Source organism: Eleutherodactylus coqui, chromosome 2, assembly GCF_035609145.1.
Source record: "Eleutherodactylus coqui strain aEleCoq1 chromosome 2, aEleCoq1.hap1, whole genome shotgun sequence".
Taxonomy (NCBI): domain Eukaryota; kingdom Metazoa; phylum Chordata; class Amphibia; order Anura; family Eleutherodactylidae; genus Eleutherodactylus; species Eleutherodactylus coqui.
In genome coordinates this window covers 112,186,378-112,248,996 of record NC_089838.1, presented here as the reverse complement: position 1 = coordinate 112,248,996, position 62,619 = coordinate 112,186,378, and the positions used below count along the sequence as shown (strand labels likewise).

General features: G+C 46.0%; 1 protein-coding gene across 2 annotated transcripts; it reads left to right on the top strand.

Annotated features, from left to right (window-relative positions):
- Positions 1 to 8,950: 8,950 nt before the first annotated feature.
- Positions 8,951 to 59,827, top strand: TSPAN17 (tetraspanin 17). Of its 2 annotated transcripts, XM_066591342.1 has the most exons (8): positions 8,951 to 9,214; positions 35,587 to 35,637; positions 43,579 to 43,725; positions 48,648 to 48,818; positions 49,324 to 49,449; positions 52,105 to 52,152; positions 53,833 to 53,949; positions 57,483 to 59,827. In XM_066591342.1, the coding sequence occupies exons 1-8, from the start codon at positions 9,128 to 9,130 to the stop codon at positions 57,546 to 57,548; spliced, it is 813 nt and encodes a 270-aa protein (XP_066447439.1). In that variant the 5' UTR covers positions 8,951 to 9,127; the 3' UTR covers positions 57,549 to 59,827. The 2 variants fall into 2 exon arrangements, with proteins under 2 accessions (XP_066447439.1, XP_066447440.1); XM_066591343.1 differs by lacking the exon at positions 35,587 to 35,637.
- Positions 59,828 to 62,619: the final 2,792 nt, after the last annotated feature.

Genomic DNA, 62,619 nt, shown 5'->3' with positions numbered 1-62,619 from the left:
AATTTTTATATGTTTCAATGCTCTTAAAAGCGTTGGAACTTTAACTTGAACCAATTTTTCGTTAAACTGGGCTGCCTCCTGGCCTAGTTACCACGTAAGCCACATTAACCAAAGCGATTAATGGGTTTCACCTGCCATCTTGGTTGGGCATGGCCAATTTTTACTGAGGTACATTAGTACTGTTGGTACACCAATTTTTTTGGGCCCTCACCTACAGTGTAATCATAGCAATTTGTATGTTCTTTGCCTGCACTCATGGTACAGAAGTGTGTGTGGGGTTGGCCTACACTTTAGCTACATAAATGTAACTTGGGCCTTGGCTATACTGCAGCTACTGAAATGGAACTAAGACTGCGCTCCCACTATACTGCTGCTTCGGAATTGTTACTGGGGCCTGTCTTGAGTGCTACTATTACTGACATGGAACGAAGACTGCGCTCCCGCTATACTGCTGCTTCGGAATTGTTACTGGGGCCTGTCTTGAGTGCTACTATTACTGACATGGAACGAAGACTGCGCTCCCGCTATACTGCTGCTTCGGAATTGTTACTGGGGCCTGTCTTGAGTGCTACTATTGCTGACATGGAACGAAGACTGCGCTCCCGCTATACTGCTGCTTCGGAATTGTTACTGGGGCCTGTCTTGAGTGCTACTATTACTGACATGGAACGAAGACTGCGCTCCCGCTATACTGCTGCTTCGGAATTGTTACTGGGGCCTGTCTTGAGTGCTACTATTGCTGACATGGAACGAAGACTGCGCTCCCGCTATACTGCTGCTTCGGAATTGTTACTGGGGCCTGTCTTGAGTGCTACTATTGCTGACATGGAACGAAGACTGCGCTCCCGCTATAATGCTGCTAGTGATATGTTAGTGGGGCCTGTCCTAATGCTACGGCTGAAATGTTACGAATTCTGGGCTCTGCCTATACCGCTGCTAATGGTATGTCTCTGGGGTGTGGAAACAGAGGCTTCCCAAAGACATGATGGCGGCGAGGCCATTTCCCACCAACGCGGTTACTGTTAAGCTGCATATAACCACGGACACGTGGAGAGGACACGTAGTGCCTCAAAAACATCCCCCTCCTCCTCCAACAGGGAAAACATTCTTGGCAAATGCCTTTGCATTGGTTCGTCTGGTGCCAGTCCAAGAATTTCACCTTTACCGACACTACAAGAGAGCCCCCCCACCATCCCCCCGCCACAGCGCTACTAGGTCCGCAGTCACCACCACATTACCACCAACGCGGTTACTGTTAAGGTGCATATAACCACGGACACGTGGAGAGGACACGTAGTGCCTCAAAAACATCCCCCCGCCACGGCCCACTTAATCCTGGCCACATTCCGAAAACCAACAAAATAAAACCGCGCTACTAGGTCCGCAGTCACCACCACATTACCACCAACGCGGTTACTGTTAAGGTACATATTACCAGTCTGACTGGGGCATGCAGACAGCTTGACAGAGTGAATAGTGTGTGGCACATAGGTTCCCCATTGCTATGCCCACGTGTGCAGCTCCTGATGGCGTTGGCACAGGATCCTATTTCTCATTGCTTCTGTACAGCATTGTGGGCTATCGCCCCGCCACTTTTAAAGAGGGTCGCTGCCTAGCCGTGCCAACCCCTCTGCAGTGTGTGCCTGCGGTTCCTCCTCATGGCAGACGCACTTCTAAATAGACATGAGGGTGGTGTGGCATGAGGGCAGCTGAAGGCTGCGCAGGGACACTTTGGTGTGCTCTGTGGGGGGGAGGGGGGGCGGTTGGTCAGCATGTAACCCAGGAGAAGTGGCAGCGGAGTGTCATCCAGGCAGTGATTGTGCTTTGTTGTAGCTAGTGTGGTGCTTAGCAAAGGTATGCCATGCTAATGAGGGTTTTTCAGAAGTAAAAGGGGCCCACTCTTGCCGCTATTGTGGCTTAATAGTGGGACCTGTGAACTTGAGATGCAGCCCAACACGTAGCCCCTCGCCTGCCCTATCCGTTGCTGTGTCGTTCCCATCACTTTCTTGAATTGCCCAGATTTTCACACATGAAAACCTTAGCGAGCATCGGCGAAATATAAAAATGCTCGGGTCGCCCATTGACTTCAATGGGGTTCGTTATTCGAAACGAACCCTCGAGCATCGCGAAAAGTTCGTTCCGAGTAACGAGCACCCGAGCATTTTGGTGCTCGCTCATCTCTACACATAACCACTGCAGTTCCTTAAGGACTGGGGCTTGTCCATTATCTGCTCTATGTAAATTTAGGGGGGGGGGGGGGGAATTCCAGTGTAGGAAAACCACTTTAATTCTGGAAGAATGATTGTGTGACGTCACCATTAGCAAGTGTTCATTGTTGCTGGATCCTGATCTCCAAATTTGACTACACCTCTCTGTGATGGCACTTCCAAATTCCATGCATCTTCATGTATAGCTAGTACTCCACGAGGTTATAACTAGAGAGGAGCGAGCATGCTCTGTAAAGGCAGATACTTGAATGAGCATCACCCTTTTCGAAACTGCATACTTGGAGCAAATGCGGGGGCGGGGCGCATTTGCTTGGACCAGTATGCAGTTACTCAAGAAGAGCGATGCTCGCTCGAGTATCTGCCTTTACTGAGCATGCTCGCTCCTCTCTAACACTTTACTCCAGCGTCTCTTCTCAGTTTTGTAGCTGCTTTCCAGCTCCTGGTAATTGTTACCTTTTACACTTGAAACCTTTAATGTCTTGACAATCTTAAACCCAACAGTGTTCCATCTGGTAATACAGCGAAGATGTGCCTAGTTAGATTAAGAAATGTTTATGTGCTTTTCAGAGAATTTTGCAACAAATCAGCTGTGTAACTAAAAGGCCACCTGCAGACGAGCGGAAATCCCGCGGCAGGATTTCCCGCAGGATTTCCGCCGCTCAAAGCCTGCATAGGATTGCATTAACAAACGCAACAAACGAAATCTCGCGCGGCAAACAAACAGCAGCATGTCCTATTTTTGTGCGGGGCACGTGAAAGAGTCGGGGCCGCCGCGCGTGGGTGAGTACGCGCTCATCTCTGCAGGCGCTCGGGTCGGGTCCCGCGGCGAGCATTCTTGCCGCCGGATCCGACCCCCTCGTCTGCAGGCGGCCTAAACTGTCACAAACTTTATTTGTATAGCACCAACATATTCCGCAGCGCTGCATAACTGAAAACAAGCAAAACTCCTGAACTGATAATTGCAAAGGAAAACTGTTGTAGTAAAGGTACTTAAAGGGGTTGTCTCGCGGCAAACCTCAAAATTTTACCTTACCCCATTCCCCCTGTCACCCCCTGGCATAAAATAGCAAAGTAAAGCGGTTTTTAAGCCGCTTACTACTTACCGATCCGACGAAATAAGGACTTAAAAAAAAATCTTCTCCCAAGATGGCCGCCGGTCCTTTCCCAGGGATGCACTGCGGTTTTCTCCCATGGTGCACCATGGGCTCTGTGCGTTCCATTGCCGATTCCAGCCTCCTGATTGGCTGGAATCGGCACACGTGACAGGGCGGAGCTACACGATGACGCGTAGAAGGGGGCGGAGCCAGAACGCCGCTCGTGCCTGGACCGAGCAGAAGGGGAGAAGACCGCACAGCGCAAGCGCGTTTAAAAAAGCAAGAAGACATCAGAATTAGACGGATCCATGGAGACGAGGACGCCAGCAACGGAGCAGGTAAGTGAATAACTTCTGTATGGCCAATATATAATGGACGATGTATATTACAAAGTGCATTAATATGGCCATACAGAAGTGCTGAACCCCACTTGCTGCCGCGAGACAACCCCTTTAAGCTCCATTTAGATGGGACGGATGTCAAGGAAACTATGCCCGACACTCGTCCCTGTGTGTACTAGCTCCCGTGCAGCAGCATGGGAGCTAGTATCGCTGGCTGGCTTACAGAGCAGGTGGCAGGGAGGCTGGTGGAGATTTCTCTCCTCACGCTTTCCCGCCCCTCTGCATTGACTAAACATAGTGGCTGTTCAGTACTGACCAGCTGTTAGCTAATCGTCCATTGTTCATGCTGCATGGACGATGAGCTGATTGCTCCGTGTAAATAGCAGCTGATCAGTACTGAACAGCCCCTATGTTATGTTAATGGAGAGGGGCGGGGGAGCGCGATGAGAGAAATCTCCAGCCTCCTCGCTGTGAGCCAGCGATACTCATCCCCGCAGATATCGGCTCTAATGCTCCTGCATGGCATGACATTTGTCCCGTCCAAAAGGACATATATGAAAAACTAAAGCTGCAATCTGTTGCATATTCAAAGGCCAAGTTTACTTTTTTGTGATGTGACATGTAATCTGTACTTAATATACATTGTTAAAGGGGGGGGGGGGGGGGAATAAAAAAAATTCCCTCCCCAGTAAATACACACACACACACTTGTGTGAATCTGGCCTAAGCGAATGGGGTTTTTAAGATCCCAATCACTTGCATTAGAGTGTCTGTACCCAGGTGAGCTGGATTTTGCATGCGGGAGTCCACAGCAGAATCTGCGACTTTGGGTACCTTTCTCTATTATGTATTGTGGATAGCCGCAGACGCTCGCCGTCGGTCATGTGGAGTACAATTTTTTTTTTGTAAATTTTTTTCCTGTGCTGTTGCTAGGCAATGATGTGGGTACCCCCGGCCTATCCGCGATGTAAATTGCAGATGGGCTATGGGTCGGACAGCTTCCATTGACTTCATTGAAGGCCATCTGTTTGGATTCCATACCAAAATACAACATGATGCGATTTATAAATCTGCTAGCAGAAACTGTAATCGCTATCTGCTCATCTGAGTGTTAATGCAAATGTTCCACTTTTTTCAACATGCGTGGAATACCGTAGATTGTCCTCGCGGTTGACTGGCACATTCTGTAATTGAAATCTGTTGTGTGCAGCCAGCCCTCCGCTGTACATTGCTGTGCAGTTTTGGCGTGAAATCTGCAGCTAAAACTCTGCATCCCTCCGTGTGACCCGGTATGAATGCAGCCTGCCCAGCCCTGCCCATATTTGTACTACAAACAGAAGTTAGTGTGAGAAAACAAGGCTGACGGTAGAAAGGTTCAGTTTTTAGCTTGTTACCCGCGACTCCATCCGCGCCCATGTGCTACGTACAAACGCACATCGCCTTTCTGTTCAACAAATAAAACACGCCGTCTTCAAGCGTCTCTGCAGCTGTCAGAGGCATGACGGTCCGCGGCCAGGGTCTGGCGGCCCTGAGATTGCTCCAATGTCTCTGTAGCTCTAAGACACGTGCCGGTTGGTATCTAGGGTTTGGCGGCCATGAGACTGCTCCAATGTATCTGTAAGACTTGTGACGGTCAGCATCTAAAGTTTGGTGGACCTGAGACTGCTCCAATGTATCTGTAACTCTGAGAGACATGTGGCGGTCAGCATCTAGGGTTCGGCAGACCTGAGATTGCTTCAATGTATCTGTAGCTCTAAGGGCTCCTGTCCACAAGCGATGATTCGCCAGCGAATCACTCTGTCTAAAGGTTTCCATAGCATTGCTATGGAAAGCATCGCCCCCCCTGTCCACGAGCGGAGAATTGCAATTTACAGCATGCTGCGATTCACCGCGGTCAGCCTATCTGTCAGGCTGACAGTGGAGATTTGTCTGCTGGCTCCTGCTCCTGGAGATCTGCCACGGGGTACCGCAACGCCTGTGGACAGTCTGCATCTAGGGTTCGGCGGACCTGAGACTGCTACAATGTAGCTGTAGCTCTGAGAGATGTGTGGCGGTCAGCATCTAGAGTTTGGCAGACCTGAGATTGCCCCAATGTAGGGTTGGGACATCAACACAAAAATATCCATAGTTTGTTCAGCGATAGTCGATATTATCGAAAAATATCGGTGGAAAACTATCGATATTTCGACTTTTGTAAATGCTGTATAAAGATAAAACAGGTCTAGGGTTAATAAAGCAACACAATAAAAAAAAATTCTTTAACCTGTTGAATTTATTACTAACTTCTAACTATTAATGACATCAGGAAAATATATTAAAGTTGCAAATGAAAATAAATTACAGATGAAACATAGAATTAAAATTAGGTATATGAAAAGAAGGTTTTTATCATTGGCCCCAAAAATCGTTATCTAATGAGCCAACAAACACACTGAAACAAGGTCCTGGCAGCTACAAGGAAGCCAGAAGATGGCCGCTGGACCTGGTGGGATGTGAGCGTGATCTCTGTGTGTTTGTGGGGCTGCGGGCCTTGCATTTCTTCAAGTTGCCGCTGAGGGACCAACGGTCTCCATGGCAACTTGTAAACAATGCAGGGCCTGGTAACGTGAACGCAATTGTAATTGCGTTAGATAGGTTGCCTATCTTTTCTATGGGCACTGCGTTCGCCGCTGAACATACGACATGTCGCGTCTCCTTTAGATGGGTCTCCTATCTTTTCTATGGGCACTGCGTTCGCGTTAGACGCTGAGCATACGACATGTCGCGTCTCTTTTTCTGGACGCGACCTTCGTGCGTTCAGCGCAGCCCTCCATCTGCATGTGGAAATACTTTCATTCAGAAAGCGTTGTCCACAGCCATTGCGTTAGACGCAAGCGTTCGGAGCCTGATCTAACGCAATGAACAGACGCATGTAGAGGAGGGGCCGAAGACCCCACTGTTTCTGAGAGTCGTTTTGCCTGGAGCAAACCCTATTGGTGACAAAGAGTCGCCTCACACTTTACAGAAGTTTCTAGAACTTGTTTATAAGTTCATTAGTGCTGCGAGCAAAACTACATCCTGTACAACATAAAGGGCGCAATCTAAAGAGAGAACATCTGGTCACCGGACCACAAGACACGACCCTTTTTTACAAAAATCGATTCTATTGCCTTAAAATATCGATTTTACCGATATATCGGACATAACAATATCGATGGAAAGTATCGACAAAGCATTAGCGATATATCTGTTTTTGATGTCCCAACCTTACTCCAATGTATCTGTAGCTCTATACGACTAGTGACGTCATAATCTAAAGTCCGCTGGGCCTGAGACTGCTCCAAGGTCTCTACTGCTCTAAGAGCAGCTGGTCTTAAAGGGGTTGTCCCGCGCCGAAACGGGTTTTTTTTTTTTCAATAGCCCCCCCGTTCGGCGCGAGACAAACCCGATGCAGGGGTAAAAAAAACCAACCAGATAGTGCTTACCCGAATCCCCGCGGTCCGGCGTCTTCATACTTACCTTGTGAAGATGGCCGCCGGGATCTCCACCCTCGGTGGACCGCAGGTCTTCTGTGCGGTCCATTGCCGATTCCAGCCTCCTGATTGGCTAGAATCGGCACACGTGATGGGGCGGAGCTACGAGGAGCCGCTCTCCGGCACGAGCGGCCCCATTCAGAAAAGAAGAAGACCGGACTGCGCAAGCGCGTCTAATCGGGAGATTAGACGCTGAAAATTAGACGGCACCATGGAGACGAGGACGCTAGCAATGGAGCAGGTAAGTGAATAACTTCTGTATGGCTCATAAATAATGCACAATGTACATTACAAAGTGCATTAATATGGCCATACAGAAGTGCTGAACCCCACTTGCTTTCGTGGGACAACCCCTTTAAGCTTGTTGCTGCCTTCTTGCCTTAGCGCGGTCATCACATTCTTGGCTTCTAGTCATTTCTGCAGCTCGAGCTCCGCTACAGCTACATGCTAGATCTGACTTGCGCGACATATTAAAAGAAGGCCAAAAAATAGATTGGAAATACGATTATCAAAAGGAAACAATTTGTTATACTGTGTAAGTAAAATAAAAGCTGCGCTGTGATTGGTTGCTATGGGCAAAACAGATTTTCTTTTTACCCCTTTGCAATCCAATTTTGGATTCAGGATTTCCTAGGGGGTTTTTCTCTTTCTGTCATTATGCAATGATGCCACCTGTTGGCTAGAGCCAGTACTGCGGTATGGGACACGCTTGAAAGGTCCCCGACAACAGAGCGGCCAGTAATATACAGTAAGAATACCCTGCCGGACGTCTTCCGACATCAGAAGCTGTACAGCCTTCAATCAGAATGTCTTTAGATGTCAGACAGTGGATTGGAAAGGGTTAATCCATGTTAATGTGCCTTTCAGGGGTTGTCCCGCGAAAGCAAGTGGGGTTCAGCACTTCTGTATGGCCATATTAATGCACTTTGTAATGTACATTGTGCATTAAATATGAGCCATACAGAAGTTATTCACTTACCTGTTCCGTTGCTAGCGCCCCCGTCTCCATGGTGCCGTCTAATTTTCAGCGTCTAATCGCCGGATTAGACGCGCTTGCGCAGTCCGGTCTTCTTCTTTTCTGAATGGGGCCGCTCGTGCCGGAGAGCAGCTCCTTGTAGCTCCGCCCCGTCACGTGCCGATTCCAGCCAATCAGGAGTCTGGAATCGGCAATGGACCGCACAGAAGACCTGCGGTCCACCGAGGGAGAAGATCCCGGCGGCCATCTTCACCAGGTAAGTAAGAAGTCACCGGAGCGCGGGGATTCAGGTATGCACTATCCCGTTTTCTTTGTTAACCCCTGCATCGGGTTTGTCTCGCGCCGAACGGGGGGGCTATTGAAAAAAAAACAAAACAGTTTTGGCGCGGGACAACCCCTTTAAGTTTTAATCCCAGGCAACGCCGGGTATCCCTGCCAGCTTAATAATTGCATACGTGTGGCACCGACGTCTGCCCATTTATGTAGGCACAGTTTAAGATGTGCGCCTACATATCCCCCAATAAAGGTCTTGCCGCGTCTCTAGAGAACTCTATACCTTATCAGGATATAATATAGCCTATGCCCTTCCTCATGATGCACGCTAGCTCCCTGCCAAATGTCATCCCAGTCGCTTCAGCCCTGTAAGGTAACAGCCAGACTTTGGCATTTACAACAATGCGCTCCTTCCTCCGACCCGCAGCCTCCGCGAAGCAACAGGTGCGGCAGAGCTCCCCCGCTCTGTAACTGCAGCCTGTTAGCGGCAGGTGGCGCTGGTAGGCCCCGCCTCTGTGTGGGAGGAGCCAGCGAGCACTGCAGCCAGCAGGACAAGGCAGCGGCAGACATGGACAGCCCGTGGCCGGGACTCCAGGAAGCGGCTAACAATAGCCTGGTGCCCTGAGCTCCCCGCAGCCTCCCGATGCCCGCGCTCCGCCGCCAGCAGCATCCCTCGCCCCTGTGAGCAGCGCCGGCACACGCCATGTCTGGCAAACACCAGCATTTCAAGGGACCCGAAGTCAGCTGCTGCGTCAAGTATTTCCTGTTCGGCTTCAACATCGTGTTCTGGGTGAGTGCCGCCGGCTGCGCTGCATTGTCTGCCCGCCGGCCGCGGACGGGGGACCGCCGGCTCCGCTGCATTGTCTGCCCGCCGGCCGCCGACGGGTTACTGAGGCGGCGGCAATGTTTTGCTTTCCCAGCCGTAAACCGATGCTGAGGGCAGCACAGTGGGGCAGTGTACCCTGGTGCCAGGCGATGCCAGGGCTGTGCTGGGGAGGGGGCATTGTCTGGGCATTGTTTATTGTTCCCCACCAGCTGGAGGTAAAGGGGTGAGAGCCCTTTCTAGGCATGTGGGCGCCTAGTTAGTGGTCTGTGTGCCCACAGATGGGCAGTGGTGCCCACCAATACTTTGCCTTTAGTCTTTACTGTACCAAATAAATGCCGTCTTGGTGATGGAGCGCTCCGTGCCGGAGAAGTTATATCTCATACGCTGTGGAATAAGTTGGCGCTATACAAATAAAGATTATCGTACGTGGTGGACGGCTATACGGGTACGGTTGGCGGCTCTTTATTGTTGGCTGGTAGTGGGCACAGTAGGCGATGAGATTTGGCTAATGACTCCTATGATACTTTATTGCAAGAATGGAAGAAAAATACCCCCCCCCCCATACCCATCACTATGAAAAAGTGTCCCAAGTGCGGTGTGCCCGAGCTGTTGGCGCTCCCTGTACCCGGCTCCTCTGGTTTTGTCTATGAGGAGCAGGCGGTGATGGAAGGTTCTGCACCCCAGAAACGTATTCTTGCCCTGTGAACTGATGGCATTCTGCCCTTTGAAGTCTTCCGGCGCCCCGGAGGTAGTGCCACCCCAGCCCTGCAGTGCCCTCATTCTCAGGGTATCCCCAGACGGGTGGATTTGGCGCGACATTTACATTACCAGTGAAGTGGATGAGATTTTGAAAATTTGTGGAAATAATCCCCACCAATCCCGTGCGGAATCCGACCCCGCGGCAGGTTAATGTTATCGCTGTTTCCGCTGTGCAATTCACCTCCTCCGATAACGTGGGTTTTGAGACTGGATTTCCGTTGCTGATCTGCCATGCAATGCCCGGGTGCTTCTACGCCGTGTGAAGGTACCTTTTGGTTTCTGGGCTAATTTGATAGGAATGTGTAGCGAAAGTCCAGCTCATCCAAAAACGTGCAAAAAAAAAAGTCATCTATAAAAACGATTACAAAGATAAGCCCCAAACCGACACCTGATGACGTTTGATTCTGACGAAGGGCATCGGATGGTGGCAGAAACACAGCAGCAAAGTATCGGTGCTGCCGGTACCTTTTATTGTTTTTATGGGCACCACAGAAGATTTTTTTTTTTTTTTTGTTTAAATTTTCCGCGGTTTTGGCACTCTTGGCATGAACATTCTTAGTGCATATGTGTGGTCAAGCGTGCCCATGTCTCTCCTGGCTGCTGGGAAGTGGCCGGTGAGTTGGATTATTTCTATCTGTTCTTGTAGGACGGGCTGAGGACTCCCGGGTGTAACTCTTATACTTCCCTGGCTCCCTGTTCCCTCACAGTTGGTCCGTGCACTAGACTCCTCTGCAGTCAGTGTGCGCCTACCGCTATAGAGGACAGCAGGGCTGACAGCGAGGGAACAGGGAGCCGGGTAAGTATAACGGGTACCCCTGAAATCCTTGCCCACATCTTAGAGGTTCGTAAGCTTAGTTTTTGGTGCTTGTAGGTGATGATGGGTTCCCTTTTAGTGTGTACTAATCTCATAGGATATACCCAAACTAAGCAAGGACAATCCGTAGGTGATGCCGATAAAATACCTCCATACCATGCACTGCTACTCACAATCACCTCAATATCTAGCATACTACATACACATCAGTCTGCCCACGGAGGGCTCGTACTCACCAGTCCATGGAGTCGGCGTTTATAGACCAAAGCAGTGAGGCCAAAGTGACACTTGAGCGGTGTAGGAGACCAGGACTGATGTGCTTATCTCCAGTCACACGCTACGTGTAACTGCCCTGATAAGGGCGCCCCCACTTATTGGTGGCTGGGCCCACTAGTGCACCCTGCAAAAAAAAAAAAAAAAAAAACTCCATCAGCCCATCACTATTTCCATATCCAAATGCATTTCTTCAAGTTAGCCATCACGCGATGCAAGAAGAGTGAAAACGCAGAATTATGATACCAATGATTTTTTAATGGTTTCATTGCCATTTGTCATGTTTTCACTTATGGAAAAAAAAAATCGCAGCATGTTCTTTCTTTTTGCGATGTTGCCCGTTGTTTTCAGTAGGGCCGCCAGCAGCATTGGGAGTGATGGGAGAACTCCACGATCCTCTGCCGTGGCAGTGACAGTCGCAGCGGGAATGAAGGGAATCCCCTCAGTGATGCGAGGCTGTCTTCACATGAAAACTCTTTGCATCACGTGGCGTGGAGCGTGATATCGGGCCATGACTCACAGTCTGATATCGCCCTCGCCAGTGTCAAGGGAAGAAAAGCGGCTTGCCACTGTAAATCTGTCCCTTGAAGAGGTATTCCCATCTTAAACATTTACGACCTGTCTGATAGATGCGGTCCCACCCCTGGAGAGGGCAATGCCTGTCCTGGAGACGGGTGACGTGCATCTGGCGTGAATGTCGTAAGGTGGGACAACCTCCTTAGGGTATGTTCACACGCTGCGGATCTGTGGCCAAGTGCTGAGGGTTCCCCGGGGAGTCCTACAGTGATGATCCGCAGTATAACATGACATGCTGCAGATTAAGACTCTACTCTACGTGGATTTTTCCGCAGTGTGAGTGGCGTTTCTCCAAACCTCCTCCCCGTTGCTGGTACTATAAAATATTGCGGCATTTTCACGTGTGAACGTACCTTAATTTTTTTAGCTACAAGAATTTTCTTACGCTCTGCTCAGTTTTGTGAAATTTCAGGTCGTTAGACTTCAGTCCTGGAAGTATTGTGGGATACGCGTCACTCCAGAGTGGCAGCGGCTACTGCGCATGTGCGACAGAGGGCTGGCCGGCACGTCCGCAGCGCTGTGCAGAGCCGCCGGACAGGTACGTAGGGGTCACTGGGATGAATTTTGCTGCGGGAATCCTGCATGCAGAGTCCGTCCTTACGGTGTGCAGGAGGCCTTAGACTTCTTGGATTAAGGTCTCTTTCACACATGCGACAGCGATATCGTTGTGAGAAAATCGCAGCGATATCACATCTGTGTTCTGTGTGATATTGCTGCGTTTTTCTCGCGGCGATATTGCAATTTTGTAGCGCTCTTTTGTAGTTTTTTGGGGGGAAGGCCTGCATAAAAAAAACCACGCAATACATTACCTAACGGACGATGCCTGCTCTGCCGGACTTCTCCTTGCAGGTCCCTGGCAGACTTGCTTGTAGTTTTCCCTCAGCACTTCTTGGTCAGGGGGTTCAAAAACCCCGCCTCCAGGAAGCACTGGCTCTGATTGGCTGAGCTGCAGCGTTCAAGAACCAATCGCAGCCAATTAATGCAATGGTTGTGATTGGTTCATGCCGCTGCTTATAGCTTAGATGATGTTACGGTCGGGGAGCCGGCTTATACTCGCCCGATTCCCCGTTCCTGCGGTTTTCCATGGCGCAGTCAGCGTGCACACAGCCAGCCTAACCTTTTTGAGGAGCCCATGCACACACTCCTGTTTCATCTCTATGGAATGTGTGCACCGCCTGCTCCAGGTGACATTGTGGGTATGGGGGAGTATGAAGAAAGGCTCACCTAAAGTACTATAACTTGGATTCTGATTCTAGTTGGTGACAGGTTCCCTTTAATTAAAAGGTATTTCCCTGTACATATATCCCTCCATCCCTGTAGAACATACGAGACCCGGAAGCTGATGCCGCTGCTTTCAGTATTGGATGCTAAACTTTGATTTGTCTGCAAATCCAATTGATGAGCAGAAACAAGTCTCATCGCTGAGTCCTTCCTGATTTCCATAGTAAGCCAGCGATGTCACTTCTTCCCAGGTTGACTGTTTAATCTGCAGTGATTGGTGCTTTCCTAGAGCTTTCCCCATCCAAATGGCCCTAAACTACTAGTATGTTTTGACAGCTGCAGAAACTGATATTGTTCAGCCAAGAATTGGATGACGCATGATAGTTCGTTCGCTTATCATTCATTGCTCATTTTATTCAGGCATATAAACCTGGCAGTGATTGGCCATGTGATCAGGCAGTCTTCATCTATGAATGACTGCCTGTTTAGGAAAAATGCACACAGAATGAAGAGAAAGATTACGCCCAAGATTCTTGTGCCCAACTCGGATTGGACAGTACCGGACACCCCGTCTGTGTGCTGCCCGATTTGCAGGAGACCACACATTACCTTTTATTCTGGTTTGAAAATCGGATAAGAATGGGACTTGCTGCAAAATATATATTTTTTTTTCACTCGGACTGTTCGCCCGAGAAACATGCACAACCCATTCATATGAGTGGGCGCTGTTTCTGTCTGATTTTTCAGTGCCTCTTTCTGTGTCTACTCTAGACAGTAGGGGGGTGTTATAATTTTTGTCGGACTCTTTTTGCTAGCACCCCTGTGGGAGTCGCTGCGGTCGACACACCAAGTAGTGGTGACAATGCTGTGACTCGTGACGTCATTGTTCCCTGGTGAATTGATGAGGCTGTTTGTTCCTTTGTTTCTTTCCTCCTGCAAACCTCTGGTTAACTGATGTGAGCATGAAGTTAAGCTGTGTGAAGAATGAGGGTTTAATTGTTCTGCTCCTTCCCCCTCACCTGCTTCCATGGTAATGTCCCCCCTGTTAGCAGTCCCAGCCCGCTTTCTTTGTATGTGTAGAAAGTAGTTCCTATTCTGCATGCCTGAGTAATCTTGTTATCAGATGTCATGTGTCACTTTAGTCACGTCCTATGGAGGGAATCAAAGCTATTTTGCCCTGATTATAGAATTATAGAACGTGCAGTTATATGAATGGTAGCTCGTGGTGCTCATGTTATGCCATAAGGCCGGGTCCACACGGAAAGTCTGCCTCCCAAACTGCACTATTTGGAGCCGGTTGTATTTTTGTATAGAAGTCACCCCCTCATGTGATTTCCACAGAGTGCCAATCTGCAATATTTCAGCAATTTGTGGATGAGATTCTCCAAATCTTATCCACCTTGCTACTGTAAATTCTACGCCAACTCCCCCCCCCCCCCTCGATTTGGGCCCCCCCCCCTTCCTCCTAAGTGTGCGCTCCCCTGTCACTGATATGCTGTGGGTTTTGTTGCTCCGCAGCAGATATCACCCCTTCACTTCGAATTCAATTGAAGAGATGAAATCTGCTGGAGATCTACACCTCAATCTGCAGCAAATCAGCCACGTGTGAACACACTCTGAGGGCTCCTTCACGTTTGCGATCGCAAGAAAATCACGGCAAAATCGCAATTGTGTTCAGGCATTTTTTTTTGGGCATCAGCGATGCTTTCTCTTAAAAATATTAAATCGCTGCCACCCGCTAAAAAATATTGCGCAACGTAATCACACATTTTTTAAGCACGAAAGTCAATATGACTTTCCAATGTAAACAAACGCATTATATAAAAATCTGAAGTTTGTACGATGCGATAAAAAGGAGGCGCCACAGAGGAGCATGGGCGATTAAAAAATTACAAAACGCAGAAAGACAGGACATGCTGCAGTTTTTTTTATCGAAAAACTCATTTCTTTCATAATTCTGCGGGGTTTTTTTACGCACGCTCGCATTGTGCAATTTTATTGCAAGTGCGAAGGCAGCCGGAGGGAACTTTCCAGGTCTAGGCTGTTAGTATCCTTTCCTGAGGATAAGAGGACTTTTTTTAGAGGCTGGAAATGGTTCAACCAAGCAACTTTAAGGCTGGCTTCACACGGGGTGGAATTGCCGTGGAATGTCCGCACGACTATTCCGCCCACGGCTCCTAATCCCGGAATTAGCCAGCAACATGGACGAGATTTTGCAAGAATCTCGTCCACAGTCTGCAGCCAAGCCACACGGGAACGGACATGTGGCGCAGAATTCAAAACCACGGCATGTCAATTCTTTTCTTTTTTCTGCAGTGGCTTCTCTCCTCTCTATGCGGAGAGAAAACTGTAGCGGAATGCTGACGGTGAATCCGCTACAAAACCCACGCTTCTCCAGCGGAATTCTCGTGTTTTTTCGTTGTGGCCATTTGTGAGGATTCTGCTGACATTCCGTCCCGTGTGACCCCAGCCTAAGTTCTAAGTTTACCAAGAGTTCACCTGGAAACACTCCGATATGACTACAGTCACGCATGCAAGGTTTTGAGCCAAAGCCAGAAGTGGATTAAATAGGAATGGCAGCTATAAAGGCAGGACTTCTCCCTCCTGCCTGCTGGATCCACTTCTGGCTGTGGCTCAAAAATCCACATTAAAAAAAAGCTCTTCTCGTGTCTTTACAGGCTCTTTCATACATCTTTTCTTCTTTAGGCTTCTTCTGCTATGAGGAAGTCTATGGGTAGAGCCCTGAGCGTGGCACCATATCCTAGGGGAGGGCTAGGGTTTGAGAATAAGTGCATCAGACCAATGATGATGTTATGGTCAGGGATTTATCAGTGATTGTTTTTTCACTGCATGCATCTACACTGCATAATTATCATGCAAACAGCTTGATCTAACGAGCTGATTGCATGATGATCGGGGCTTTACTGGTAGACCATTTTGGTAAGAGACCCATTGTGTGCAAAGTTTTATCTGTCTGGTCATGAGCAACTGGCTACTGGACCTTACAGTGACACTAATGATGGAATGTTGCCCACTTCCAGTGAAATTGGTTATGGAAAGTATCAAATAGTAGTTATTATATAAAGTTTTGCCACCTGAGGCCATAAAAGTGCTTCCCCCTTGGCCTATAAAAAGGCTACTTCTCCGAGGCTACTTATGTGTAGTGGATGTCTCGATCTGCTTGTGTAGAGCCTGTTGGCCACCAGACTCCTCTATAATGCCATTGTAGAGATTTCACGCAGTTAACAGTTTGAGAGGGGGGTGTTAATGGAATGTGAGATGCTGAATGGTCGTATCACAAATTGCTGGCACCTGGGCCATTCTGACCAGACTGTTCGGAGGTGTGAGGGCACAGAAGGCGACCGAGACCTCCAGTAAAGAGGACAATCTGATCGTTTAATAAGCAGAAGCAGCTCTAAAGCCCCTTTTACACGGGTTGGCAGTCTTTCAAACAACTGCAGGAGTGCTGACGTCACCACTAAGGTTGTCAGCGCTTGTGCAGAACGTTTAAACTGAAAGACTTGCTGGCCTCTTGTTTGCTTCTCACTCCGTGCTTCACCTCCTATGTCAAGCACTGAGCAGCGAGCATTTACCCCGGACGAGAAGCCAGCGAGCCAACAAGATTCTTTTAAGCTGACTGAAAAGTCGGCTTAAACTGTGAAAAACTAGAAAACGACTTTTGTGCATTTAAGCTGAATGACTATTTCTCAAATTTGTTCGTTTAAACGCATTTTGAGCAATAATCATTGTGTGTAAATGGGCCCTAACTGTTCTGTTGTCAGACACAAAAGACAGGCGCCCTCCTCATTACAGGCTCGTACTGTCAGAACCATTACCAGGCTCTTGGCTGAAGCACACTTGGTCTCATAGATCCCATTACTTGTTCTGACTTTGACACTCACCCACCATCGCCCCTGTTTGCAGTAGTATTGTGAATTATGAAATTGGACCGTTATGGATTGGAACCAGGTTGCCTTCAGCAACAAATCCAAGTTTAGATTATGGCCGAGTTCATGTCTGGAGACCTAGCGGTGAGCACCTCAATCCTGCCCCTGCTGTGGAGCGGCACATTGCCCCCACTGCTGGTGTGATGGTCAGGGGGGCCATCGCATATGAAAATCAGTCCCCCCTCCCCCGTAGTAGAGGGATAATGACAGCTCAGCGATATGTTCAGGGCATCCTGCAGCCACATGTGTTCCTCTCATGGAAGCTTCCAAAAGGTGACCGGATAATGCCGGGCCGCAGACAGTAAGGCTGTCACAGGGATGTCTCCACAACATTGCCACACGTCCGTGGCTGCCCCGTCACCAGATTTATCGCCAACAGAACATGTATGGGACCATCTGGGATGCCAACCTCAACAGCCTACGAGTCTGCACGATCTAGAGGCTCAGTCACCGCAAATGTGGAGCGATATCATAGAATCCTTCAGTTTTCCACCATAAATCCTCCGTTTGCTCTGATATGTAATCACTTATTTATATCAGCCTTACACTCACACTGTTTCATTTTGTTCCAACAACTCCTCCTAGATACTTGCTGTTTTTCTGACAATGAATGTTTTTGTCCTAAACATAACCCCAGGACTTCCCAGGACTTCTGACCGGCTCTACTATGCTATAAGTGAGCGTTGGTTGTATTAGTATGATGAATAAATAAGGGTGCCATAATACGTTTATTGTCCTGATCTTCAGCAGCAGACATTCATGACATCTTGCCGGCCCTTATGCAGCCATATGTTCAGGAGCTGCAACAAGTTTATTCTCCAGGGTTTGGGCCGGGGTCCTCCTACCTCCTACACTACTATGTGGAGATTTTGTCCGCTTCAGTTGTAATCTGAGAGCAAAAAATAAAAAATGATTCTGTCCTGGTCTGAAGAAAATCTCCAGCAGGTTGTGTGGTGATGGATGGGTTCCGTAAAAGGACCGGAGACAACATGCAGTGGTGCTCATCCGCACAGCCGTATCGTGGAGCCTAAAAAATTCCAATGCACCTCTAGATTCTATTTCGATTTTACCCACTGTGACAGATTTACTACACTTGTCTAATAGACCGTCTTAAAATGCGCCAATTAGTCATATCGGCTTATATGAAGTATGGAAATGGGTTCTTCGTTTTGTTTTGGACATTTTAATATGTAATTTATTTAGTTTTGGATTGCAGGGTGCATATGACTATTGTTTTGGTTGGCGTTAATGGGGGGGGGGGGGGGTTGTTTTATATTTTAATTTTTAAATTTTTATTCTGTTATATAATATACTTTTTTCTTTAACTTTTTTTTTTTTTTTACCATCTATGTCCCCCATGACGTCATATAAGACCTCAGGGGGTCGTTCACTTGAAATTTTTTGCATTTTTATTTGATACTTTTCCACTGTAGCTGAGGCATTCATGGGAGCCCCAGTTACAGGGAAAAACCTTCTTGTAGTGGCATTAGTCACTAGCAGAGTTGATCAGGGTCTGCTGGGATCCTGCAGCTTTGCTTTGATAAGTAACACCCAGCGGTTACATGATTGCTGGCTCACTTAGCGTAACTAAAACTTCCATTTTCACTTTTCAGTAGATAGAGCTCATTGAGCGCTATATAGCCTGGAATGGAAAGGCAGAATGGATAAAAACCACTTCTACTTTCTCCTCAGGGTCCTCAACGGTGTCTGACAGCTGAGGACCCAACCTACTCCTGCTTGATTGCAGGAGCAGAGGCTTTAATCCTGCGCCATACTTTTGCTATCAGCCAGGATTAAAGCCCAGGACTAAGCCCTGCTGCTTGGTCCTTAAGGGGTTTAAATGCATCATAAATGTGTTGCAAACCATGTAAGACCATTTTCTGCAGCAACCTGGTTTGTTGGGATGGGCAGGGCCACCAGAGTGGCAGATTTATGTATAATTTACAGAACAAAGTAAATCGGGCGTACATTTCTGTACGGAGCTGCTGGGGATGCGCTGAATATATGACCATGGTTGCACCTCTTCATGTAGTCGGCACACAGAAGCAATCTTGCTAGAGATGCTGGTTTTAGTATATTTCCCCCTGTGTGTCCAATAGTGCAGTGTTCTCCAACTCCAGTCCTCAGGGACCCCCAACAGGTCATGTTTTCAGGATTTCCTCAGTGTTACACAGGTGATGTAATTTTTGACGGTGCCTCACACATTGCCACAGGTGTTCTTACTATAGGATATCCTGAAAATATGACCTGTGGTGGTCCCTGAGGACTGGAGTTGGGGACGCCTGCAATAGTACATGGTCACCTGACCATCATGCCTGCAGCATATGAGCCTGTTGGACGTCCTGTTCCAAAACTAAGGCTGGTAATATGATATCGGACCCCTTCTTGCAGCTGTAAGGGCCTTCGATCTCCTGGGAATGCTTCCCACTGGTTTTTGGAGACTGAGAAGTGGTCAATTCTGCCGATCTCATTAATGGTCTTTTTGCTGAATGTACACCAGGTTTTAATCCGGCTGACATATTCACCTTTAATATTTCGGTATTGACCCCCACATTGCTTCTTCCCGCTTATCTTTTATGTTTTGTGGAGCTTTTTTTTTTTTTTTTTGTCATCCATATGCTATAACATGGTGTAATAAGTCCGATGACCAGCAGCCAGTTGAGGCTCCTTGCTAAACAATGACTTGTGTGTTCATGTCACATGGCAGGGACTTCCACAGTCACACTAGTTTTATAGACCTCACAGTATAGGGTATGTGGATGATGGACAAGTGGCGTGGGAGCCACACAACTAAGAGGGCCTTCTATGTCGGGGGAGGCATCCTGCGCCCATTAACAAGCGCTGATTGAAAATATAGCTAGTCTTCCATGTGCTCATTATTACAGTGTATAGACGGCAGATCATAGCTAGTGTAAGAACAAGTAATATATATTTACATATACAGACTGCGTACGTCGGCAACAAATCTGCACAGGGGAAGATTCGCAAATCAAACCACCGATTGGGATGCATGGGTATCTGCAAGTGAAACAAAGCATGTGGATTTGATTTGTGGACCTTGTGGTCTGGAAAAAAAAGTCGCAGCATGATCCATTTCACTGTGGATCCCACACGGACGGCTTCCTGTGAAGTCGGTGGAAGTCGTCCAATCCACGGCCCGTCCGCAATGACGCCACTTCTGCACATCTGCAGGGAATAAAAGAGAAGACCCGCAGTGTCCTCGGGCCGCATGCAGGGTCGGATTCCACTGCAGGCTCCTGCATGCTGAATCCGATCTGCCCATGGACATGAGGCCTTACTTTCAGGCAATACTCCATGGACAAAACATGAAAATTGTCTTTCCATCCAACTACTTTATACCAGTCAAACCAGACACTCCTCCAAAAAAAGACCCTCCTGCGTACTGCAGTTCCAGGTCCATCTCCCACCTCTAAGTTTGTAGAGTCGCAGCGTGTATATGGGGGCTTATTTTAAAGCAATGCTTCATACGGGGAAAAGTGTCAAGTTGTATGGGGAAGCCTATGGAGAAAACCCTTGGTTAAAAAAGCATATCTTCAGCATGCTATATTTTCAAGGAATAAAATATCAAAAAAATAAAACCTTAAAGGGACTTTGCCAACTCGAACCCACTAACCTGCCACAGGCATCATGTTGTAGAGCAGGGGGAGCGGAGCAGATTGATATGCTGAATCTGTCCCCATAAAACTATATAAGAGCCTTCCATACCCCAACCACCTATCCTTATTGCATGATCAATACGAGTAATAAATCGCCATCCGAGGAAGTGCTTATGTCACCACTCTATGAATTGTAATTGAACATGTGGTTTTAGAGTACATTATTTATTTGGACATATTGGAAAGGTCATATACACTGCCTTTTTTTGTATTAGAGACACCAGCCTAATCCTATTTTTAGGTTGTTTTATGACCCCCCCCCATAGGGAACCTGAACTTGAGATCACTTGACTGTGCTTGTACAGTATACTGCAATACTGAAGTATTGCATTTCAAAAGTTAGTTGATTAAGCCCTGCCAAAGGATGGCTTAATGGATTGCAATACATGGCAGTCTTGGGAGCCTTCACTTGGCTGCCATGTGAACCCATTGGCATGCTGTCGTGTGGGGGCCGATGGGGCATTGCCCCTCCCAGCTAGCTGCTTAAATGCTGCTGTGTCTGTTGACTGCAACATCTAACTCCGATTGAAGCCATTGCCGGTGACTGTCGGCTGTTGATAAAATTGACACAATACTAACATAAATAATGGACTTTAATTCAGACAAAACAATCTGAATCAGATACTGCTCCCCTACAATACCCCCAACTGTTGTCCTAGAAGATGGACGTCACTGATGTATAGGCAGATCATAAAGTTGCCTTTTTCCATTGCTTTGCACCTTTTGGTTTCCTCTTTTGTTTTTCCTGCTTTTGTTCGGTAGAACGGTTTCATTTAGAGTTCATCCTGGCCGGTGTACACAGGATGCCTGCCGCAAGAAGAAACCTGCTTGGGGAAAATCAGATCATGTCGACTTCTGCTCTTTATTCCGAGTGTCCGTTATTACTTGGTGTCGGACCTGTTGGTGTACAGTTTCCCATATGTACGCTACAGTTCAAAAGTTCTAGAACTCTTGATTCCTCCCCACCCCCTCATTCTTCAGTTCTTCTCTTATTGAGATGTTGAGAAAATGTGAGATTAATGACTAGCAATGTAAACAGGAGAACTGGTTATTGGCAGCTCATGTTTGCTTTATTCTTTTTATGCTATATATCATTTTCTTATAGAGGCGCACTTCCAGGCTTGCCTGCCATGCTTGCAATGTAGAGAGAGAGATCTGAAAATTCTATAAAGAATAAAAGAAAAAGTTTGAGAATACCTCAATTTTCCCAGTTTTTGATAACTACAGTAATATCTGAGATGTACTTTGAAATGAAAGCATTGAACAAATGGGATAAATAAAAATTATGAATCACCCTTGCAGAGTCAGAAATTTAGATTCAATTTGGTGAACCGAAGTAGCCACCTCTACCTGATATAACAGCTTTAGGCCCCCTGTCCAAGGCCCTGATTTTGCCGGCGGTGAATTGCCGGCGAGTCACGCCGTCTGAAGCTTTCCATAGCATTGCTATAGAAAGTGCAGTCCCCTTGTCCATGAGCGGAGAATCATTGTCATTCTCCGCTCGCGGCGGGCTTCGACCCGATTCTTTGCGGTCAACCTATCTGTGGCTCCTGCTCTCGGACGGTGGAGATCCGCCGCTGGATACCGCAACGCCCGTGGTCAGGGGACCTTATACAATCTAGCCATTCTTTCTACAGATGCATTCAGGTATTATGCAGAAATTTTTCCCCAAAAAAATTGTTGCAGAAGTTCCCACAAATGTGCTGCACTTGTAGTTTCCTTTGCTTTTCACCCTTCTGTCCAGTTCATACCAAACAAGCTCAATGGGTTTTAAGTTTAGAGACTCTGCAGGCCATTTAATTCTTGGAAGCTTAATAGCTGCTTCTTGTAGTCTTAAGTAGTTCAGACATAACCTAGAAGTATGTTTTGCATCATTGTCTTGCTGTTATACGAACCCCTGACCAACTAAGCCAGTCCCCCTATGCAAGCTGCCAACTCTGGAACCAATAAGAGCCCGGACCATCATGCTTCCTTTCACCTACTTGACAGCATACAAAAACCCTGCATGATGTACCAAAGACGTGAAATTTCGATTTAGCAGTCCATTAAACTTTTTCCCACTGTTCAGCAGTCCACTGGAGGTGCTGCTTAGTCCAGATAAGTCCCTTTTTTCTCAGTTTTTATTTTGCGATCTTAGTGGCTTACTGAAGTCTCCTCTTCACACAACATTTTGGGCTGTTGGGAGCTGATTTCACTAAGGGCTAAGGCCTACGGCCGGATTTATGCCACGTTCCCCGCAGCAGAATAATGCAGCTGTTAAGTTCTATTGAACCTAATGGCTAGTCCTCACGTGCGGGATTCTGACGTTGATTTATGGTGCGGGGGAAAAAATCGCAGCATGTTCTATTTTACCGCGTTTTTCCGAGACAGGTGATCTCCATTAATATAGTATTAATGGAGTCCGCGGTAAAAAAAAGGTGCATTTTTCTGCGATCACCAGCAGTTGATTCCCGCATCGTAAAACCGCCGACTTATCCTGCTCCGTCTGTGGGCAGGAGGCCAAACTGTTGACTCTCAATAACTTGTCATCTGATTTTCTAGTGATCCTCAGTCTGCGATCTCTTCCTGTCAGTTTCCTAGTGCCTTTTCATGGTATAGGAAACTGTACTGACTGTCACTTTTGGCTTTCTTGGCAGTTTCTCTTTAGGTCAAACCCACATGTCTAAGGTCTATAATTGTCTCTGTCTTTGACTAATGGTCTTTTTCTTGCCATAATGATAGCAATGTGCTTTGTCCTGAAAAGAAAAACTGTCCAAATCCTGCCCTGGAGGTTGTTGTAGCACATTCTGTTCCAACACTAGTTGTATAGAATCAGAAGGTTTGAAAGTAATTAGAAAAGTGGAGACACCTGTAGGAATAGTTTGCATCCAATTTCAAACCATTTTTGTCTTGTCAGGTTAAAAGTTCAAAATTATTTTTATGTTTAACTTTTGGACCTTTGAAGCATATCGTGTTATTTGCTGGACTAAAACTGTGTTAATGTAAAAAAAATAAAATTGTGGTGTTCGAAAACTTTTGACCAGTAGTGTATGCACTAGGAATGCAACGTTCAGGATTTTTTTTTAAAAACTTTGGAAGAAATTGTCCTCTTTTTTTTTTTTTTTTTTTTTTTTAAACAAGCTTTGTAGTGCCAACATATCTATAGGTCTGTTTTTTGGAGGCTAAAACCAGAGATGGAGCCTACAGAGAAACATTGGAATGGGAAGGCTTGTATTGCTTCCATATTTTGGACTGGCTACCCTATAAGCACCAGTTGTGACGTTACTGACCATTTAATGTCTTCGGTTGATCCCTGCCATCCATGTTAAGGAAAGGTGTTTGGTGATGCCAGCAGCCTACCAGCATGACTCTGTAGCTATCTCCGAGCCGGGCATCATGCTGTGCTGTGTGTGAAATGTCCTTGAAGGATCAAGCTTCTAAGGCTTAATTTGTATGATTCATTTACTATGTAATTCATCCAACTGTAAAATGTGAGCGCCCGGGGGCAGAGCTACTGTACTTCACCCGGGATCTGGCTGGCGGTAACCTTTAATGCACTCTAGTGAGACTAAGGCTATTGAGAAGGTGGGAGTACCACTTCCAGGAGAGCCGAGTCCTCCTCTACTTCATCCCTGCTTCAGGCTGACATTTAAATTGGAAAGGTTATTGGATGAAAATGAAATCTATTTTCAGGTGTTGGAGGAGTTTGTGAACGGCTTCTGTCTGCATGTGGGCGCTTCATACCCATGGAATGTGGTGGTTATAGATTTGCTTTACTCGTAAGGGCATGTTCATATGGGGCGGATTTTCCGTGCGGACCTGCAGCATTTTTCAGTAGCAGCAAAGTGGATGGGATTCTCTAAATCTTGTCCGTACGCTGCAGAGAGAAGCCACAAGACCCGCAGAACTTTAAATTGGCAGCATGTAAATTGTAGCAGCTGAAACGCTGCAGAATCCATCTCTTCTGAATGAAGGTAGGAATGGCGCACCAAACTGCGTCAAAAACCGTGTCCAAATCCGCACCAAATGGTTGAGGGTTTTGATGCAGATATTCCAGAGCAAGCCCATCCCGTGCGGACAGGCCCTAAATGTTTAGGTGGTTGTACGTTGTACATGCTGCTGTCCTCTTTGGTGTGTTGCAGAGGAAGCGCTTTGGTTGAATTTACATGAGCCATTTGTGTTTGAGTGGCCAAAAACAACACACGGATATTGTATGACTTACAGACGTGCTATGATGATGAAACACCCCAAAATCATTGGCAAAATGTATGTTTGGGTGTTTTCAGTGTGGTGGTATGTTTGCCTAATTATTACTACTATTTTTTTTGTCCCACTCATGAATTGGATTACCATGTTTGTTTGTTTGTTATGTGACTATTCTGCAATAATGACTTCAATGGAAGCCGGCCATGCATATCCTGCATGAACCCCCCCCCCCCCCCTCCCACTCGCTGGCAGGAAATGGCGTATTCCCATAGCATGCTACGGGCTGGATTTGCTGCGGAATCCTGCTCCGGATATCGCAATGCAAATCCGCCCGTGTGCAGAAGGCCTGAGTCGGGGTTTGTTGGAGGATTCTCGGCACCTGAACACACTACAACTTTCATGTACGTGAGAAAGACACACGGGGGAAAAAAAGTGTAAATGCGTGCATTTTTTTTTTATTGCAGTATATATTTTGATTAGAGATGAGCGAACGTACTCGTTTAGAGCGATTTCGCAATCAAGCACCGCTTTTTTTCAACTGACTACTCAGGCGAAAAGATTCGGGGGGCGCCGGTGGTGAGCGGGTGGTTGCAGAGGGGGGTGGTTGCAGAGGGGAGTGGGGGGGAGAGAGCTCCCCACTGTTCCCCACTGCTACCCCCCGTTCCACCACGTGGCCCCCTGAATCTTTTCGCCCGAGTAATTTTGATACATTTTAATCTGTCTCTAACAGAAAAACATTCTTCACTGTAAATTTTTTTTTTTTTTAATTCAATGTATTTTTTTTTCCCCCTTCAAGGCATTTGATCTCAAAATGTATACCTTAAGCGTACGGCTATATGTTTAGGAGTATTTACTTTATTTTTGTAGGACAGAAAAGTGAAGTAGGATATGCTTCTTAAACCCAGAAAAAGGCCAAAAAACCGCATGGACAGAGTGGGGATTTAAAAAAAGTCATTCTCATTCAAAAATCTCTGCCATATTCCAGCTGTAGTGTTGGGGCCGCAGCACCTAGAGACCGCAGTCCTACTAGACCCAAGTTGTGTGTAGTAGAGCCTCACTGTAATCATATTCTGTACTATACAGTTAACCTGTACATCTGGAACCGGCCCTCCTGTGCGCTGCTTACTTTCTTGCATCATGTTAGTGGGGGGAAAAAAATCCTGATTTGGATCTGATGTTTTTTTTTTTTTTCCTTAAAGGAGATGTCCCGCGCCGAAACGGGTTTTTTTTTTTTTAACCCCCCCCCCCCGTTCGGCGCAAGACAACCCCGATGCAGGGGTTAAAAAAACCACCCGCACAGCGCTTACCTGAATCCCGGCGGTCCGGCGTCTTCATACTCACCTGCTGAAGATGGCCGCCGGGATCCTCCGTCTTCGTGGACCGCAGCTCTTCTGTGCGGTCCACTGCCGATTCCAGCCTCCTGATTGGCTGGAATCGGCACGTGACGGGGCGGAGCTACACGGAGCCGCTCTCTGGCACGAGCGGCTCCATAGAAGACTGCTGAAGACCCGGACTGCGCAAGCGCGGCTAATTTGGCCATCGGAGGCCAAAAATTAGTCGGCACCATGGAGACGAGGACGCCAGCAACGGAGCAGGTAAGTAAAAAACTTTTTATAACTTCTGTATGGCTCATAATTAATGCACAATGTACATTACAAAGTGCATTATTATGGCCATACAGAAGTGTATAGACCCACTTGCTGCCTCGGGACAACCCCTTTAAGATTCTTCTGTAAGCAGTAAAGTGACATGGCTGCTGCAGGTCATTGGATCTATTTCCCACTACTGCTCCTTCTGGATAGCGATGTCTTGCCTGTATCTTGACGAGACCAGCAATTGCGGGGGGAGTCAAGATTGACAGGGGGGGAAATGCCAACTGTAGCTGATTGGCTGCACAGCGTCTTCTGCACTGGGTCCTGCGAGGGCAGTAAAGAAATGATAGAAAAGGGATAAATCGGGCCAGAGCCCGGAATTCCCCTGTCAGTGGGCATGTTTTGCGGCACATGGACAGCACGGAGCTCGCAGGCGTCCGGCGGAAAAAATGTCAGTGAGGGAGCTGAGCCCACTGAGCTGACAGGGACCCCAGCAGACAGTTGTGTATTACTGTTTGTCCGTTTGCTCCACGACCATTTACACACTGCTTTTTAGCGCCTTTCCACGACCCACTTTTCAAGCCTGATGTGCAGCCAATCAGGTAGAGGGGGTGTCATCCCCCTGTCAATCTTGACTCCACCAGGAGTTCCTGGTGGCGTCAGGATACACTAATACTGCCTTGAACACCTAAACTGTCTGCCGAAATCTGATTCTAGTCAGTTTGTCTCCTGAGGCCTCGCTGCCTGTTCTAGGTGCTGGTAAAGGCCTTGTGCAGACCCCCTCCCTTCACCCGAGTTATGTGTGTGAGGGGTGTAATATGCAGGTGACTGTGTAGCAGACATTCAACTCCTGCTCCTTCCTATATACCGCGTTCCCTGAAAATAAGCTTTACTTTTATTTTTTGAGGTGGTGAAAGAGGGCTTGAAATATAAGCCCTACCCCGAAAATAACCCCTAGCTACATCACGTGGGGAAAAAAAATTAACACATTGCCTTGCAGGCGTGCTCCGCTACTCTCCGGAGCCCCAGCGCATTTGCTTCAGTCCTCGTCCGCCGACAGCAGATCGCTTCCTGGTTACAGGATTCATAAATCCTGCCTCCAGGAAGTGACTGCTTGGTTCTTGAGCGCTGCTCAGCTAATCAGATCAATGCAATGCTTGACGAACCAATGCTGTAACTGGGATTGGTTCATCTAGCGCTGCATTAATTGGCTGAGCAGCACTCAAAGAACCAATCACAGCTGTTTTGCGTTGTGGAGGCGGGATTTATGAATTGGCCAATCAATGCCACAGCTCAGCCAATTCATAAATCCCGCCCCCGACAACGCGATGGCTGTGATTTGCTTCTTCAACCACTGCATTGATTGGCTGAGCAGTGGTTGAAGAACCAGTCACAGCCATTGTGTTGTAGAGGCGGGATTTATGAATCCTATAACCAGGGAGTGATCTTCTGTGGGCGGCCGAGGATTGCAGGATGCGCCGCGGAGCCCCGCAGAACAGTGGGAGGACCCAGACTGAGGCTGCTAGGTAAGTATAATAAGACATAGCACCTCTTCTGGGGCAAAAACAAGTATGAGACATGGTGTTATTTTTGGGGAAACACGGTAGTTCTGTGAAACCACAGCTTGTGTTTCCGGTGGAAAACTTTTGCAGCAAATTTGCAAACCATCTGCACCGAAGACTCAGGCCTCATGTCCACGGGGAAAATCAGATCCGCTGCAGATTCTCCATGGAGAATCTGCAGCGGGTCCCTCCTGCCCCGCGGACATGGGCGCTGAAAATAGGAATAAATCAGAATTAACTTACCTCTCACACGCTCCGGATACTTCCTTCGCTGCGGCGTCATCTTCTCTCGTCGCGGCCGGATCTTCTTTCTTCGGCTCGGCGGATGTGCATGATGACGTCGGTGACGTGCCCCGCGCATGTGCCGGGCCGAAGCAAAATGATCCGGCCGCGACTGAGAGAAGATAGCGCCGCTGCGAAGAGAAGAACCGGAGCGGGTGAGTAAAATCTGATTTTTGTGTCCCGCGGATCCGGACGGCTTCCATAGGCTTCAATAGAAGCCCACGGGAGCCGTCCCTGCGGGAGACCCGCATGAAAATGGAGCATGGTCCAGATTTTTTCATGCTCCATTTTTTTTTAAAATCACTTTTATTGACCATCCGCGGGTATTTATCTACCCCGCGGGTGGTCAATGCATCCCTATGGGGTGCGGATCCGCGGGCAGGAGAAGAGTTAAAATCCGCTGCGGATTTTAATTCTTATTTTGCCCGTGGACATGAGGCCTAAAACCTGCAGGAAATCACCCGGTTTCGGTGCAGATTAGCAGCTGTGGATTTTTCTGCAGATTGTGTAGAAAAGAAGATGATGGGTTTTAATATCCACAAGTAAAGATTTTTCTGCAGATCTGTATTTTGAGAGAGAGAGAGACGCTTTTAAACAGCATTTTCAACACACCCGATCGTTGCAATGGGTGATGAGGTGCGTTAAAAATCATAGAAACGCACAGAAGTGTTGAAAAATGCTCATCTGAGAAGCTCTATGGAAATTAATTAGGGCGGTTTACAGCAATTTTAGCAGGTGTTTCAAATGCTGCGCTAAATGCAGTAAAAAAAAAAGCCTTGTGAAAATGGGCTTACTGAATAGGGGGTTCCCACCGATGGGGTCCCTACTGATCCTCAGGCTGAGGCCTCTCTCACATGAGCCTATTCTACCACGTATCACAGACGCAGTTTTTGCGCGTTTAATACTCAGTACTCATCTCGCATTAAATTTTAATTGTGCCTCACACACAACCGGGGGCTGAGAGAGCCGCTGCGCAGGGAATAATCGTGATCAGCGATCCCAGAGATTGGTCCTCTACCACATTCTAACGATGTGGCCTAATATATTAGTGTCACAGGAGTGCTTACCATCTATGTCAGGACCGGGCAAACTGAAGGAGTGCCAGTGTGCCTAGAAATGAGCTGTTTGTGCCTAAGGGCGTATTTAAACAGATTTAACGGTATCTGAAGCTAGCGATATTTCGCGCGGGGGATCGCTATGATTCTCCGTTCATGGACACCGGCGCTGCGCTTTCCGTAGCAACGCTATGGAAAGCTTTACAGAGCATGATCCACCCGCGGATCATCGGACAGCCTTAGGCCTCCTTCCCACGAGCGTGACGGGCTCCGCCGCGTAATATTACGCAGTGAAGCCCGTCACGGCGCCCCCCAGAGCCCCTATACTTACCTGCGGGAGATAGCGTGAAAACGCTTCCCCGCCCATCGCGTCGTGTGACACGCCCACCGCGTCACGTGACGCGCCGGCCGCGTCAAATGACGCTGCGGCGGTAGGTGGGGAAGCGTTTTTTCACGCTATCTCCCGCTGGTTACAGCGGAAGATAGCGTGAATGGACGGCTTCCATTGACTGCAATGGAAGCCGTCAGCGCGTACAGCCCGTCCTCACCCGCAGCAAATAGAGCATGCTGCGGGTGAGGACGGGAGAAATCGCGGTGCGTAATTCCGCGGTGGAATTACGCATCGTGAGCATTGTGCTATTAGGTTCAATAGAACCTAATAGCAGGGGGCCACGCAGCGGATTTTTGCCGTGAATTTACGCGGCATAAATTTGTTCGTGGGAAGGAGGCCTTATAGGTAACTTGACTTTTTTTTTTTTACAAAGCATGTATTTCCTGAGGGATGCAGTTTATAAAGCTTTACGGCAGACGTCCCCAACCATTTCTACCTTGTGATCCGCATTCAACCGAGTGATGGTTAGGAACGATGTTGGAGTCAAAAAATGAAGAAACCTGTTTTAGGTTGGGCTACGTGGTGACTTATAACAGTTTAACTAGTCACATGGCCAGGGATCTCACTATGGGCTTTGCATGCTAATGTAAGTGAATTCGGCCACGATGCAACTTGCTAGTTACTGCAAGCCCATCCGACAATTGCAAGAAATCCGAATCTGATTCCTTGTGACTGTTGGGTTGCTGCAACTTGCTAGTCACAGTGCAGTCACATTCACTTACTATAGGAGGCGCCATAGCAGGACCATTGTGCAAAAGCTTGGCCTCATGAATGGTAGAGTTGGAAGGGAACTCCAGGGTCATCTGGTCCAACCCCCTGCTCAATGCCGTGGTGTCGTGGTCCAAGTCGCCGCATAGCCCTTGCCTCAATGTGGATAAACAATATATTGGGGAATTGCAAACATTTGTTAAACATGTTAGTTGTGACATTTGACAGGCACTAGCAGTATGTGATCTGGGGTTAGGATATATCTGCAATAATGTCAGATACAGTTCATATGGTTCTAACCCAAGACCCACATGGCAATCCATACATTGAGGGGTCCGCGAGCCACTGGTTGCCTTAAAGTCCCCAATACGCTGAGCTGCTGCCTGCTTTGTACATTGCTGTTCCAGGTGTAGTACACAAGCCGAATATTTAGCCTACACCCACCTTTTTGCGGGAGATATAAGGGGCCTCTGTTACTGCCTGAACGGCATGGGAGGACATTTGTTTCTATGGCAACCAACTTAATCACCGTGGGAAATCTCTTCGCACTATCCACAGCTCTGACTTTCCCTTATATGAAACAGTCTGTATAGTCGGCTCTCACCCCTCCTCCACCAGCATGGTGAGGCTTCCTGTACGGGACACCTGGTCGGTGCTTCCATCCTTACAAGCTGCTACATTGTTGCAATTGCAGATACTTGCTGGGCCAACTCCTTAGTTCATGCGTGTGGGGTCAGGGATGAACGGTGGGCGCCACGAAGGCTGTGGTGTAGTAGATGGACACCGACTAATATGTAAGACCATAGTACTTCCGTCTCGGTGGCTCTACAGGTACTGGGAGTTTATAGAAGATACTGTTGCAATTGGCAGTCAGTGAAATGGTCCCTACAGTGAATGCACACAAATATAATGGGGAGCCTGGGGAGGGGAGCAACATTGGCAGCTTACCCCGATGTGTATAAATTGAGTTCTGAGGATTTCTAACTTATTAGGGTCCGTTCACGGTTTGACACAAATTTCAGCATGGAATCCACACCAAAATTCATGTCAAATCTGCGTTTAGTATTTAATGCATGTGAATCGGGGGGTGGTAACCCTACTCGCATACACTAGGGAATAAAAGTACATGTGGATTTGTGTCCGTGCCGCAGAAAATAAGAAATGCTTACACAAGGTGGTACTTATTTATTATTTTTGTGTGCGCAGATTCCACTTGTGGATCCTCTGTGGCTCCTTGAACTGCATGCATACGTGTGCCAGCGTACTCCTAGAATCTGCGCGTGCACTGAGGATTTAGGTGTGGTGTCCCTTGCCTAAATCATTATGTCCCAATTAGACTGGACAACGGTTGCCTAAACAACTGCACGAGCGTGGACATCGCCGCTAAGGTTGTGGGCGCTCATGCAGAGCGATTAGACAAGCAGATCACCGCTGGGTTCACATTCTAAGTGAAGCGGAGAGCGTTTTCACTCAGCGGGAATCTGGCGAATACGGCTGATTTTTTTATGCTGGCTGAAAGCGAGCAAACTGTAAACGAATATTGCACGATGGCTGTGCATTTAGATGCAATGATTATCGCGCAAATTGATGACAAAAATTGCATAAAGATCGCATAAAGTGGATTTAATCCTGACGTGATCGTACCCTAATGGGCTTTTCTTTAAATAAACAAGTGTTTCCTGTGCACCGAGCCACAGACCAGCCGCGCCTATAGGGAATGCCCTTATTTGACTGCGGCTTCCTTTGTGAAGGGGGAAGTCCTGTATATGTAATGCCTTATACAGCTGCATTTTGTTTCAGTGTTGCCATTCATTTTATGCCACCGTGTTTCATTCTTTTGCAGTAATATAAAATCCTACTGCAAGGCTGCCTGTCCACGGGCGTTTTTACATTGCGTTCCCCGTGGTGATAATCCGGCCACGGGGAATGCAATGCATGCTTTCCATAGCGTTGCTATTGCTGCGATTCTCCGCGGTCAGCCTATCTGTCAGGCTGACCGCAGAGATTCGTCTGCAGGCTCCTGCTGCCGGGTGGAGATCTGCCGCGGGATACCGCAATGCCCGTGGACAGGAGCCTAAGTAGACGCATCTCTACTAGGACAGGTATGGAGTGCTACAACTTTTTAAATTGTCATTGATGCATAAGAAAATTCCTATCACGGACGCGACCTCTCGGATGGAGCGTATTGTCGCACTCCTCTCCGTCTCCATCGTTGCATTCTTGAACAGGCTTATATCGGCTTGTGGCTAATACACTGCCGCAAGAACGCAATACTCAAAATTACACGGGGAGCGGAGAACTATTAAATAAGCCAAGTTTGTATCTGCCCCTATAGTAAGTGGAATATTAAAGGTCTGTAAGCTACAGATGTCTCCTCTTTTACTGGACACAGCTCATTGACCGATGCAGTCAAACAGGTTAGTGCTCCTATAAGGCTCCATGTAGCGCCTCTGCCAGAAGGGAGCCCCCTATAGACCAGACAGATGGAATAACTTCACAGACCTTCAGCCAGCAAGAGATTCTGGGGGGTTTCATAATCCAGAGCTGCATGCATACTTCTGCAAGCGAGTCATAACTTGGGTAATGCTATATGTTTATTGAACTGTTGTTCAAAGGTGAACATGCACACCTGTACACAAATGCTTCAGTATTCACACAGTCTATTTTCTGCCTTTTTTTTTTTTTTGTTTTTTAATTCGAGATCTATGCATCTTTTGTATGATGCCTGTCATTTTTTGGGTGGAGGTTTTTTGTGTGTTTTAACCCCTTGAGTGGCGGGTTTCCTACCACCCTGTCGTGCCCACCAGGGCAGGTTTTTTAAAATTGTCTAATCATTGAATTTCAACTAATTTTGCAGTTGCGTCTCAAGAGCCATAACTTTTTCATTTTTCCATTGACACGGCCATATAAGGGCTTGTTTTTTGCGGGACAAGTTGTGATTTTTTAAACAGGAGGGAGGAAAAAAAGAAATGGGGAAAAAAGAAAAAAAGGGGCCATGTCATTAAGGGGTTAAATAATGTATTAACTTCCTTCTCTGGGTCATTGCGATGCACGGATACCACATGTGTGATTGTATTTTTGATTTTTTACAAAGTAAAGGGAGACAAGTGTTTTTATAATTTTTTTAAATAATTTGTAAACTTTTTTTTTAACTTTTTTTTTTTTTTTTTGTCCCTTTAGGGGACTTCCACAGGGACCCATCAGGACCCCCTGATCACATTCCGGGGGTCTGATGGTGACAGCCCTTCACATGCTGCAGTGACAGCCCTTTACATGCTGCAGTCACATAGACTGCAGCATGTAAAGGGTTAACACAGCAGAGATCGGAGGTTTTCTCTGATCTCTGCTGTAAGAGCTAGTACCTAGCTGTCCTCTGACAGCTAACAACCAGCTCTCCCTGCCACAGAGACCATCGGCTTGCTTCTGACAAGCCGATGGTCTCTATGGCAACCTGTAAACAAAGCAGGACATTGCCGATATGCCGGCAATATCTTCTGCTGGTTTTTCAAAGCCCTTGCACTGCTCTGTGTGTGTCTGTGCAGGCAGAGCACACTGTCACAGCTTGTGGCATTGTGCTCTGCAGCTCCCATAGTGATACATAGCCCGGAAATCTTCCGGGCTATGTCACTATGAGCAGTGGAGCTCGTCCCGGAAAATTTCCGGGCGTGCCACTCAAGGGGTTAAAGGATCTTTTACACGGAACAATTGTTAAATAAAAAAAAAAACTCTTCAAACAAGCCAAAATGAACAATAATTGTTCACCGCCAACGATCAGATTAGAAATGGTTACCTTTTCTTCATTCATTTTCACCAGACATAAAAATCAGCGTTGGCTCATTCACTGATCATTCATTATTGAATTACAGTGAACGACTAAATGATTCTCGTTTGAATGAGCCAACGATGTATCTGCCTCAGTAAACGGGTCGCACGAGTAAACGCTGGAATCATTGTCATTCAAACAACAAATTGGCAGGTCGAAATGCACCCTAAGGCCTCCTTCCCATGAGCGTGACGGGGTCCGCCGCGTAATATTACGCAGTGAAGCCCGTCACGGCGCCGCCCAGAGCCCCTATACTTACCTGCGGGAGATAGCGTGAAATCGCTTCCCCGCCCACCGCCGCCGCGTCACCGCCCACCGCCGCTGTGTCACCGGCCGTGTCACGTGCACGGCCGGCCGTATCACGTGACGCGGCCGGCCGCGTCATATGGCGTCATATGACGCGCGGCGGTAGGCGGGAAAGCGTTTTTTCACGCTATCTCCCGCTGGTTACAGCGGGAGATAGCGTGAACGGACGGCTTCCATTGACTGCAATGGAAGCCGTCAGTGCGTACAGCCCGTCCTCACCCGCAGAAAATAGAGCATGCTGCGGGTGAGGACGGGAGAAATCGTGGTGCGTAATTCCGCGGTGGAATTACGCATTGTGAGCATTGTGCTATTAGGTTCAATAGAACCGCGAATTACGCGGCGGAAATCCGTTCGTGGGAAGGAGGCCTTAGTCGAGTCATCCCCTTAGCACGTTGTCATCCACAGTCTTGCCGGTGTTTTTTTTATTTATTTATTTTTTTAATTTTTATTTCTCACTCTGTTGCTTCGTAACGGAGATTGCGAACATGCAATGTAATTGTGTATGTACAGCATTGTATGCCCATAGAGAACAGTGGGCTCTATCTATTGTGTATTTTTCGTATCGCTGCGTGTTTTTTTTTTTTGCGAGTGTATGACATGTAACGAATATTCGCAAATGCGAATGGATCAATGAAAATCACTGTACTTTTACTGACTCTCTTGCCCGGGTATCACATGGTGAGATTACGCTCACTTACTTGGAATTGCATGTCCCCCGCCAGTCTTAGACATGGCACATCTTACTCCACTGCACAGTATGAGTCGCACCCCTTTGGCTGTCCGTGCGCCAGAGACATGCAGCAGTTTTCGCTGTAAACCCTGGTTTCGGCCGCTCCCCTGCCTGTTCTCAGGGCTGGAGTCGGTCTGTTTTCCTTGGGCAAATGTGTATTTAACAAAAAGCAAGATCCTGAACATGTGCTAGTGCTGTGGGAGTAACTGCTTTGTGCGGCGCTGAATCCGCTTCTGTGCGAGCACTATGGCCCTTTGTTCAGTAAAGGTCGGGTTTTACCACGCTATTCATTATTCTCCCAAGCTTTTCTCTGCCTTCATGGGGAAGGTATGACTGCAATTGTGAATCTACATGAAGAGAATAGATGTGTATAATGTGTTTGCCATCTGTCCATAATACCTTGTGACTAACCTTGTGTATCTTATTGCCTTGCAGTTGTTGGGAGCTGCGTTCCTCGCTATTGGCTTATGGGCATGGGCAGAGAAGGTAAAGTCTACTTTGTCATAGACTTACATTTCTACATGGTTGTCTTAAAACTTCATTGTTTTTCATACACTTCTCAGCACAGCTTCTAGCTTAATGTCCTGAAGCCAAGGGTTCATTCTCATCGCATTGGGGGTCCGTTCCAGAACCTCCGTCGCTGATTTCCACTAGAAAACATGACAAACGCCGGATGGAAAATCGTACAGATCCCATTGTGATCGATAGGGGGAGCCCATTTGGTTCCGACAGAAGACGAAACGGTTCGGCCAGGGGTGTCGTTTCGTGCTCCCTGAACGGAATCTCCTAATGTGGATGTGAACAAGCCCTTATCTGGCTATGGTACATTTATCACTTACGATGCAAGCTATGATAATGGGGTGATTAACATTGCTTCATTGGAGCACCTTTTTTTACATTAAGGCCCATTTAGACATAACGATTATCGCTCAAAAGATGTCTTTTGAGCAATAATCGTTGTGTCCATTTACAGCGCAAGGTGATCGCTAAAACATTGAGTGATCACCTTGCACTCTGAGCGGGGGATGCAGAAGACAAGCGGGGTGGACGTGCCTGTCTTCTGCATCCAGCTGTTCCTCGCTCGCAGCGCCCGGCTGTTACACAGCGGAGCGCTCCGAGCGGAGTATAAAGACGACAAGCGAGATGGCCCCTCTTGTCTTCTGCACCCAGCTGTTCTCTGCTCGGAGCGCCCGGCTGTAATACAGCTGAACGCTCGAGCAGGGTATGAAGAACGCAGCCAGACAGCTTTGTTCTTCATACCTAACCTGTGTTCAGGGAGCAGGATACAGCTGAAACAATAGTATCAGCTGTATCCTGCTGTGAATTCCTGATAACTGATCTCTGATCTTTCAGCATGCTGAAAGAGAACGATCAGCGACGGCTTAACGAAAACTGCACGAAGTCAGTGCAGTTAGACACAACGATTATCGCTCAAAAGACGGCTTTTAAGTTCATTTTGAGCGATAATCGTTGTCCAAATGGGCCTTTAGAGTGTGAGCACACCTGGTGCTTACATCATTACACGTTAGTCAGTCCTAAAGGAACTATTTAGAAGTATTCACGGTTCCTCTAAGCAGGTAGCTTACGTCTTCATATGCAAGTCTATCATTGTATGGTTCAAGTCCATAATGCAGCACCCTTGGAAACTAGTGGGCCTGTACTTTACCGCTGTGTGTCTAAGACTATGTGTGGACCAAGTGATGGAATGTATAGAGGTGATGCAGTACAGAAGTATCCACCTCTGTGATACGGTGCCATAGGGTTTCTTTCACCACGCAGCTCCATGCGCATTAGTTTGCTGTGTGATGCCTTGCTTTGCTAAAGGAGTATAAACCGCAGTCACTTGTGTAAGCCCAGCTAAGAAATGCCGGATTGCATTGATATTAGTAAAAGTCAAAATTGAGTTCTATCACCTGCATAATATGTCCCTGATCTGGCCATTGCTGTTGGTCAGTCTCAGGAAAGTGGTTCAAATTTAAAAGAAGCGCTCTTGGAAGAAATGTTAGTACTTTCTGCATTTGTAATGTATATGAGATTCACAGGGTGGAGTTAAATAAAACTGATCCAGCGGTATATCGCAATGCGGGTGTGCTATACTGAAATGACTGCACTTGAATAGGAAGGCATGGCTGTACTACATAATGGTATGGTGCACGGGCTCCTGCGCGCCCGGGAACATGGATTCCTGACCACAGAAACGCTAAAGACACTCGGTCCTCATCCATTCCAGACTCGACTACTGCAACTCGCTGTTCATCGGCCTCCCCACTCCAGGCTCTTCCTTCTCCAATCCATACTAAATGCGGCAGCTAGACTCCTCTTCCTATCCAGCCATTTATCAGATGCCTCCGCACTATACCAGTCGCTGCACTGGCTGCCCATACAGTATAGAACTCAATTGAAACTCCCCAACCTCACTCAGTGCTCTACATGGTGCTGCGCCATTGTACACTGCCTCCCTCCTGTCCATTTACCACCCATCCCACGCACTCCGATCCGCTAACACATCCAGACTAAACGGACCTCACACGCTCGCCTCCAGGACTTCACCAGAGCAGCACTGACCCTATAGAATGCTCTACCACAAGACATCCCATATGCACAGCGTTTCAGAAGCGTCCTGAAGACTCGTCTCTTCAAAGAAGCATACCAACTCCCCTGATCTAGTCCCCCGCACCATAAGATGCCTCTCATGAACATTTCCCGCCCCGTACCTCCTGCACTCCCACATGCCATATCACCTGCCCTGTAACCTATGTATCACCCCCGTCCCCCCTTTTGAATACCACTTGTAACCTTTGTACTGCTTGAGCTTCCCTGTACATCAAATACGCTACGGAATAATGGCGCTATACACATAAAGATGATTATTATTTCAATTGTATGTTGTGGCCCCTGTAGATAGAATAAAACCCAATTACAAAGTTAAAGAGTCACATGTGTGAAGAAGAAATTTTTTTTCCGCATTTCTTATGTCCCGTGGGACCGATGCTATCCCTGAAGCAAAGAAAGTGAACTCAAAGTGGCTCCCTCTACTATGATAGAGGAGATCTTCCAGTTAGTCATCCACCGTCGTCTGCAGGAGATTCGGGTACCGATCTGCACTGAGGGACCCTGGAATGATCACAACTGCAACGACTACTACATACATGCATTGTAGCAGAAGGAGGCTACTTCGAGAGTGGTCTTCCTTCAGTCATAGCAGCGGTCCCATGGGGCTTGGAGAAACGTGGAAAGCAGATTTCTGCTTCTTGCATGTTACTCTTCAACTTTGCGGTTGGGTTTTACTCCCTCTTACAGGGGCCACAATACAAAATTGAAATCCATGTTCCAGGGCCCTGTGCACCATACCATTGTGTAGCACAGCCATACCCTCCTATTCAAGTACACTATTGTTATTACAGTCTAGGACAGCAGTACTGAGATCTAGCGCTGGATCAGGCTTTTTGACTCCACCCGGTATAACTAGTTATGTTACTTTTCTTACCAAGCGCTTGATCAGTGATTTATCCCCTCCTTTCCATTAATTGTACCGTGGGACTCTGACAATCCAAATCCTACAGACGCGTTGGTCTTTCTATGTGTTCCCCTGAGACTCCCATTGAGCATGTCGCTGTAATGCATAGGGAGACTGACCTACAGCCTGGCCATAAGAGCCTCTATGACTTGGAGAGCCATGTGGTACAAAGCATGAATAAAGCACTTGCTAAGAGCAGCACTATTTACCCTATAAGTTTGGGAGTATTTCTCTGAGGATGGAGAATGCTCAGAAGAAAGTCCTTATTAAACTACGGATGTGATATCGGGGCGGTCTTAATGGCTGGCTGTGTCAGAATACAGGTTATGTTCTGCGGTAGGTTCGTTTTAGACTTCTATCACCCTTTAACAAAGGTCTATTCTAATTGCCCTCCTACATGCGTTTGCAGCTAATGAAACCTATTTTTTTATTAATCTGCAATTAAGCCCATCCTCGTGTTGCTTTATAGAATGTAGGCTGCAAGTGGCAGGCCGTTAATTGATCCTCCACCCGGCTCATCACATTAGCGGCGTGCGGTATACATGGCGTTCTGTGGGATTTATTGCTACACTTTGGCAGAATGCGCCCTAAACTGTGCAAGATGCGTTAAAGATGTGAGACCCGGCCGGAGGAAATAACTTTATTACAGACTCATTATGTGTTGCTTATAGGGGTTGGGGTTAGAAAAACAGTTTTCCCATACAATTAAGCTGGATTACAATTCTGGGATGCTGTCAGATCAGAACATGTACAGTGTTCCCTGCGAATGGAAAATGACGAATGCTGGCAAAGTAGATGCATGTGGATTCTCCAGGGGACTTCCTGCCATCTGGTCCCTTTGATTTTAAGTTTCATTGGAACAAAGTGCAGCGCAGGAGCGGTGGAAGCGATACAACGTTGATTAACGAGTGATCGGTACAAGTCTGTCTATTCTTCTAGCTAGAGGTGAAGTATCTGTTCAGCCATTAACAGTGCTGTGAGTGGTTTAAATGGAACAATTTCCTTGTGGGCGGCCATATTGGAGGTACACCCTTCCATCCTGTATCATCAGTATAACCAGTACTGCAGGGTGTGTGGTTATGGTGACTAAAACAAATGGGAATCTATTCGCTGAGAAACGTCCTATAGTATTAGTGAGTTTGAGTGTCGTGATCACCTCCATATATGGAATTTAAAGAATTCTACAAATCAGAAAAAAAAAGGTTAGAAAAATAGAATGTTTCACTATCTATCAAATATGGGAGCGATTATCTTTCCTTTACTGCAGCTTTTAGGGATGTGCTTTACAGCAGCTTCATGGGCCAGTCACACAGTGGATATGAGGACCCCTTGACTTCTATGGAAGACTGTTCTAGGCATGTTCTGATCTATGATCATTTACTGGTTATTGCGGATCCTGTGTTATGTCTATATACACTACTGGTTAAAAGTTTTAGGACCCCTCAATTTTTTTTCAGGTATTTTTGACATTAACCCCTTAGTGATTGAGCTTTTTTTTTCCATTTTTGTTTTTTCCTCCACCCTTTTAAAAAATCGTAACTCCTTTATTTATCCATTGACGCCGCTGTTTGAGGGCTTGTTTTTTGCGGGACGAGTTGTATTTTACAATGGGACTATTTAAAGTACCATATAATGTACTGAAAAACTTTTGCAAAATTTTAAATGGAGAAAAATGGGTAAAAAAAATGTGACTTTTTGATTGCTTTTTATTGCATTTTTTTTTCCTTGGAGATACTGGGTGACAAAAAAAAGCGCACTTCTGGCGATCTTAATTTTTTTTTTTTTTTGCTGACGTTCATCGTGCAGGGTAAATAATGCATTACTTTAATAGTGTATTTTTATGGATGAAGTGATGCCAAATGTATATCTTGTTTTATTTATATTCTATTACAAATATGGCAATCGGGGTGGTTTTTTAAAAACTTACTTTTTTTCTTTTTTTTTTTTTTTAAATAATGAATAAAACTTTATTCTTATTTTTACTTACATACCGGCTGCCATGACACTCACATGGCTCCCTGCTATCTCATCACCGTGGACTGTACGGGACTCTCAAACAGTGTTAGGGGCACTTAAAAGGTTAACAGCTCTGATTAGCCGTGCGGCTCATCGCAGCTGTTGCTGTTGGGTGTAAGAAACAGCCATCACCCAGGATGTATGAAGAGCGGTCGCCACACGATCTCTCTTCATATATAGACCACCAATACAAGCCGTTAAATAGCGTATCGGCGGTCGGTAAGGGGTTAACACAGTTCAAGTCCAGTAAATAACATAAAATGGTTCAAAAGTAAGTTTAAAACCTAAAAATACTTTGAAATTTTAACCTGAAATGCAAAGCTAGTGTGAATTTGTGATTTTGAAGCAAAGGTCTTTTTTTCAGGAAAAAAAGGACAGCTGCAGCACAGAAAGTAAATTATGGTTTGAAATTGGATGCAAACTATTCTTACAGGTGTCTCCACCTTTGTAGTTTACTTTAAAACCCTCTGATTCTATATAACCAGTGTTGGAACAGACTGCATTACAACACCCTCTAGGGCAGGATTTGGACAGTTTTTGATCTTCAGAACAGAGCATGTTGCTATCATAAATGGCAAGAAAAAGACAATTAACCAAAGACGACAGATCATTTTAACCCTTAGGCCGGCTGTCCACGGGCGTTGCGAAGTCCAGCCCGGGAGCAGGAGCCGCTGCCGAACCTCTGCCGGTCAGCCCTATCTGATAGGCTGGCCGCTGCCGAACCTCTGCCGGTCAGCCCTATCTGATAGGCTGGCCGCAGCGAATGCTGCGAATTGCCCGCCGTGATCGGAGAATCGCAATGATTCTCTGCTTGTGGACAGGGGCCGGCGCTTTCTATAGCAATGCTATGGAAAGCATTGGCCGGCGTGATAGAAGTGTAGACGTGGCCTCCAGAGAAATTGCCATGAAAGCCAAAGTGGCCGTCAGTGCAGTTTCCTATACTGTCAAAAGTCACTTGGAAACTGGAGGAAACTGACAGGAAGAGATCTGGCAGACCAAAGGCCATAGAAAATCAAGTGACAAGTTTTTTTCGATTCAACAGTTTGTGATCAGCGCCTCACAGTACAACATCTTCAAGCACAGCTCAATGCAGCAAAAATAAGTTTCAATTTAAACTGTGCAGATAAGACTTGAAATACTTGAGGGTTTGACAGGTAGAGTATCAGTGAGAAAGCCACTACTAAGATTGCAGAATAAAAAGACTTGCCTGGTTCAAGCAGCACTTCCAGTAGACTACTGAAAAGAGGAAAAGGGTCTTATAGACTGATGAATCAAAATGTCACATCTTTACTACATCACGCAGGGTTTTTGTACGCCGTCATGTGGGTGAAAGGATGGTTACTAAATGTGTGACACCAACTGTCAATCATGGAGGAGGACGCGTGATGATCTTGGAGCTCCCTTGCTGGAACCAGAATTCGCAGCTTGCACAGGGTGACTGGCAAGCAGGGCACCACTGCATTTTGCTATGCCAGGCAATACCCTCTGGTGTTCGCCTGGTTGGTCAAGGGTTCATATTACAGCAAGACAATGATTCAACACATACTCCTAGAACTACTTAAGAAGACAAGGCGGCGGCTGTAGGCTCCAAAGAATGGGATGGCCTGTACAATCTTCAGACTTAAACCCCATTGACCTTGTTTGGGATGAACTGGACAGAAGGGTGAAAGCAAAGCAACCTACAAGTGCAGCACATTTGTGGGAACTTCTGCAACAAAGTTGGGAAGACGTTTCTGAACAATATCTGAATGTAGTTGTAGGAAGAATGCCTCAAGTGTGTAAACTTGTTATATCTGGCAGAGGGGGCAACTTTGAAAAGTCAAAAATCTAGATTTCATTTGGTAAAAAAAGCTAATCCATCATTTTTATTCATCTTAACTTATTAGTTCTATGCTGTCATTTCACAGTATATTGGAGACAGTAAACTCTAAATATCAATAAAAACTGGAAAAATTTAGACATTCTAAACAATGTCTAGAATGTAAGAGAAATGTTGGTCAATCTCTGCTGTGATCTGTTGCTTGGTTTGGGTGTCCATTAAAGTGACCTTCCAGTCCTGGACAAAGACCGATGGCCGCACCAGGTCTTTGACTGCCGCATGCACATTCTACCTTAGTATCCATCTAAATCATTACAGGCTGCTTTGATTGTCCTGTGCGGCTCTTGCAAGCAGTACTGGCCAATCAGAGCAGCGTGTAGTGTCTTAGACTACCTATGCATACTGATACACATATTACGCCTCAAGTTGCCAGAGAATTGGTGCGGCCATTTTTGTTTGTCTAGAACAGGGGGTGATTTTCTTTTGGCAATTTTTTTTTTTTTAAGAGAAAAATAAATGTCCCACTAAAATTTTTGAAGCTTAGCGAATTTGTTAGGAATCTGTCTCAACGCATTGACTGATTCCAGTAGCAACAATCAAGACTTACTGATCACAGGTTACAGCCTGTATTACAGCCCCAGACAGCTTTCATACAAGTATTGCAGTGCTTTTTTTTTTACAAAGCTCAGTTTTTACTTGGATTGTAATGTAAAATGGCGTTCAAGATACAATTTAAAGCAGTTCTCCCGCAAAGCGCGTTTATCATCTATCCACAGGATAAATGCCTGATTGCCGGGGGCCCTGCTGTTAGGACTCCGCAATCACCAGAACAGGGATCCCCTGAGCCCTCCCTTTTCCTTCTCGCTGCTCAGCCACAATGAAGGTTTGAATGGAGCTGTAGTCACACATGTGCCCTGCCACCCCATTCAATATCTATGGGACTGACTGCGACAGCCAAGCCCATGTGACTTCTGATATAACTTTTTAGAACTTGATCAGGGCTTATCATGTGCTCCTCTAACGTTCATCACACGTAGCATACTTGATCTTTCTCATATGTTTGTTCTCTTCACAGGGTGTCCTTTCCAACATCTCATCCATCACAGATCTCGGCGGCTTTGACCCGGTCTGGCTGTTCATGGTCACCGGGGCGGTTATGTTTGTGCTGGGGTTTGCTGGCTGCATTGGAGCACTACGGGAAAACACCTCTCTTCTGAAATTTGTATGTCATTTAAATTTATTATTGCTGTGACTTTTACATTTAAAAATGTTTTCAGAAGTGTTTTTTTTTTTTCCTCTCCAGGCGATGTGAATTTAGACTTTGTTCATACAGGGCACTGACCTTTTTAGGGTCCATACAAACCCTTATATAACTTGCTAAAAAAATCTGTATAATATATTACACTGTACAGCTGCAAGTCATAATGATTTCTTTGACATTACCTCCATTTCTGCCGCTGTTACATGGGTGCTAGCAGCAGTCGCTGGTGCTTTCATTTTCCTAAGGGCTCATGTCCACGGGCAAAATGTGATTTAAAATCCGCAGCGGATCTCCCGCGCGCGGATCCGCACCCCATAGGGATGCATTGACCACCCGCGGGTACATAAATACCCGCGGATCGTCAATAAAAGGCATTTAAAAAAAAATGGAGCATGAAAAAATCTGGACCATGCTCCATTTTCATGCGGGTCTCCCGCGGGGACGGCTCCCGCGGGCTTCTATTGAAGCCTATGGAAGCCGTCCGGATCCGCGGGAGACCTAAAATAGGAATTAAAAGCATTTACTCACCCGCAGCGGGCCGCGAAGCTCTGCTCTTCCTCACGGCCGCATCTCCCTTGCTTCGGCTCGGCGGATGTGCCCGGCGCATGCGCGCGGCACGTCGACGTGCCGCCGGCGTCAGGAATTCATCCGCCGGCCGAAAATGAAGATCCGGCCGTGAGGAACAGCTGACCTTCGCCGCCCGCTACGGATAGGTAAATGCTTTTAAATTTCTATTTTCGGCGCTCATGTCCGCGGGGCAGGAGGGACCTGCTGCAGATTCTACATGTAGAATCTGCAGCGGATCTGATTTTCCCCGTGGACATGAGGCCTAATAACTGCTGGGCAGCACCTGCAAGCGCAGCTTTAAAGCTTAGGTAATAGCGTTAATTGCTGGGCAGCACTTGCAGGTGCAGTCCGGCAATTGTCGGGAAAACCTGACCGCTAGCGGACACCATTGGTTCTCATGTAATAGCAGCCTTATTGATATCTAATTCACAATTCTACACAAACCTAATCTAACTAATAGTTTAAGCACATTGAGTAAAAGCCCACAGTGCAGTGAGGAAACTTAAGGGACTTCTCCAAGAGCTAATCAGCAAAAGGTAATAAGATTGGAAGTGTGGGTTTCACAGGTGTTTTGCCCATTAAAAAAAGGCACACAAAGCCAGGTTACTGACATGTATTCCTAAAAAAGATTCATTAGTGTGAACCATGCCTCGTTGCAAACAGCCTTTAGAAAACCTCAGATATGATGTAGAAACGTATAGAGCTGGTTAATTAATGAAAGCATTGCTGAACACCTAGATGTACAATACATCAATCCACAGATAGACAAATTATCTACACACAAGGAAAATTCAGAACACTTGCACCTCTCTAGGAGTGGGCGTCTTGTTAGGATCACTCCCAACTACAAAAACAGGTAAATCCTGAAAGTGATAAAGCACCCAAGGGTTATAACAAAAGATTTACAGAAGACTAAACTGCAAAAAGTTCTGTTTAGGAGTCCACTATTAGAAAAATGCTAAACAAGAATGGTGTTCATGAAAGGACACCACGAAGGAAGCCACTGCTGCCCAATAATGCAAAGGCCTCCCGGCTTGCCATGTCTGTCAAATGTAAAGTATATAAAATTTCACCCATATGAGCATTGTAAAGGCAAAACAAGTACTATTCATTTCTCCTCTCAAAAAAAACAAAACTGATCAAAAAGCCAAATATATGCAAAAATTTTAACGCTAAAAACTACAGCTTGTCCTACAAAAAATGCACTCTGAAACCTCACCATCAATGGAAAAGTGAAAAACGTATGGGTCTCTGAAAAGGATTCTAAAAAGTCATTAGTTTCCAAAATGATGTTTACTGTGCAGAAGAAGAGAAGCCTAAACAAAATATTAATTTCAGTGCTGTCCTAAAGTTATAGTTGTATCATTTTATACTGCATGGTGAACAGCTAAAAAAAAAATTAGTTTTTTTCCCCCTCCATTACATGTTCCCCATAATGGTACCAAGAAAACATACAGCGTGACTCGCAAAAGTCAAGCCTTCATATAACTAGGTCGATGCAAAATGATAGTTATGGCTTTTGAAAGGGGAAAATTAAAGGGACACTCTAGTGAAAACACATTAGTTCATTAATTGGGCTGCGTCCTTAATGTGTTAGGACATGTTTTTGTATTACAATTTCTAAAATTCCATGAAGATATAGCATGAGCTGAAGAGGGTTGTGCATGCAAGGCATCACAGAAATATTGATGAACTGAAACACATTTGTGGCAAAAGGTAGAAAATTCCTCCTCAATGTTCTGCAAATCTTATTTGCATTGATGGGAAACATTTGATGGAAGTGACTGCTGCTAAAGGGGGGGATCTGCAGCAGTTTAAATTGGTGGGTTCACTTTCTTCTAGCACTCTGGATGTTTATTTACTCAATGTGCTCTATAAAAGTGCCTTTACACTTGTGATCTCAATATTGCAGTGTTTTTTTTTTTTAACGCAAATGTCAATAGGATTTTCTAATGTTAAAAACACATCACACACAAATCGCAGAGCACAAACTTGCGATTTTGGTCCAATGCGTTTTTAACATTAGAAAGTCCGATTGACATTCGCATTAAAAAAAGCACGCAGCGATATCGCGATTGCAAGTGTGCAGGCACCCTAATTGTCACCAAATCACACTATTTGGTATCACGGTAATTGTAAAGGGTTCACATAATTTTTCATGCAGCTGTATTTCCTTCCAAGAGTAAGAGGATGAGTAGCTTGCATCTAACACTTTCAAGATTTTATTAGTTGAAACAAAAATCTAATGGTGACATTTTAACAAAAATGTGGAAATAAGGGCGCATTCACACGACCGTATATCGGTCGGGTTTTCACGCCCAGCCGATATACGGCGTCTCTCTCTGCAGGGGGAGGAGGCTGGAAGAGCCGGGAGCAGTGCTCTGAGCTTCCGCCCCCATCCCACCTCTCCTCATTGAAAATAGTGCAGGGGGTTGGAGAGAAGGCAGAGGAGGGGGCGGGAGCTCAGAGCATTGCTTTCGGCTCTTCCAGCCTCCTCCACCTGCAGAGAGAGATGCCGTATATTGGCTGGGCGTGAAAACCCAGCCTATATACGGTCATCTGAATGCCCCCTAAGGGTGAATTCACATCTGCGTTAGGGCTCAGGTCAGGGTTTCCGTCTCTCTGCTTACTTTTTGGAGGAGAGAAACGAATATAAAACTGAAATAAACTAACCATTTTTTTTCCCCTCCCACTTTTATTTCAATGGGTTTTCAAAAAAAGAGAATACTTCCTGCCGGTATTCACCAAGCCGACGGCTCTGCGTGCCAGCAGGGAGGGCTCTGCGTGCCGCCTTTGGCACGCGTGCCATAGGTTTGCCACCACTGGCCTACAGTGTTTCCCATCGCCAGTCCTCACGGACCTCCAACAGGTCAGGTTTTCAGGATTTTCTCTTGGAATTGCGCAGGTGATGACATTGCCACAGGTGTTCATTCTATAGGATATCCTGAAAACATGACCTGTTGGGGTCTGGGAGGACTAAAGTTTGGCAAACGCTGATCCAGAGGAAGCCAAAACCCAATGAGGTAAAAGCCAATCTAACATGCCGTGCCAAATTAGTATTAAGCTACTAATGCATAGGTGGTGGCGGTGTCCCATGAAGCATTCTATAGGAGTGATCCCACCTCTTACTCGTTCCCATGCCTATATTTAGTGACCACGAGGTTTTTAATCCATTTTAACTCTGTATGTGATGATAAATACCAGCAGCTTACCAGGTTAATGCGTAACATTTTCTCATACCGGTGGTTTTAGGTGCTTGTTTACGATGATATCTTTGTTATGGTTCCCTTGCTATAAGTCGACCACACCCATTGCCTATTCATTTTGTATTTCCTCCCTTCCTAGTTATTAAATAGATGTCATGCTTACTATTATTGCATCTATGGGTCAGCCTCTCCTCTCCCCCTGAATCACTGAGCAAATTAGGGTCTTCAGTTGTATCTTAATTTGTTCTTGGGTCTATAAAGAACACCCTTGATATCTTGAGGAATGTGCAAGTAACTATAAGGGTGGTTTCACATCTGCGCTGGTCGGAGGTTCCGTTGCATATCCAGAACAAAATACTGTAAGAAGTGCTGCATGTAGCACTTTTTATTTCTGCTGGGAAGCTGAGCAGAAACCGAACAGACCCATTATAGTCAATGGGGCCCGGAGCTGTTCAAGTCTGTCATGAGACGGACCTATTTGGCCAGGGGATTCCCCTGTCCTGCTTCCGGAGCGCAGCAGGAAAATGGATTCTCCACTACAGATGTGAAACCACCCTAACTAAATTGGTAAGAATAACCCATGCTAAACTTAATTTAAGTGGTCTAGAATATGTTTTTCAGTAGGTGTATACACCATTCAAGAGGGCAGCCTTATCGACCCCCTTATCACCTTAAAGGGAATCTCTCAGCTACTTTGAGCCCTATAAGCTAAACTTTTATAGGGCTCAAAGTAGCTGACATACCAAGTCCAGGAATGTAAGTTTTATACTTTCGTGCCCCACCGGTCCCCCTGTGTTCACTTTCAAACCTGTCATTGAACACTTCCGTCGGACTACATAGCCACGGACATATAATAAGGACTACTTGGCGCATGCCTATGTAAACCGCTTGATGCATTCAGTGACTGGTTTGACAACTGACACCAGGGGAACTGAAGGGAAGGTAAGTATAAGACTTGCATCCCTGGACTCGGCAGGTCAGTTACTTTGACCTTGTAAGCTTCGCTTTTAGGGTTCAAAGTATCTGGCTGTCTTTTGTTATAGGACTGCAGTCTTTTCACCGGGTCTCCGAAGTCTCCTCTGATGTATAGGTTGTTTCTCTTTATTGCAGTTCTCAGTCTTCCTTGGGCTGATCTTTTTCCTTGAGCTGACAGCAGGGATCTTGGCCTTCGTATTTAAAGACTGGATCAAAGATCAACTCAACTTCTTCATTAACAACAACGTTAAGGCTTATCGAGATGACATAGACCTGCAGAACCTCATTGACTTTGCTCAGGAATATGTAAGTCTAGTTGCCGTGTATTACTGGATTCATATTACCCTTTCTCTTCCTGCAGCTTCTATCAGAGTACACGTACGGTGGATGGTAGGCTATGGTTCTGTAAATGGCCATTTTAGCGAGACTGAGTGAGTCCAGGTTCACACCTGATGTATTTGTAGTAGAATTGTCGTGCAAAGTTTGCAACAAAGTACATTACAGTGAAATTTAACCCCCCCCCCCCCCCCCATCACAAGCAGCCTACGAGTTGGCAAGAGATTCTAGGTCCTACCTGTTGTAAATTTTTCTGCAGCCAAAACCTGCATTGACCTCTGCATCAAAATGTGCATGCAGCTGATGCAGCGCCCTGCAAACATCCGCTCACCGGCCTCCGCTCGCATGCTTCTTCCACGACATGCCTTCTCTGCACAATGCTTTGTCAGCAAATTCCAAACTTTTCTCTTTAGCAATACGACTTTTACACGGAGCCTCAAGCTTCTGACTACTTCATGATTGTTCTCGTTTCTAGTGGTCCTGCTGTGGTGCTCATGGACCCAATGACTGGAACCTCAACATTTACTTCAATTGCACAGATTCGAATCCGAGCCGAGAACGGTGTGGGGTGCCTTTCTCTTGTTGTGTGAAGGACCCTGCGGTAAGTGTCTTACATAAGGCTGCTTTTTGTTTTGTGTGTTGTCCGCAGGCCTCTATATCTGCAAAGACCAGTTTTTAACGCATGGTTCCCCTTTGTAATGGGATGAGGTTTTATCCATTTCTTGATCTCCGTTACTAAACGCTCCATCTCCCCCATACCGCCATCCTAAATCAGGCTTATCTTTCACAGAACATCTCTGCAATGTCTCCCTGAAAGGGACACTGAAGGTGTAAGGATAGAAAGGGGCTTTAGATGTGCAGGCAGCTGGTATCCAGATCTCTTCTTTACATTGTGCTTTTCTTCTCCTCCTCCCTCTGTTATCAGCCACGCCAGACTAGGGAGAGGCTGACAGTGTTTTTTTTGATGGGAGTGCTGGAAGTCCTGACATGTCAGCTCCCATGATATCTACTTTCTGATATTTCTTCACTTCTGAGAGCCTCCAGAAATATTTGCTTTATTTTTTTTTGGACTATGACACATCTGACTGTAGGATGCACCAGAAGTTTAGACAATAGACAATCAAAAAAAAATATTGATGCTACGTAAAACTTCCTTAATGCCTCTTTTACATGGGCCGATTCTTCTTTGGACGAGCGAGTGATGTCTCCACTAACTCCATTGCACTTGTGCAGCCTGTTTAGACAAGCAGATCATCATTGAGAATCGCTCCCTTCTTGGTCAGTGGTTCGCATTCTGCGTACAACACCAAGCAGGGAGTGTTTCAATAAAAACAAGAAGTGAACGAACCGCCGGTGATTTTTATACACAATTCCCGTTAGTCATTCAGTCGATCGCTCCCGTTCAGACTTAACGATCACTCACTTTCGCTTGAGCTAATTTTGAGCGACCATCGTTGCCTATAAAAGAGCCGTTGGGAAGCGAAGGGGTTAATGTCATTAGGTTTGCACAGGGGGCAGAGCAAGGTGATGGAGGAGCGCTCCTGCGTAACCTGCTGCTGTATTCCCTGTACATACAAACACAACCTAAAGACAACTTGTTCCTGCACTACTATTAGGCCTCATGTCCACGGGCAAAAGAAGAATTAAAATTCGCAGCGGATTTTAACTCTTCTCCTGCACGCGGATCCGCATCACATAGGGATGCATTGACCACCCGCGGGTAGATAAATACCCGCGGATGGTCAATAAAAGGGATTTTTTTAAAAATGGAGCATGAAAAAATCTGGACCGTGCTCCATTTTCGTGCGGGTCTCCCGCGTGCTTCTATTGAAGCCTATGGAAGCCGTCCGGATCCGCGGGAGACAAAAATCAGGATTTACTCACCCGCCCCGGATCTTCTCTTCGCCGCGGCGCCATCTTCTCTACGGCGCGGCCGGATCTTTTTTCTTCGGGCCGACGCATGCGCGGGGCACGTCACCGACGTCATCCTGCGCATCCGCCGAGCCGAAGAAAGAAGATCCGGCCGCGACGGAGAGAAGATGACACCGCGGCGAAAAGGAGATCTGGAGCGGGCGGGAGGTAAGTTTATTATTTTCAGCGCTCATGTCCGCGGGGCAGGAGGGACCCGCTACGGATTCTCCATGGAGAATCCGGAGCGGGCCTGATTTTCCCCGTGGACATGAGGCCTTACTCTTGTAATAGAATTGTGTTTGTGCGGTTATACGATGTAACTTGTATGTTTTAACCCTTTCTAATCCACACTCCCCAGCTCTTGTTTATTTGGGGTGGGAACAGGCGTTGTGGATTCCTTGGAATTACTCAACAGAAACATATAAAAATGAACTGTCGTCATGATTTTATTAGCAATTTTATTTTCAATTAACCCTTTCCAATCCAGTGTTAGACCTCGTCCAACATTAAGATTTCCCTGCATAGTTCTGATGTCGGACGAGGGCAGACACCTGTTTCCAACAGTATGCAGGACAGAGTTCCGTCTTGCATACTGTTAGAACCATGTCGGTCCTCATTTTTACCATAGCCCTTTGTAATCTAGTGTCAGGTCGGCACTGGATTGCAAAGGGCAACGGCAAAAATGAATTAAAGGGGTATTCTGGTTGTGAAGGTGTTTGCGCCATGTTTATGCACAACTGGTTAGGAGTATAAATCACCAGCCATTAACGCCTTATCCTGTCCCCGTTTTCCAATGGTTAACGGTATCACTATTTTTCAAGATGGCCACCGCATCCATCTTGAAACTACATTTTGCACAATTTCCCGCTCTGTATGTTTCTGTATACACCCTCACTAAGCACTACCCTACTGTTGGTCAGCAATTCGTTCCTGAGAGCTGAAGAGGAAAAAATGCCATCTCTGGTTATTCCTACTAGGTAAGACCGACCTGTACCGCTATAATGCCTACAGGTCATATCAGAGCAGCCTGGGAATAAACCCTTCTGAAGTGCCAGGAGAAGGTAATGGTTTACAGAACTGCAGATACAAAGTCCAAACCAGCAAGCTTTAATAACACTTGATTCTTTGACCACAACTCTGCATAACCAGAATACCCCTTTAAGAGCCCAACAGCAGTACTGTAGAAGGTGATATACTATATTCTGGGGCGCTCATGTGTGGCAGAGCTGTGTAGTTCCTCCTTCTTAAATGCCCCATTCTTTAGTGATCCTCCAACAGGTGCCGGACCCCTTATATATGCTTTATTAGAAGGGTTTCTAAAGCAAGTTGTCTTTCCTTCCCGCAGGAGGATGTTCCAAACACGCAGTGTGGCTATGACGTCCGGCTAAAGCTGGTGAGGCTTAGATCTCTTTGTAGAGCCCTTTAAGTTGCTGCTATAACATAAGACATTTGTAACCATTTCCACTTGTGGTTGTTCTGTCCAAGTGATATACGAGAGCAAACGTTCAGGACCGTGTAGTTGTACGTAAATCCTTGCATGGGTATGTCAACTGGCTGCCATTCACTGCCCACTACTCTAATGTACCACTTGTCCTAAGAGCGACGCTGGGCTACAATGTTTCATCTATGCCAACCTAAAAGGAATCTCTTACAGCTGGTAGTGCAGCAACATCAAGACTTTGTCTATCAGTGTGAAGACGAAGGATGAATATAGGCTTCCAGGCCACGTCTTATCAGATACCACCAGACATTGGGTACACGCAGCCCAACTAATTATGGGGGTTGTTCCTTCTACATTATTTAGCTTTGAGGGAAAACGAATGGTTTTGCAGATTTATACAGCAATTCTTTAAACTAGGGTTTGATGTGTTTTTTCATTGATGTCAGTGATGTAACTATGTGCTTCGGTAGTTTGGAGTGAGGGCTAATTTACATGAACTTAAAATAAAAATGGGTGTATGAAGTCTAGAAGATCATATTTTCATTTGTATGAAAGTTCTGTGAGCATGTATCGGGCGTCCTGCACACGGGTGTACTTGGACTGCGGAGTCCGCAGGGGGGCGTCCGCCTCCAGACTCCGCAGCAAATACCATCCATAGTATGCAATGGCAAAACACCATTTCATCTCCACGAGCAGATATCAATTGCGATTTTTCCACTCACGGAGAAAAAATCTTGTGCGGGTTATGCATGGCATGTCTTCCATTGAAGTCAATGGAAGCTTTCTGCCCCGCAGCACTTCCGCAGTGAGCACTGCAGAAGTATCGCAGGATATGCGTCACACCAACCTCCACCCCCCCGCATCGGTGGCTACTGCGCATGCACGACAGAGTGCTGCCCCCGGCACATCCACAGCGTGTGCAGAGGCCGCTGGACAGGTGAGCTGGGGTCAACGGCCAGGCAACGGATCGGGGTCCGACCCACCTGTGTGCAGGACGCCTTTTATTAGGTTATTTTTAATACATGCACAAATGTCAAGAAATCCCAAAAAAAATAGAGGGGGGGAAAAAAACTGTTAAGCAGATCTGATATACATCAAAATAGCTTATTTCTTTTCACGTTTCTTCTTTCAGCTCTACAAACGTGTGTGTGTAATATATAGCCATTGACTTCTGTTGGAATTCATAGTTGTCAATTGGCATCCAATAATGCATATAGCATTTTTTTGTTTGCACCATCCAACTATGCATAGGTCCATGCGGAATGAAGTTTATAGGGTCAATGTGCTGGTTATAAGCTAGGATACTGCATGAAGATAAAAAGCAGTCATGCAAAATTAGCCCCAAGTCTGCGCCGAGTAATGCTTGATCAGTTACAGTGCGCAGTCCGGGATTAAGCTATGTTTTCTAAGTGCGCCCAAAGAAGCTCTCTTCCAATCTGTTACTATTGGACTACACTTGGGTAGTGTAGTCTGTGCTGCACGCTCCGGCGTCTTTGTAGAGTGACATTGTCTTGTAGGTTACCGTACGCGCTACAGGCGGGATTTCTGTAAGGCTACTGTTTAAATGATGATTTTTCAGTATATCGCAGCTTCTAAGAGGTCTTTTATGTGTTTTTGCTTTCTTTACAACAGGAGCTGGAGCAACAGAGTTATATCTATACTAAGGGATGTGTGGGTCAATTTGAGAAATGGCTACAAGACAACTTAATAGTAGTTGCCGGAGTGTTTGTTGCAGTTGCTTTATTGCAGGTACGTATGCCCATAGGGTTCTATGCTGCTGCTATAACACACCTATCAACAATTCTGATGTAAACTACAAGAAAACCCCAAAATACTGCAAGCAAACATAAAGCACAAGTTAAAGGAATTTTCCAGGAAAATACTATGGATGACCTAACCTCAGGATAGGCTGTTAATAGTTGATTGACAGGGTCCACTGTCAGTGCTGCAATACACAAGGGTCGGAGCAAAACCAGCTCCTCTGACCATGGTTTAGTGGCCAGTGCTTGTAACTGCAGGCTGTAATTTCATTAAAATTAATGGAAGCTGTGCTGGCTAGAGATGAGCGAGTATGCTGGGATAAAGCATCGCTTTATGGCCCGAGAGGGCGACGGAGGACGCCCAGTAAGCAGTTACTCGAGAAGAGCGATGCTCGCTCGAGTAACTGCTTTATCCGAGCGTGCTCGCTCATCTCTAGTGCTGGCCACTACATCGGGGTTGGTGCAGTAGCTTCCACTCCTCCGATCCCTGGATATTGCAGCGCTGAAGCAGGTGCCCAATAGCCATCAACTATGGTTGACCTATTTTGGGGATAAGCATATTTCCCTGGAAAACCCCTTTAAGGGGCTCCAGCACTAATTTGCTGCTTTGTCCCTTTCGCAGCTCTTCCTGCACAGCGGCACTCTCCACTCCCACCTGTGTGCAGGGAGCAGCAGCCGGCCCCATTCACTTGACTGCTGAAAAAATGAAAGTCAACCTGCATTTTATTAATGGCATTTCAGGAGAGTGATTGGAATTTAATATTCTAGCAGCTGCCCCGCTCCGCTTTGAGATCACCTTTGCTTCAGTAAGACAATATTTGCCAATTGCTGTTACAGCGGTCTCATAATATTTTAGTTCCCATTGAACTGGAGGTTTTCATTAAAGGGCAAATCCAGGTGGAATTAGTCTTTATTGAAAATGATTTTATTGACTTCTGTACCTACCAACTTTTTATGGAACCGCTTTTAGCAGGTTAGTTTGAGCCCTGTTGCATGTTATAGGAAGCTCTATTCTCATGAAGAGTATTGCTGCCCTCTGCTGGACGAAAAGTATTCTGTCTGTTACAACTGAATTAAAGTACTTTTATAGAGTCTAGCCATGACATAACTATTTCACTGTCCGTTCATTTATACTCAGTAACATTGTGCATGTTATATCAGTAAGGTGAAGGCTAGGAGTGTTGGGAACCAGAAGGTATTTGGCATGCTGAAAGGTTGAGGAGGAACTTTGGCTTTGGACCATTCCTCCCTGCAAATGTGTATTAACGTCATCAGTATTTCTGGGATGCCTTGCCTGCGCAGCCCTTTTCAGGTCATTATACAGCATCTTGATAGGTTTCGGGTCAGGACTCCTCCTTGGCCATTTTAAAACAAACTTCATATTTTTCAACCATTGTTTAGTAGATTTACATGTATGCTTTGGGTCATTGTCTTGTTGCATCACCCAACGTCTCTTCAGCTTGAGATCATAGACGGCTGCTCTTACATTCTCCTGTAAAATGTTTCAATGCAACTTAGAAATCATTGTTCCCTCAATGATCACAAGGTGTCTGGACCCCCGAGGCAGCAAAACTGCCACAAACCATAATGCTCCTTCCACAGTGCTTCCCAGTTGGGATGAGCTTTTGATTTTCTGCAGTGTTTTTTCCTTCAAGCATAAAGTTGTACAATGGAGCCGAGTTGCAATACCACATACAACCCTATGGATAGGAGTGGCACTGTTTGCAAGAATCAGCCATGTTTTTCGAACCCTGGACAAGTGCTTTCATTGTGACTTGGATAACAAACCCAATCAGATCACGTTTTATTAATCCATGCAGAAATCTAGATGATTCCAATAAGTTGACTTTTTGTTGCAACTGTAAAGTTAGTTTTTCCCCAAAACTATTTTTTCTCACTTTTTGTGGGATATGCTGTTTAAAAGTAGATTTATAAATTATCAACGTGCCACTAATGAAACTTGTAATATCTACATCTCAAGCCAGGCCTTACTATTTCGGTTCTTGGTGCAGCAGAACATTTTAGGATGGGACATCTTCCCAAGAAATACAGTATATGCAAATTACAGAAATGGTTAAATGTTCCTAGAGGTTTCAATAAAGTTTTGCATAAATCAATGATTTTTTTTTACAAATATATATCTGTAATATAGGATTCTTCAAAAAAAAAAAAAAAGGTGTAAAAGTAACATTTATTTATGCATGGACTGAAATATAACAGCCAGAATGACATGAAAAGAAAGATGGAACTCCAAGTTTTTAATGCACCTTACAGATGTTCAGCGTGGGCGCTGTTGCCCTAATGTATCCCGACATATCTTTTATCGATTCCACCGCAGTGGAAATGCTTTCGCTTGGTGATTCAAAAAGAATGGTGCCCACGGTGAACATCTGCAAGGTGCATTAAAAACTTGGAAGAGTTCTTCTGTCTCTTCATGTCATTCTGACTGTTGCATGTCGGTTCTTGTACAAATAAATCGGCTTTACTTTACACCATTCTTTTTGAATTGCCCCGTATGTCTAATCAGAGAGAAATACTGCATTTTTTTTTTCTTCTCTATCGGACCCCTTTTTTCCCTCTCCCATTCTAAACAGTTCATTCACTTTGAAAATTTACTAAAATCCCTGTTCGTAGACTAGACTAACAGTTCACTGACAGATCAGATTACATGCTGTCCAGGCTATGGAGAGGTAGGGAGAGACACATAAATGTTGCTGCAGCTAATAGTGTTCTACTGTATCGCAGCTGCCGAATTCACATCTCCACTGCTTAGTACTGCTGCATAATGTCCTTTGTGCTGCTTCACTTATGGGAGAGATGATAGAAGCTTAGAGAATTTAGATGTCTGCAGCGAAGAAAACCAAAGGATATGTCATATATTAGCCATACACAATGGCTTATTCTAAAAAATCATTTGAAATGACATTAGAGACTCAGTCACCACGTTTTTGCAGTCCTCAATGAGAGCATGATATGGTAGTGCCTGTCACACTGATTGCAATAATATGTCTGCTGTGTAGATATGTGCAGTAGTTTAGGAGAAACTTTAATGCAGAGCTAGTCCTGCATATTCCTGAGCTGCAGACTGGCCACACTCACCCCACCCTACGCACAATGATTGGCTGCTCTCGCTCTATGTACTAATAGGTGGACAGCTGTCAATCAATGGGTTGGAGAGTAGGGTGAGTATGAATATCCAGGACTACTTTAGGTAGTCCTCTATGCATGTGCTGCTACTGGTAAAAGGCAAGCTTCTTCAAAACTACTGCATAGATCCAGAGAGCAGACATATCTCTGTAATCCGTGTGACAGGCACTCCTATGCTGCCCTCAGAGGGGTGTAAAGAGATGGCAACAGAGTCTTTAAACATAAATGCACGATTACTAGACAACTTGTGTGGATGTTGTAAGGCAAGACATGTCACATCACATATACTATTTATGGTTTGCAGAGATTTTACGAGAAATGATAAAACCTGCTGTATAAAAATAACACACTTTTTTTTTCTTCTTTCCCCTCCAGATTTTTGGAATCTGCTTGGCTCAGAATTTAGTTAGTGATATTAAAGCTGTGAAGGCAAACTGGTGACATACTGCCCTGTGTGCTCCTCAACCCGGCCACTAGGGACACTGGAGCCTGCCTTACGGGAATGCACTGTAACAGCACAGAGACTTGGCACAGGACTTTTACGGATGCCCCCCTTCTCTCAACAGTATTTTGTGGCAAGTTGGTAGGATGAAGGTGGCCAAACTCCTTATTTTCCCTTCTACTGTGTTCTAGTTGGGAGGTAATGCCATATTCTGTGACATAAATTCCCACTTTCTGCCTGGGCTTCCTTCCCTCCCTGGCTGTGGAGGGGCTGGCATTGGAAGCCATGGTGTAAATAAGTGCATGTACGATAAAGGGCAGCGTGACAGTGATTTATATTTATAAATATAGTATATATATCTATATAAGAAAACGAAAAGACTCAACACACCATTTCAACAAACTTTGGGTAAAGGCCTCAACATGGTATAACTTAAAGGGACCTTACCTGGCACATGATTGCTCTATGGTGTGTGGTGCCAGCAACCCCCTTCCCTGTATTGTCAGACACTGGAGCCGTTGCAACTTAATGATTTGCATTAATGAATCCTTCAGCACCCACCGCCGCCCATGAAACGTTACTGAAAGGTATTTTTGCTTTGCTTTTTGTTAAAGGTGGGTATTTTCTGTGTTTAATACGAGGGTATTGGACATGCCAGCTGTGGCAGAAGCACATCGAAGACAGTTGTGGGGAAGGTCTCCAAAATATACGTAGGCCTTCTAGGCAGTTATAAGTGAGACAGAACTGTCAAGTAGCTGTCATTGCAGTGAGGCGAGTATCTGGCGCCAAGTTTGGTGACAGTCTTTTATATTAAAGCCACAGCCCCAATACCTGCTACGGAGAACATCCCAATCCCTGTAGTACATGACATTTGAATGTGCATCTTCATTGGACAATACACCCACATGACAGCCATGAACACTTAAGAATCTCCTGTCCAGTTTATATGCCAATGTATGGACTGTTTCCGAAAATCTAAATGGGCCATTGTTTTTATTAAAGTGCCCCCAGCCTGCTGCATTCTCAATACAGACCGTCAAAACCGATGACCGCACAAGAACGGAACAGCTGGGTTGTAGTCAGCACCCTCCATTGGTGGCTCTTAGAAGGGTTTCGAATGACCATGGCATTATTACCGTTCATGACTTTTTTTGTAGTCTCTATTTCATGGCAAGGTTGTTTTTTTTTTGTCCTTCCTCTTCCTGTCTGGGCATAAAGCACATATATACCCAACTAATTCCTTCCTCTGTGCTTAGGAAATGTGTAGCGCACACTTTTGCCTTTGATAAGTGTACTGCAGAGTTATAGAGTTCCCTCCTTTTTTTTTTTTAGGCTATATGGAGAAAAGTTCATTCCAAACAGTAACCCTTGCCATGGTAGCGTTGACTTGAGCTGCGAAGGGTCTGGGCGGTGAGATGGAGATCGGAGGCGAGAGTCCCCGCTTAATTTTTCTGTTTGATCTTTATTCAGGGATTTTCACTTTGAAGATGGAAAAAGTTTTTGAGTTCTAGTTAGTTCTGAAGAGTTCCATGAATGTGATTTGGGAGGGGGAATCCTCATTAGGTCATAGGTATACAATCCAGCAGAACAGTGCACTGGCTTTGGGTTGATTTTTGACTCTCTGAAGCTATCCCAGCGATGTATACTACAAATCATAGCAAAGCTGAATCCTATTCTACATTCCTGATCTGTGGTTTCCTGATATCTATGCACTGCAGCTTTAAAACTGCATAGTTGTAATTAAACAGATGGAACGTTCCATATCACCTACCTCTACTACAGCTTGTCTACTGAAGAATATGGACACATGCGTTAATAGTGCCATATGGATGGAATTCACACATTGCCCCGATTTAACATGAGTTATGTGGGGAATAAAAGCTATCAAATTGGTATGAGTGAAGTACCAGTAAATTCTCACTTTCTGATACGTCACACTATTACATGTGTGATTGGTGAACTTTTTTTTCCCCCAACAGTCACTCATTTTATTACTTTTGCCCCAGAATGTGTTCCCAGCAAGGCCAGTGAAGCCTTTTACTTCTCTAGAGGCAGAAGTCTGGTTAAGTGCTGCTTTTTAGTTTTAACTTGTGTCCCTTAAAATTGTGAATGTCTTCAGAATGCGCATTCCGAGAGTTAGTTCTGAAATGACCAGACGTCGCCTCTCTGACCGTCCACACGTTACACTGCTGCAGCGGGATTCAGTGGATAATCAGGAATTCATGGTGCAATGTTACTGTACAAATTGTTTATGAAAAATAAAGTTCACAAAACTTCACTTTTGGCGTGCTTGTCAATTGTGGAAAGTTTTCATGTTTCTGCCACTAGGGGGCACCAGCTCCTTGCATTAAAATATACACTGGCCCTGATTGGCAGAAAATATTGTTTCCTGGTATTTGCTGCAAAGCTCTGATCTGGAGAAAATGTAAGTACAGCTTTTATTCCTTAAAACATCTCTTCTTGAGGTTGGTAGCCTTTATGAGTTGATGTTTACACCGCCTATTACGTGGTATTAACATCAACCCAAATGCAGTATTTTACACTTGATACTGGGTACGGTCACGGTGGGGACTCACAATCTACACTGCCAATAAATAAATCGAGCACCTAGGATTATTGATGCCTCTACAATGCCATCGCAGAGATTTAGGCGAGTTAACCGAGTTTAAGAGGAGGTTCATTATTTGAATGTGAGAAGGTGGATGGCATTCTGACCAGACTGTTAGGAGGTGTTGGGGCCAGTAGATGCATGAGGACATACAGACAAGGCAACCTGGCATAGGACGCCATTGACAGACCACCAGTAGAGAGGATCATCTGGCCGTCTGACTAACATGAGCAGCTCCAAGTATTTCGTTATCTGCCATCCAGAGATGGGCCTAGAAAAATGCTTCCACCTATTACATGTACGGCCTTTGACACCCACTTACTATCAGCTCCGTTTGCAGTGGTGTTGTGAACGATGAAACTAGACTGCTAGGGAGTGGAACCAGGTTGTCTTCAGCAACAAATCCATATTTGGCATTGACAACGACACTCGTATCTGGAGACTCAGCGGTTAACGCCTCAATCCTGCCTTTGCTGTGGAGCTGCACACTGCTCCCCACTGCTAGTGTGATGGTCTGGGGTCATCACATATCACAGTCAGTCACCCCTAGTAGTGGTAAGAGGGACAATGACAGCTCAGCGATATGTTCAGGACATCCTGCAGCCCCATGTGTTCCTCTCATGGCGGTTTCCAAAAGGCATTTCCCAGAAGGATAATGCTCGGCTGCACACAGCAAGGGTGTAACAGGAATGTCTCCACAACATTGTCACACTTCCGTGGCTGCCTGGTTGTCAGACTTATCGCTAATAGAACACGTATGGGACCACCTTGGACGCTAGCTTCAACAGCCTACGAGTTTGCAGATACAGAGGCTCCGTTACAGCAAATGTGGACCGTTATGCTGCAGCATACCATACAGAACCTGTATGCTTCGGAGCCTGCCCGTATCACATCCTTCATTCAAGCTAGAGGCGGCCCAACAGGGTACTAGAACCTCCATGCTCACCCGTATCACATGTATCCGAACTAGAGGCGGCCCAACAGGGTACTAGAGCCAGTTTTCTGCAATGAATTATCCTTTTGCTCTGATATTGTAATCACTTATATCAACTTTACAATCACATAGAGAAAGTTTCATGCAATTCTGATTTTATTTATTTATTTTTTTTCTTCTAGATGCTTGATTGATTTTTTTTTTTTGATCATGATTGTATATTCACCTATCTGTGTTTTTGGAGCATGGGGAAAACATGCAAATTCCATCTGATTTATATCCGACGGGTGGGAGTCTGCGGTTTGGAACCCCCATGATAAGCTGTTTGAAGTGGGTGTGGCCCTCTATTTTCTGACTATTTTTAAAGGGGTTTTGTCATTAAAAAAAAAATTCCTCCCCCCCCCCCCCCCCCCCCCCCCATCAGTCTCCTCACCACATCTTCTGCTCGCTGAGCTTCTGCAGTGCTCCTGGGGTCACCTCACTGCACGCTGTCTGGCTTGTTATGAAGGCTACATTCCTCACATTCTTCCAGTCTGACTGACTAGGAAGGAATGCTAATCTATTTCAGAGACCGCTCGCATGAGCAGTCTCTGCAGTAGAACGGCCTGTAAACTGTGACATAATGTACATTGGCTGGCAGGAAGGAGACTGCCAGCAATATATGTAACATCACAGGAAGAGGAATAGGCTAGCTGGAGATGAGGCGATTTCCCCGGACTGCAGGAGCCAAGAGAAGATGGGGGAGGTGAAGATCTGGTAAGTAGACTGACTGTGGAGGAATAGGTAAGTATAATTTTATAACGTGCACCAACAGCCGATCGAAGAATGGTAAGTTTGGCAGCACCTGACACTAGTTGCGCCAATTAAGCTTACAATTAAAGGGGTTCTGTTAGAAAAAAATCAATACTTGCCTATTCCTCCCCAGGCAGTCTTTTTACCGCATCGTCTGGCTCCTCCAGTGCCCCGGGTCACGTCACCTCCAGCTAGCTGGATCCTCTTTTTCCTGTTATGAAGCGTACATTTGCAGCAGTTTCCTTCCTGCGAGACAGTGTATGCTATGCCACCAGTGATGTAGTGTTCACTGCCTAGCAGGGAATGCCAAATCCTATGCCAGGCTGTTGCAGAGACTGCATATACGCTGTCTCATGGCAATAGTATATAGACACTCCCGGGGACACAGCCCGCATGCCCAGTCCCGGCAATAGCCCAGCATAGGATTTAGCATCACTAGTGACATACACTGACCTGCAGGAAGCAGAATGCCTGTGAATGTAATAACGTTACAGGAAGAGGATGATCTGGATGGCTGGAGGTGATGTAACCCGGGGGACTGGAGAAGACCAGTGGTGAGAAGATGTTGTAAAAAAGACACTGGGAAGGAAGAGATAAGTATTGTCATTAGAAAGAAGAAAAAAAAAAAAAAAAAGGGACAAAACCCCTTTAACTGAAACCCCCAAGCCCTTTTCCAGGTCTGTGTTTCCTAGTGGTTTCCCATTTAGTGTGTAATGATGACATACATTTCCCTGCC

Excerpts from the sequence above, each read along its gene's own strand:
- TSPAN17 (XM_066591342.1), top strand. The coding sequence starts at position 9,128 with ATGTCTGGCAAACACCAGCATTTCAAGGGACCCGAAGTCAGCTGCTGC. Across the intron at positions 48,819-49,323 it reads TTGACTTTGCTCAGGAATAT|TGGTCCTGCTGTGGTGCTCA; the intron begins GTAAGTCTAGTT and ends TCTCGTTTCTAG. Across the intron at positions 49,450-52,104 it reads GTTGTGTGAAGGACCCTGCG|GAGGATGTTCCAAACACGCA; the intron begins GTAAGTGTCTTA and ends TCCTTCCCGCAG.